This window comes from Arachis hypogaea, chromosome 13 (genome assembly GCF_003086295.3).
Source record: "Arachis hypogaea cultivar Tifrunner chromosome 13, arahy.Tifrunner.gnm2.J5K5, whole genome shotgun sequence".
Taxonomy (NCBI): Eukaryota; Viridiplantae; Streptophyta; class Magnoliopsida; order Fabales; family Fabaceae; genus Arachis; species Arachis hypogaea.
Genome location: NC_092048.1, coordinates 41,382,024 through 41,448,531, shown reverse-complemented (window position 1 = coordinate 41,448,531; position 66,508 = coordinate 41,382,024). Strand labels below are relative to the sequence as shown.

The 66,508-nt window shown below is 37.0% G+C and overlaps 1 protein-coding gene and 1 non-coding gene across 2 annotated transcripts; one reads left to right on the top strand and one right to left on the bottom strand.

Annotated features, from left to right (window-relative positions):
• Positions 1–21,749: 21,749 nt before the first annotated feature.
• Positions 21,750–21,857, top strand: LOC112739214 (small nucleolar RNA R71). Its single transcript, XR_003170152.1, has one exon. It is a non-coding gene; the product is annotated as a small nucleolar RNA R71 (small nucleolar RNA).
• Positions 21,858–32,042: 10,185 nt separating this feature from the next.
• LOC112738195 (uncharacterized) lies at positions 32,043–33,123 on the bottom strand. Its single transcript, XM_025788532.2, has 2 exons — positions 32,722–33,123; positions 32,043–32,441 (listed from the first exon to the last, which is right to left on the bottom strand). Exons 1-2 carry the CDS (start codon positions 32,906–32,908, stop codon positions 32,320–32,322), a joined length of 309 nt encoding a protein of 102 aa, XP_025644317.1. The 5' UTR covers positions 32,909–33,123; the 3' UTR covers positions 32,043–32,319.
• Positions 33,124–66,508: the final 33,385 nt, after the last annotated feature.

Below are 66,508 nucleotides of genomic sequence, written 5' to 3'. Positions count from 1 at the left end.
TATGAGGTTTATAGTTCTTATCTTGCCCATAGCTCAAGTGAGTCAAACCCAACAAAACTCGAACCTAAACACCGAAATCATACAAAATTCAACATACTTTCACATTGAATTTCGAAATTAGGGGAAGAAGAAATTGAAACTGGAAAGTGGATTTCTTACCAAATTAGTTACCGGATTTTGTAAAGCTTGACGCTGTGGTCGCGTGGCCACAAACGGTGCGATGATCGGAGCTCGGAGCGAGAAGTTACGGTGGTTTAAAGTGGAAGTTAGGGTTTGAGAAGCTTTTCTTTTCCTCCCCTTTTATGCTTCAGCGTTTCCTTGCTGAATGGGAGGAAGAAGAATACTTCTTCTTAAATTACTTGGGCTGTTGGGTTGGGCTTGGGCCCATTTTGGATCTGGTTCAACCGGTTCGGCCCGTTCGGTCCAATCTTCGGCCAAATTCTTTGAAATTAGTGTCAAAATTCTTGTTTCAATTTTTTCTACCATATTAAACTACAAAATTTTATTGTCTAATTTTCTTTATTAATAATTAATTTATTCGTTAATCTCTCGAGTTTTACACGGAGAAGTGATACCCCTCTAGCATCGTCATACAAGATTTGAGCTAATTCTCTAACTGGTTGATCAACAAAACTATATCCCAAGCTAGCCTTCAAACTCTGTTTTGACATCCCGTCAGCAGCCCTATTTCCTTCTCTATATGTGTGGGTACATGTTAACTGCCAATCTCTCCTCAATAACTCCTCAATACTTCTGATCAAAGGATTTGGATGTTCTTTCCTCCCTTCTCCTTTGTGAAGTACATCTAAAGCTTTGGGAATCCATTTCTAAAATCACTTTTCTAAACCCCAAAGCCCAGGTAGTTCGAAGTCCTTAGAGAGCTTCCCATAGTTCAACTTGAAACACTGAGCATCTTCCGATATTCATTTGAAAACCAGCTGCTCGTCGGCCCAATTTGTCTCTGCACAGCCAGCTTCTCCTTCACCTTCCATCGCTACCCCATCTGTATTGACTTTAATCCAACCAGTCAGAGGTGGGATCTAGGTGATATGTGCCTCCATTTTTTTTGTTTCGGGTAAAAGTCCTCCCTTCCCTATTTTGAAATGCTTCTTTCATCTTTTCCACATATTCTCTTATAAAACTTGCTGGGTCTAGAGGCCTTTTTTTAGGTGGGTTAAAAATTTCTTGATCTCTTTATTTTCACAGCCACCAACAGGTTGTGATGAAGATGGATTTCCAGCATTCTTGTTTTTGGACGTCGAGATTAAATGAAAGATTCCACCGCTTATCCAGAGATCGAAGGGAGCTCTGAAAAAATCTTGGAAATGTGACGGATGTACGAGCTTAACCCAAACTCTTGAAGCTACTCCAAAATAGCAAAACACATGAGCAAGAGTCTCACGTGTGCCATTACATCTATGATAATCAGGTACAGTGCCAAGAAACTTACTCCTTCTATTTGCCAAAGAAAGGTCTTGAACTTTTGAGGTCCTTGCTGTGTCCATATAATACTCCACACTTGGTCTTGGACATTGTTTTGATTAATTAGACTTTTATATACACTTTTGATTAAAAAGTTCCCATCCTGAGTTAGATTCCAAATTATTCTGTCCGTACCCAACGAAACATGAGGAGGAAGGATGACATTGATTTTTCTGAGGATTTCTTCTAGGAAGAATTGTTGTATGAGCTCTAGATTTCAATTACCATCTTGAGAAATATATTCTTTCACTTTCTGGTTTAGCTGATTCTCATCCACCTGAGTCGTGGCTTTGAAAACCAGGGACTGTTCCCTTTAACCCAAGCATATCTCCAGAAACAAATGTGCTCCCCATTGCCTATAGAGTAGCTTAGATTTTTCGTGACATCTTCTGTCAGTGTACACATATTTTTCTAGAACTATGAATCTGATGATTTGCTATCCATCTCATATAGAATACTTTGATCTCACTCGTATCTTTTATATAGGGCTTCAGCCCAAAGAGATTCAGGTTCATGATCAATCTCCAAGCGTTTTTTAATTGAAAAGCTCTATTCATCAACTCCAAAATTCTAAAACCTAGGCCCTCTTGGTCCTTAGCCTTTCATATGACCTCCCAACTCATCGCATGTATTTTCTTTTGATTATCTCTTTCCCTCCAGATGAAACATATTTGAACTTTTTCAACTTCCTTACAAATTCCTTTAGGAACCCACGAGTGCATCATGTCAAAGTTCAAGGTTGGGCTAATAACTGCTTATGCAAGTGTAACTCTTCTCGTAAAAGTCAAGTAATCTGCTTTCCACCCATTGAGTTTTCTTTTCACTTTCTCTAGAGTACCTTTGAAGTTCTCCTTTTTCTTCTTTCCATTGGTGATTAGTGCACGAAATTGTGATTCACACTTTTCACATCTCCGCACAACTAACCAACAAGTGCACTGGGTCGTCCAAGTAATAAACCTTACGTGAGTAAGGGTCGATCCCACGAAGATTGTCGTCTTGAAGCAAGCTATGGTCATCTTGTAAATCTTAGTCAGGCGGATTCAAATGGTTATGAGGTTTTGATAATTAAAATGTAAATAAAACATAAAATAAGATAAAGTTACTTATGTAATTCATTGGTGGGAATTTCAGATAAGCGTCTGGAGATGCTTTGTTGCTTCTGAACCTCTGCTTTCCTATTGCCTTCTTCCAACCATGCGTTACTTCCTTCCATGGCAAGCTGTAAGATCCTCTCAGTGAAAATGGTCCTCTACGGTTTTTGCACGGCTAATCAACTGTCGGATTTCTCGTCTCGGATGAAAAATACCAGGTACAACTACCACATGGCTAATCATCTGTCGGTTCCCGCTAGCATCGGAATAGGATCCATTGATCTTTTTGCACACTGTCACTTGCGCCCAACATTCGTAGGTTTGAAGCTTGTCACAGTCATTCCTTCCCAGATCCTACTCGAAATACCACAAACAAGGTTTAGACTTTCCGGATCCCAAGAATGCTGCCAATAATTCTAGCCTATACCACGAAGATACTAATCTCACGGACTCGGTCCGTGTATTAGATATCCAAGAGAATATACTCCAGCTGTTATCCAATGACTACGTTGAACATCATGTAGACCGCTTTGTGGTTGTCAGGCACACGGATCTTGGCTAAGCGAGTAATGAAGATTGAGTGATTGTCACGGGTCACTCCTTCATTCTGACTTAACTGAATTAAGTACGAGAGTATATCTTGGAGAAGAAGTAGGCATGAATTGAATAGAAAACAATATTAATTACATTAATTCATGAAGAACAGCAGAGCTCCACACCTTAATCTATGGGGTGTAAAAACTCCACCGTTGAAAATACATAAGTGAAAAAAGGTCTAGGCATGGCCAAATGGTCAGCCCCAAAACGTGAACAATGGTCTCAGCTCCAAAGTATGAAAATTGGATCAAAAAGTCCTCTATACAATAATAAAAAGTACTATTTATACTAAACTAGTGACTTAGGTTTACAGAAAATGAGTAACTAAGTGTAGATATTGCAGAAATCTACTTCCGGGGCCCACTTGGTGTGTGCTTGGGCTGAGCATTGAAGCTTTTTTTGTGCATACGCTATTCCTGGAGTTAAACGTCAGCTTTGGTGCCAGTTTGGGCGTTTAACTCCAATTCTGGTGCCAGTTTGGGCGTTTTACGCCAAGATGTTTTAGGCTGGATTTGGACACCAGTTTGAGCCATCAAATATCAGGCAAAGTATGGACTATTATATATGTCTAGAAAGCCCAGGATGTCTACTTTCCAACGCAATTGAGAGCGCGCCAATTTGGCCTCTATAACTCCATAAAATATACTTCGAGTGCAGCAGGGTCAAAATCCAACAGCATCTACAGTCATTTTTCAGCCTCTGAATTAGATTTTTGCTCAGGTCCCTCAATTTCAGTCAGAAAATACCTGAAATCACATAAAAACACAAAACTCATAGTAAATTCCAGAAAAATATAATAAAAAGTAACTAAAACATACTAAAAACTATGTAAAAACAGTGCCAAAAGGGTATAAATTATCCGCTCATCACAACACCAAACTTAAATTGTTGCTTGTCCCCAAGCAACTAAAAACAAAATAGGATAAAAAGAAGAGAATATACAATGAATTCCAAACTTATCAATGAAGATTAGCTTCAATTAGATTAGCGGGACTTGTAGCTTTTTTGCTTCTGAACAGTTTTGGCATCTCACTTTATCCTTTGAAGTTCAGAATGATTGGCATCTATAGGAACTCAGAATTCAGATAGTGTTATTGATTCTCCTAGTTCAGTGTGTTGATTCTTGAACACAGCTACTTTATGAGTCTTGGCCGTGACCCTAAGCATTTTGTTTTCCAGTATTACCACCGGATACATAAATGCCACAGACACATAACTGGGTGAACCTTTTCAGATTGTGACACAGCTTTGCTAGAGTCCCCAGTTAGAGGTGCCCAGAGCTCTTAAGTACACTCTTTTTGCTTTGGACCACGACTTTAACCGCTCAGTCTCAAGCTTTTCACTTGACACCTTCACGCCACAAGCACATGGTTAGGGACAGCTTGGTTTAGCTGCTTAGGCAAGGATTTTATTCCTTTGGGCCCTCCTATCCATTAATGCTCAAAGCCTTGGATCCTTTTTTTACCCTTGCCTTTTGGTTTAAAGGGTTATTGGCTTTTTCTGCTTGCTTTTTCTTTTTCTTTCTTTTTTTTTCTTTATTTTTTTGCCTCTTTTTTTTACAAGCTTTGTATTTTTCACTGCTTTTTCTTGCTTCAAGAATCAATTTTATGATTTTTCAGATTATCAATAACATTTTTCTTTTTCATTATTCTTTCAAGAGCTAACAATTTTAACATTCATAAATAACAAATTCAAAAATATGCACTATTCAAGCATTCATTCAGAAAACAAAAAGTATTGCCACCACATCAAAATAATTAAACTAATTTCAAGATAGAATTCTAAATCATGTACTTCTTGTTCTTTTGCACTTAAAAAACATTTTTCATTTAAGAAAGGTGAAGGATTCATAGGACATTCATAGCTTTAAAACATAGACACTAGACACTAATGATCATTTAATAAAGACACAAACATAGACAAAACATAAAGCATAATTTTCAAAAAATAGAAAAAACAAGAACAAGGAAATTAAAGAACAGGTCCACCTTAGTGATGGTGGCTAGTTCTTCCTCTTGAAGATCTTATGGAGTGCTTGAGCTCCTCTATGTCTCTTTCTTGCTTTTGTTGCTCCTCCCTCATGGCTCTTTGGTCCTCTCTGATTTCATTGAGGATAATGGAGTGCTCTTGGTGCTCCATCCTTAGTTGCCACATGTTGGAACTCAATTCTCCTAAGGAGGTGTTGAGTTGCTCCCAATAGTTTTGTGGAGGAAAGTGCATCCCTTGAGGCAACTCAGGGATTTCTTGATGAAGAATTTCCTCATGCTCTTGTTGAGGTCCATGAGTGGGCTCTCTTGTTTGCTCCATCCTCTTCTTAGTGATGGGCTTGTCCTCATCAATGAGGATGTCTTCCTCTATGATAATTCTAGCTGAATTGCACAGGTTACAGATGAGATGAGGGAAGGCTAACCTTGCCAAAGTAGAGGGCTTGTCCGCTGACGTGGCAGAAATTGGTGAGTTAAGAAATTATTATAAGAGATATGTTGCAAGTACAGTTCTTAACTAACCAAAAATCCACTTATCAATTTAGAAGGGTTGTCACAAAATTAGAATTAAAATACTGGGAGTATGAGTCCCAGGTCGTCTCCCAACGAGTTGCAGAAAGATGTGCTATTTTATTAATCAGATGTTTTCAAAAATGGTTTGAGTTGATAAACAGGAAATTAAATTAGGGAATTTATGTAATTTAAAATAAAAACCTTGACCGGGAGTAGATTAGTTGGAAGCCCTATTCTTGTTGGAGTACTCTCAAGATTAATTGATGATTGAAGGTTGTTCTGCTTAGTTATCCCTTACTAGGTAGAGGAAAGTCAAGCAAGTTGGAAAGCTATTTCTATTCACAAGTTCCATTCCTCTCCCTTGGAAAGGATTAGTATCAATGACTAGAGGATAATCCAACAATAAACCCAATTACAATTTTTCTCTTGAGCATTCCAACTCAAGGTCCTCCTTTCAATCAACTCCCCATCAAGTTATGGAACTACTCGCTCATTATGAATGTAAATTTCACAAAATAATAAAGAGAAATAAAGAAAGACATAATAGATAATAATAAAAAAGATCAATTAAAAATAAAAATAGTTCTTGTATTAATAAATTCTAAAAATAATCCAATAGTAATTCTGAGTAAATAAAGGACATGGAAGAGTAAGTGACAGGTAAGGAAACAAACTAGAATGACGAAGTCTTGACGGAGGTAATAACTCTTCTCAATATCCCAATCCAAAAAGCAATAAAGTCAAAATCCTAAGAACTATGAATGTGTAGAGAGAAAACCTAGAGGAGGAGTAAAATCATATCTAAAACTAAAATAATGCAGAATGAATGTTGTGTTTTCGTCTCTGCATGTTCCCTGGCTCTAATATGCTTTTCTGGGCCGAAAACTGGGTCAAAACAGGGCCCAAAATCGCCCCTAGTGAATTCTGCAGATTCTGCAGATCGCGCATGTCACGCGATCGCGTCATTCACGCGTTCGCGTCATCCAGCGTTTTGCCTTGCCACGCGTGCGCGTCGTCCACGCCTTCGCGTCACTTGTGCAGTTTCCCATCCGCGCGGTCGCGTGAGCCATGCGTCCGCGTCACTGCAATCTCCTCTATGTCGCGCGGTCGCGTGAGCCATGCGTCCGCGTCACTTCTCGCTGGTCATCTCCTCAATTTCTTGTATTCCTTCCATTTTTGCAAGCTTCCTTTCTAATCTCCAAGTCATTCATGCCCTATAAAGCCTGAAACACTTAACACACAGATCACGGCATCGAATGGAATAAAGGAGAATTAAAATACATAATTAAAAGTCTCTAGGAAGCAAGTTTTCAACCATGAAGTATTTTTGGGAAGGAATTCTAAATACATGCTAATTTAATGAATAAGTGGATAAAGATATGATAAAACCACTCAATTAAACACAATATAAACCATAAAATAATGGTTTATCAACCTCCCCATACTTAGATATTAGCATGTCCTCATGCTTAGTTGAAGGAGATAAAATAAATGAGTAGGAACATGTAAAACTCATGCAATGCAATGCAACCTATATATATGAATGCAACTATATGATTCTTGTCTACCTGGTTAAAAGTAAATAAGCTCTTCAAGACAATCACAAATCAAATTCCACTAATTCAATTCTTATATAGTAAGAACAGATAAAAATGCAAGAAGATAGCCCATGAAAGCAGGGAACATAGAATTTCAAGCATTAAACCCTCACTGATGATGTATGTACACTCTAATCTCTCTAGTGTATAGGGTAATCACTCTGTCCTTCTCTAATCATTCTTTCTAATTTTTTTGTTCTTCACCTAACCAATCAACAACATTCAATATACCAATGCAAACATCATGAGGTCTTTTCAAGGTTGTAATGGGGCCAAGGTAGGGGTAAGGGCACATATATGGCTAAGTAAGCTTATAAATTGAATCTTTAATTAACCCAAGCTTTCACCTAACACATATATATATATTCTTTATAGCTTAAATTTCACACCTAGCTACCCAAAATTTTCCTTTCACATTCCTTACTCATGCATAAACCTTATTTTGATTTTATCATATATGCATTGATCTTTGAATTCTTAACTTAACATTGGGGTAATTTTGTCCCCTTATTTAATTATTGAATATTTTTGGATTTTTTTTATAGTTTTACATGAGTAGGCACCCAAATTCCCATTATATCATCATGATACATTTCCTCATTATCTTTTGTTCCCACAATTTTCCATACTTAATTAACATACACAATTCTATCTTAAGCCAACCAAAGATCCAATTGGGATATATAATTGTTTTTCCGCTTAAGGCTAGTAATGTGGTAAAATAAAGAACAAATGGGATTTAAAGGCTCAAAATGGCTAACAAAGGTAACTTAAGGGGTAGGCTTAATTTGGATAAGTGAGCTAAACAAATAATGGCCTCAATCATATGCAAGCATATAAATATATTAAACATTGGACATATAGGATGAAACAAAATATAGATTACAATTATAGAGAAGTAAACACACAAGAACAAAATAATTATGGTTAAATAATGTAACCATGTATAAAGGCTCAAATCTCACAGGTTGTGTGTTCTTTAGCTCAAAAACCATGTTCCAAATACAACTTCAAGCAAATTTAACATAAAAGTTTTGATTAAAATTAGTGAAATTTTTGTTCTAAAAATAGGGTCCTAGAAGAAACTTATTGTCTTTTCAATCAAGTAGAACATGCATGCAACTAACCTATTACTATGTAATTTATCCTATTCTATAAAAGAAAAACTAACTAAATATCCTATTTTATTGGTGTTAGGGAAGAGAAATTACCTCCAGAAGTCAGGTACTGACCGACCTCCCCACACTTAAGGCTTTGCACCGTCCTCGGTGCCATCTGTCAGGAACAAAGGTGGGTTGGTAGCAGTATCTCCACAGTCGGGACCGTCATGGCTCCCTGTGCTGGTAAAGGAAGTGGAGTCCGGGGTGTCTGAGTCTCTGTATTTTCCCTTAAGTAGCTCCTTGAGGTATGTGAATCGGCGCTTGTTACAGCGCTCTCTTAGCTTTGCTTTGTGTTCCTGCCGATCCAACCTTTCAAGTATTTGATGGAGCAGTTGGTTTGTTGTAGGTGCTTGTGGTGTTGAAGGAGGAATCTCTTCAGCCAGTTTAGTAGGCTGGCTTGTAGTGGCTGCTGGAGGTCTGATATATTTCCCGTTAGGGACATAATGATCATCTCGTGGAAGCATGGCTTTGGTGTCCCCAGCTCTGTAGGAGACTCCAACTGCTGAGACAAGATCTGAGACCAGGGCGGGAAAAGGTAAGTTGCTCGCAATTTGTACGTGTCCCATAGCATTCCAGATGTGTCTTGGTAGGTTCAGCGTTTGATCTGTAAGGATGCACCATAGTAGAACAGCCATGCTGCAGTGAAGGAGGACTCGTGAGTGCTCGGAAAGACGTAATGGGACATAATCTGTGCCCATACGCGAGCCTCCAAGGTAAGTGCGGAAGCCAATATTCCCTTAGGACGGGAACGATGGTATCCATAAATCCATCTGCTGCCAGGTAGTGCGATAACTCTGAGAACGGCGTCCCAGTCAAATTAGTACATCTGGCGCTTGAATGCGGCTTCTTGAAATGCGTCCAGTCCTTCTGGAGTAGGGGGAAGATCTAAAGTTCATTGAATGGCCTCTTCTGTAATGGGGACTTGCTTCTGACGGACATAGACAGACTGCAGGGTTGGCAGGTAGAAATTGGAGTAGAACTCGACTACCCAAGAAAGATTAACCTGCCGTGGCTGTCTCCATAGGAAACCCCATTGTCTTCGTGCAATTTTCGGTTCAACAAATTTAGCGATATAGGTTGGGAGGATAAGAAGGTATTCGTTGTTGTAACTCCTTTCTGCCAGGATGGGGAACATCTGCTCACAGTAGCGATTGGTAAATCGCGCAGTGTCCTTTGCTGGGAAGGCTTTCTCTTTATCATCAACCTTTATAATCCTCTTAATTCTTTTTGTTGAAGGTTTAACTGCAGTTGAAGATGACTCTGCCACTAATGCTCTCTTTGTTTCTCTTCTTGCTGGTAGTTTGGAAGTAGCTTTCTCCTTGCCTTTCTTGGTGGCCATCCTAAAAAGGAAAAAAGGAAAGTAATATGAATTCAAAGGGATAGAGCAAGGAAGAGGGTGAGTAAGGTGGTAATCAATACACATTAAAGATGAATGAAGTTAACACATGGTCATGACTGCATGTGAAAAATAATCATGGGGAGTATAGTAAGTGCATATGATGACAATTAAATGCAAGGTGTTTATTGGCATGCAGGCAAAGGCATGAGTAGTATAGAACAAGCATTCAATGTCTAAGTTAGATTACCAAGTCCTTCATACTAACAATCTGTTTGTAATGACAATTATATTAAATTAATATGATATGAAAAAGGGTTTTGTGAAAAGCAAGCATTTAGAGGAGTAGAATAAAAGAAATCTAAAAATAGTGCACAATGCCATACGGGCGTTTTCACAAACACATAACATGCATGGTAAATAAGCTATTGAAAGTATTAAATTGAATATGCAAGCAACCCTTTAAAAATTAATATATAATTGCCAAACAATTCCTGAATAATTCACAAGCAAATCATAGGAAGGAATAGTGACCCAAATAAATTTCCAACACCAATTAAAAGAAAAATAAAGAAAAAGAAAACATGGATAATGCATGTAAAAAAAAAGAAAAGGAGAAGAAAACATAAAAATAAAAAGAAGAATAGAAAAGTAAGGAGGGATGAAGAAAAGAAAAACCTTGATAATGGTGGTGAGAGAGAGAAAAAGTAGAGAGTGAGAAAGAAGGAAGAAGGAAGAAGGAAGAAATAAGGAGAAAAAAGAAAAAGTAGGATTTGGGAAAGAGAAAGATAAGATATTTGGCAAATTAGGTTAAGCTGTGTGGTGCAAGCGACGCGGACGCGTGGGGTACGCGTTCACGCGGATGGCGCTTAGATGGGTCGACACAGTCGCGTCGGTCACGCGGACGCGTGACAAGAACCAGGCGAGTGGCGCGAGGGCAGCTTTGCGCCCGCACAACTCTCTGTTCGAAACTCTTTTTGCCAAAATATTGGGTGACGCGGTCGCGTGGGGGACGCGATCGCGTGGATGGCCAAGATTGGAGGGCGACGCAGACGCGTGGGGCACGCGGTCGCGTCGTAGGGCTTGTGCGTCCAGCACCATTCCAGCCCTACTCCAGCCTAACTTGCTACCAAATACCCCTTTTTACGTCGATTTTCGGGTCACGCGTCCGCGTGGGTGACGCGGACGCGTGGGAGGCCAATTTTCCACATGACGCGGATGCGTCAGCGACGCGGTCGCGTGGGTCGAATTGTGCCAAAGGCACGCCTCCAGCCACACTCTCGCGTGACTTTCTGTTCGACTTCTTATTCTTTCTAAACCTCCTGCGACGCGGACACGTCGGCGACGCTGTCGCGTCGCGTGGTCTCCCTCTCTTTTTTTTTTAAATAAAATATGCAAATGCAGATGCAAACTAAATATGCTAATAAAGAGAAGAGTTATTGAAAAAAAAGAAAAATAAGAATAAAGAAATGAACGATCATACCATGGTGGGTTGTCTCCTACCTAGCACTTTGCTTTAACGTCCGTAAGTTGGACGCTCCACTAGCTCAGTCTTCGGCTATGGGTAGATCCTCCAAGAGGAAGATCTTGAGCTCCTTGTTTTTCTTCATCTTCTCGCCATGATATAGCTTTAAACGATGTCCATTAACTTTGATGAATTCAGAGCTTGAAGGATGACTTAGGTGAAAAACTCCGTACGGCTCAGCCTTCTCTACTCTATATGGACCTTCCCATCTTGATCTCAACTTGCCTAGCATGAGCCTTAGTCTAGATTTGTAAAGGAGGACTAAGTCCCCAGGTTGAAACTCTTTCCTCTTGATGTGCTGATCATGTACAGCCTTCATCTTTTCCTTGTACAACCTTGAGTTCTCATAAGCTTCTAGGCGAAGGCTTTCTAATTCTTGCAGTTGCAACTTCCTTTCAGCTTTGGCTTTCTCAAATCCTATGTTGCACTCCTTTACTTCCCAAAAGGCTTTGTGCTCTACTTCAACTGGGAGGTGACAGGCTTTTCCATAAACTAAGCGGAAGGGACTCATCCCAATGGGTGTCTTGTATGCTGTTCTGTATCTCCAGAGTGCATCTTGTAGCCTGGTGCTCCAGTCTCTTCTATGAGGTTTGACTATCTTCTGTAATATGCGCTTTATCTCTCTGTTAGACACCTTAGCTTGTCCATTAGTCTGGGAATGGTAGGCTGTTGCTACTTTATGCATTATCCCATGCTTCTTCAGTAATCCTGTTAGTCTCCTGTTACAAAAATAGGTGCCTTGATCGCTCACGATTGCTCGTGGTGATCCAAAGCGACAAATGATATGGTTTCTAAGAAAGGAAACAACAGTGTTAGCATCATCAGTGTGGGTAGAAATTGCTTCCACCCATTTAGAAATGTAATCCACCGCTAACAATATATAAAAATAACCATTAGAATTTGGAAATGGACCCATGAAGTCAATGCCCCAAACATAAAAAATTTCACAGAAAAGCATAATTTGTTGAGGCATCTCATCCCTCTTGGATATATTACCAAATTTTTGGCATGGAAAACAAGATTTACAAAATTTAGTAGTGTCTCTAAAAAGAGTAGGCCACCAGAATCCACAGTCTAAGATTTTTTTTGCTGTTTTTTGAGGGCCAAAATATCCTCCACTCTCAGATGAGTGGCAGGCCTCTAAAATGGACTGGAATTCTGATTGAGGCATACACTGTCTAATCACCTGGTCAGCGCCACATCTCCATAAATATGGGTCATCCCATATATAATATTTAGACTCGCTTTTCAGTTTGTCTCTTTGATGCTTAGTAAAGTTAGGAGGAAAAGTGCGGCAAACTAGATAATTAGCTACAGGTGCATACCAATGGACTACCTCAGATACTGCTTGCAGGTTATCAAAAGGGAAATTATCAGCTATAGGAGTGGGGTCATCCCTGATGTGCTCAAGGTGACTCAAGTGGTCCGCCACTAAATTCTGGTTACCACTCCTATCCTTAATTTCTAAATCAAATTCTTGTAGTAGCAGTATCCAACGTATAAGCCTTGGTTTGGATTCCTTTTTAGCTAATAAATATTTTAGAGCTGCGTGGTCCGAGTACACTACTACTTTCGTACCAAGTAAATAGGCTCGAAATTTGTCCAGAGCAAAAACAATAGCAAGAAGCTCTTTCTCATTAGTAGTGTAATTAGACTGAGCGGCATCTAAAGTCTTAGACACATAAGCAATTACAAAGGGGTCCTTACCTTCACGCTGAGCCAGCGCTACTCCTATTGCATGGTTGGAAGCATCGCACATGATCTCAAATGGCTGGCTCCAGTCAGGTCCTCTCACAATTGGAGCTTGAGTCAGGGCAGTCTTCAGCTTATCAAACGCGTGTTTGCAATCCTCACTGAACTCGAACTCAATATCTTTCTGCAGTAATCTGGACAAGGGAAGTGCTACCTTACTAAAGTCCTTAATGAATCTCCGGTAAAAACTTGCATGACCAAGGAACGAACGGACTTCCCTCACAGAGGAGGGGTAAGGTAAACTAGAAATAACATCCACCTTTGCTGGATCCACAGAAATGCCAGTATTAGACACAACATGTCCTAGTACAATCCCTTGTTTTACCATAAAGTGATATTTTTCAAAATTCAATACAAGGTTTGTACTGACACATCTATCTAATACTCTAGATAAGCTATCCAAGAAAAGACTAAAGGAATCACCAAAAACGCTAAAATCATCCATAAAAACCTCCATACAGTCCTCAATAAGGTCAGAGAAAAGACTCATCATGCACCTTTAGAAAGTAGCTGGTGTATTGCACAAGCCAAAGGGCATTCTCTTATAAGCATAAGTCCCAAAAGGACATGTAAAAGTAGTCTTTTCCTGATCCTCAGGAGCTATATGAATCTGGAAATAGCCTGTGTAACCATCTAAAAAGCAATAATGTGATTTACTTGACAGGCGATCCAGCATTTGATCAATGAATGGAAGAGGATAGTGATCCTTACGAGTAGCCTGATTTAGGCGCCTGTAATCAATGCAGACCCTCTAGGCGTTCTGTACTCTGGTTGTTATGAGCTCTCCATGCTCATTCTTCACTGTAGTGACTCCAGACTTCTTGGGCACCACTTGTACTGGGCTTACCCATTTACTGTCTAAGATGGGGTAGATGATATCCGCCTCAAGTAGTCTGGTCACTTCCTTTTTGACAACCTCCAAGATAGTGGGATTCAATCTTCTCTGGGGTTGACAAACAGGCCTTGCTTCCTCTTCTAAAAATATCCTATGTTCACAAACTTGAGGGTTGATGCCTACTATGTCTGCCAAACTCCACCCAATTACCTTCTTGTGCCTCCTCAGCACACTAAGTAACTGCTCTTCTTGTTGAGAAGTGAGTTTCCTTGCAATGATAACTGAAAACTTCTGCTTGTCCTCAAGGTAAGCATATTTGAGGTGTGGAGGGAGGGGTTTTAATTCTAACTTCTGCTCATGGCTAGGCTCTGGATTGTCTGGAGCTGGTGATAATGGTAAAGTACATTCATTGTCCTCAGAAAGTGTCCCCACACTCGGACCTTGTCCTATGTACTTCTCTTCTAACTCCTCCTGGTGAACTTCAGCCACGATTTCATCTATGATGTCACACGGGAGGATAGAATGATCTTCCAGAGGGTGCTTCATAACTCCATTCAGATTGAAGCTTACTACTCGACCGTCTATTTCAAAAGAGTATTTCCTGAAAAATCATCCAATTTGAACTTCGAGGTCTTCAGGAATGGTCTTCCGAGTAGGATTGATGATGGCTTCTCTGAGTCATTTTGGGGCATCTCCAGGATATAAAAATCAATGGAAAATGTGAGCCCTTTAATGCCCATTAATACATCTTCAGCAACTCCAACCACTGTAATAATGCTTTTATCTGCTAACACAAAACGAGCTGCCGACCTTTTTAAGGGAGGGAGCCTCAAAATATCATATATGGACAAAGGCATTATACTCACACATGCTCCTAAATCACACATGCAGTCAGAAAATACCACACCACCAATAGTACAATTAACCATACATGGACCTGGATCACTACACTTTTCAGGTATACCACCCATTAAAGCAAATATAGAACTACCTAAAGGAATATTTTCTAATTTATTTATTTTGTCATTATGTATACATAAATCTTTTAGAAACTTTGCGTATTTAGGTACCTGCTGAATAACATCAAAAAGGGGAACAGTTACCTCAATCTTTTTGAATATTTCTACCATTTTGGGATCAGGTTCCAACTGCTTCCTGGGCTTCCTTGCAAGTTGTGGAAATGGAATAAGAATGGCATTTTTTGTAGTGTCTGCGCCCTTTGGTGATTCTTCCTGTGATTGAGCTTCTTCTTCTTCAGCCATGTCCTGTATATCCTCTTCCTCCTCAACATCTTTTATTTCCACTACCTCTTCAGCTGAGGCATGTTCTGGTGGGTTTGGCTCCTCCTGATTCCTCTCTTGCAAAGTGGTTCTGGACCTTAGGGTGATGGCATTAATGCCACCCTTTGGATTGGGTAATGATTGAGAGGGGATTCCACTGGAGCTCAAAGACTGGTTATTGGAGTTATTCAGTGATCCAATCTGTGAGACAAGAGCTTGCAAGGTAGAGTTCAGACCATTTAGAGTAGAAGTAAGGTTATTTTCCATGGCCTGTTGTCTCTGATCAATAGATTGTAGTAACTCATCATTAGAAGATGAAGAGGGATAAGTGATCTGAGAGGTCTACTGTTGGTTGTGCTGAGGTCCTTGGAATTGCCTCAGGTGAGGTGCTTTGTAAGGCTGGTTCTAGTTCTGCTGCCTATTGCTGTTATTATTCCACGTCTGATTTTCCTAATTGTCTCTGCCTCCTCTGTTATTGTTGTCCCTCCAACTCTGATTAGAATTATCTCTCCAACCTTGGTTGGAATTGTCCTGCCATCCATGGTTGTAGTTGCCACCTTGATTGTATCCTTGACTGGAACGGTCATAGAAGTTATTAGTGGCTGCCACAGTGTTGTCTTCTTGCTGGAGCTGCGGACATTCATCAGTATAATGGCTATAATCAGCACAGATTCTGCACAGATTCTGTGGGACTAACTATTGGCTTTGCTGTGGTGGAGAGGGATGAGCTTGCTGAGCTTGTTGTTGATTCAACTGCATCTGCTTCAGTAAGTTGGTCATTTCACAGATACTCTGAGTTAGAACAGCAGTCTCTCTGCTAGAAGATACCTCTGCAATAGCTTTTGAACGACCTTATTTCTGCCTGTGATTCCGAGTAGATTCAGCTAAGTCGCTGATCAATTGCCATGCCTCGTCAGTGGTCTTGTACTTTTTCATAGACTCATTGCTAGCACTTTCCAATGTGGTCTTATCTTGAGGCCTCATGCCCTGTGTGACGTAGCCGAGCAACACTATCTTGTCAATCATATGGTGGGGGCATACTTCCAGAAGGTTGTTGAAGCGCTCCCAGTATTCATAGAGAGTCTCGGATTCGTCCTGAATAATCATGGAAATGTCTTTCCTCAGTTTGTCAGTAACTTCAGCTGGAAAGAATTTTTCCAAAACTTCTCTTCTAAGCGTATCCCAGTCAGAAACAGTTGCTGTGGGTTGAGTGTAGTACCACTCTCTCGCCTTTCCCTCAAGAGAGAATGGGAAGGCTTTCAACAGAATAGAAGTTTTATCTGCACCATCATGCCTGACAATAGAACTGGCTGCTTGGAAATCTCTAAGGTGCTTGATAGGCTCTTGAGCAGGTAAGCCATGAAACTTAGGCATCAAGTTGAGCAGTGCAGTCTTTATTTCAAAATCTGTAGCCACTGCTGGGTAATGCGCTTGAAACGGTTGCATTGTAAAATCAGGGGCTCCAACCTCCTGGATAGTAATTCTCCTAGGTGCTGCCATGTCACCAGCATGTAAATCAACCAAATCAGCAGAAAGGGAGCTTGTTTCTTCCTCAAGTGACGTTTCAGATCCGCCCTCAGAGAGGACTAACCGACGCAGAGCTTGCCTTATACATGAAATAGTTCTTTCAATCTCAGGATCAAATACTGGTAAGCTTGAATCAGGAAGTGAACGCGTCATTTAACGAAAGAAACATGCAGCTCATAGTAGAAAAATAAAATAAAACGCAAATAAATAAATTCCAATCAATAACTTAGCACTCTATTGCAACTCCCCGGCAACGGCGCCAAAAATTGACGTGGCGAAAATTGGCGAGTTAAGAAATTATTATAAGAGATACGTTGTAAGTACAGTTCTTAACCAACCAAAAATCCACTTATCAATTTAGAAGGGTTGTCACAAAATTAGAATTAAAATACTGGGAGTATGAGTCCCAGGTCGTCTCCCAACGAGTTGTAGAAAGATGTGCTATTTTATTAATCAGATGTTTTCAAAAATGGTTTGAGTTGATAAACAGGAAATTAAATTAGAGAATTTATGTAATTTAAATAAAAACCTTGACCGGGAGTAGATTAGTTGGAAGCCCTATTCTTGTTGGAGTACTCTCAAGATTAATTGATGATTGAAGGTTGTTCTGCTTAGTTATCCCTTACTAGGTAGAGGAAAGTCAAGCAAGTTGGAAAGCTATTTCTATTCACAAGTTCCAATCCTCTCCCTTGGAAAGGATTAGTATCAGTGACTAGAGGACAATCCAACAATAAATCCAATTACAATTTTTCTCTTGAGCATTCCAACTCAAGGTCCTCCTTTCAATCAACTCCCCATCAAGTTATGGAACTACTCGCTCATTATGAATGTAAACTTCACAAAATAATAAAGAGAAATAAAGAAAGACATGATAGATAATAATCAAAAAGATCAATTAAAAATAAAAATAGTTCTTGTATTAATAAATCCTAAAAATAATCCAATAGTAATTCTGAGTAAATAAAGGACATGGAAGAGTAAGTGACAGGTAAGGAAACAAACTAGAATGACGAAGTCTTGACGGAGGTAATAACTCTTCTCAATATCCCAATCCAAAAAGCAATAAAATCAAAATCCTAAGAACTATGAATGTGTAGAAAACCTAGAGGAGGAGTAAAATCATATCTAAAACTAAAATTATGCGGAATGAATGTTGTGTTTTCGTCTCTGCATGTTCCCTGGCTCTAATCTGCTTTTCTGGGCCAAAAACTGGGTCAAAACAGGGCCCAAAATCGCCCTCAGTGAATTCTGCAGATTCTGCAGATCGCGCATGTCACGCGATCGCGTCATTTACGCGTTCGCGTCATCCAGCGTTTTGCCTTGCCAGCGTGCGCGTCGTCCACGTCTTCGCGTCACTTGTGCAGTTTCCCATCCGCGCAGTCGCGTGAGCCATGCGTCCGTGTCATTATAATCTCCTCTATGTCGCGCGGTCACGTGGGCCATGCGTCCGCGTCACTTCTCGCTGGTCATCTCCTCACTTTCTTGTGTTCCTTCCATTTTTGCAAGCTTTCTTTCTAATCTCCAAGTCATTCATGCCCTATAAAGCCTGAAACACTTAACACACAGATCACGGCATCGAATGGAATAAAGGAGAATTAAAATACATAATTAAAAGTCTCTAGGAAGCAAGTTTTCAACCATGAAGTATTTTTGGGAAGGAATTGTAAATACATGCTAATTTAATGAATAAGTGGATAAAGATATGATAAAACCACTCAATTAAACACAATATAAACCGTAAAATAATGGTTTATCATCCGCCACCTTGTAGAGTTCTAGAGGTATTATCTCATGAACTTCTACTTCCTCTCCATTCATGATGCTATGGATCATGATAGCCCGGTCTATTATAACTTCAGACCGGTTGCTAGTAGGAATGATAGAGCGTTGGATAAACTCCAACCATCCCCTAGCGACGGGCTTGAGGTCAAGCCTTCTTAGTTGAACCGGCTTGCCTCTTGAGTCTCTCCTCCATTGAGCTCCTTCTACACAAATGTCCCTAAGGACTTGGTCCAACCTTTGGTCAAAGTTGACCTTTCTAGTGAAAGGATGAGGATCTCCTCTCATCATTGGCAACTTAAATGCCAACCTCACATTTTCCGGACTGAAATCCAAGTAATTCCCCCGAACCATTGTGAGCCAATTCTTTGGGTTTGGGTTCATACTTTGGTCATGGTTCCTAGTGATCCATCCATTAGCATAGAACTCTTGAACTATTAAGATTCCTACTTGTTGGATTGGGTTGGTGAGAGCTTCCCAACCTCTTCTTCGAATCTCACGTCGGATCTCTGGATATTCACCCTTTTTGAGCTTGAAGGGGACCTCAGAGATCACCTTTTTCTTAGCCACAACTTCATAGAAGTGGTCTTGATGGATCCTTGAGATGAATCTCTCCATCTTCCATGACTCGGAGGTGGAAGAAATTGCCTTTCCTTTCCTCTTTCTAGAGGTTTCTTCGGCCTTAGGTGCCATTAATGGTTATGGAAAAATAGAAAAACAGAGCTTTTTCCACACCAAACTTAAAAGGTTTGCTCGTCCTCGAGCAAAAAGAAGAAAGAAAGGATTAGAAGAAGAAGAAATGGAGGATATAGAGGGTAGTAGTGGTTTCGGCCAAGGGGGGTAGTAGTGTGTATGATGTGTGAAATTGAAGGTAGTGAGGAGGGGTATTTATAGGGTAGGAGAGAGAGAGGGAATCCGTGTGAGAATGGGTGGTTTGGGAGGGAAATTGTTTGAATTTGAATGGTGGGGTAGGTGGGGTTTATGATGGATGGATGTGAGTGGTGAAGAGAATATGGGAAAAAGGGTAGGATTTGATAGGTGAAGGGTATTTGGGGAAGAGTTATTGATGGGATTGGTCAAGGGTATTTGGAGAAGAGTGTTATGGAAAGGTGTGAAGAGGAGAGAAGAAGAGGTGGGGTAGGTGGGGATCCTGTGGGGTCCACAGATCCTGAGGTGTTAAGGAATTCTGCTTTCTGCACTATTCTGGCATTCAAACGCCCTCTGTGTGCCAATTCTGGCGTTAAACACCAGCTCTGCTACCTTTCCTAGCGTTTAACGCCAGCCAGACACCCTTTTCTGGCGTTAAACGCCAGTCTGTCTGCCATTTCTAGCGTTTAACACCAGTCAAACGCCAGACACCCCTTTCTAGTGTTACACGCCCAGAATGCTGCCAGGCTGGGCGTTAAACGCCCATTCTGCTATCCTTACTGGTGTTTAAACGCCAGTAAGCCTGTCCTCCAGGGTGTGCTATTTTTGATACTGTTTTTGATTTTGCTTTAATTCTGCAGTTGTTTTTATGACTTCACATGATCATCAACCTAAAGAAAATATAAAATAACAATGGAAAATAAATATATAAATATAATTAAATAACATTGGGTTGCCTCCCAACAAGCGCTTATTTAATGTCAATAGCTTGATAGTGAGCTCTTAGGGAGCTTCATAGAGACTCAGAGTTTGATGGTGGCCTCCCAACACCAAACTTAGAAGTTGAGTGTGGGGGCTCTGTTTGACTCTGTACTGAGAGAAGCTTTTCATGCTTCCTCTCCATGGTTATAGAAGAAGATCCTTGAGCCTTGAACACAAGGTAGTCCTCATTCAATTGAAGGACTAACTCTCCTCTATCCACATCAATCACCACTCTTGCTGTGGCTAGGAAGGGTCTTCCAAGGATAATGGATTCATCCTCATCCTTCCCAGTGTCTAGGATTATGAAATCAGTAGGAATGTACAGGCCTTCAACCTTTACCAAGACATCATCTACAAGTCCATAAACCTGTTTTATTGATTTCTCTGTCATCTCTAGTGAAATTCTTGCAGCTTGTACCTCAAAGATCCTTAGTTTCTTCATTACAGAGAGTGGCATGAGGTTTATACTTGAACCAAGGTCACACAAAGCCTTCTTAAAGGTCATGGTGCCTATGATGCAAGGTATTAAGAACTTTCCGGGATCCGATTTCTTATGAGATAATTTCTGTTGAGCCAAAGTATTCAGTTCATTGATGAGCAATGGAGGTTCATCCTCCCAAGTCTCATTACCAAATAACTTGGCATTCAGCTTCATGATTGCTCCTAGATACTGAGAAACTTGCTCTTCAATAATATCTTCATCCTCTTCAGAGGAAGAATACTCATCAGAGCTCATGAATGGCAACAGTAAGTTCAGTGAAATCTCTATGGTCTCTGTATGAGCCTCAGATTCCTTTGGTTCCTCAATAGAGAACTCCTTAGTGGTCAGTGGACGTCCATTGAGGTCTTCCTCATTGGAAATCACTACCTTTTGACTCTCTCCAGGTTTGGCCATGTTGGACATGTTTATGGCCTTGTACTCTCTTTTTGGATTCTCTTCTGTATTGCTTGGGAGAGTACTAGGAGGGATTTCAGTAACTCTTTTACTCAGCTGACCCACTTGTGCCTCCAAATTTCTGATGGAGGACCTTGTTTCAGTCATGAAACTGAGAGTGGTCTTACTTAGATCAGAGACTATGGTTGCTAAGTCAGAGTGGCTCTGCTTAGAATTCTCTGTCTGTTGCTCAGAAGATGATGGAAAAGGCTTGCTATTGCCAAACCTATTTCTCCCACCATTATTATTAAAGCCTTGATTAGGCTTCTGTTGATCCTTCCATGAGAAATTAGGATGATTCCTCCATGAAGGATTATAGGTGTTTCCATAGGATTCTCCCATGTAATTCACCTCTTCCATTGCAGGGTTCTCAGAGTCATAAGCTTCTCCTTCAGAGGAAGCTTCTTTAGCACTGCCGGATGCAGCTTGCATTCCAGTCAGACTCTGAGAAATCATATTGACTTGCTGAGTCAATATTTTATTCTGAACCAATATGGCATTCAGAGTATCAATCTCAAGAACTCCTTTCTTCTGAGTTGTCCCATTATTCACAAGATTTCTTTCAGAAGTGTACATGAACTGGTTATTTGCAACCATTTCAATGATTTCCTGGGCTTCTGCAGGTGTCTTCTTTAGATGAAGAGATCCACCAGTAGAGTGATCCAATGACATCTTGGACAATTCAGACAGACCATCATAGAATATACATAGGATGCTCCATTCTGAAAGCATGTCAGAAGGACACCTTCTGATCAATTGCTTGTATCTTTCCCAAGCTTCATAGAGGGATTCACCTTCCTTCTGTCTGAAGGTTTGGACTTCCACTCTAAGCTTGCTCAACTTTTGAGGTGGAAAGAATTTGGCCAAGAAAGCATTGACCAACTTTTCCCAAGAGTTCAGGCTTTCTTTAGGTTGTGAGTCCAACCATGTCCTAGCTCTGTCTCTTACAGCAAAGGGGAAAAGCATAAGTCTGTAGACCTCAGGATTAACCCCATTGGTCTTAACAGTGTCACAGATTTGTAAGAATTCAGCTAAGAACTAATGAGGATATTCCAATGGAAGTCCATGAAACTTGCAATTCTGCTGCATTAGAGAAACTAATTGAGGCTTAAGCTCAAAGTTGTTTGCTCCAATTGCAGGAATTGAGATGCTTCTTTCATAGAAGTCAGAAGTGGGTGCAGTAAAGTCACCAAGCATCTTCCTTGCATCTCCACCATTGTTGTTATTTTCGGTTGCCATGTCTTCTTCTTTTTCGAAAATTTCTGTTAGGTCCTCTCCAGAGTTTTGTGCTTTAGCTTCTCTTAGTTTCCTCTTCAGAGTCCTTTCAGGTTCAGGACCAGCTTCAACAAGAATGTTCTTATCCTTTTTCTTGCTCATATGAAAAAGAAGACAACAGAAAAGAAGAGAAATCCTCTATGTCACAGTATAGAGATTCCTTTATGTGAGTAGAAGAATAAAAGAATAGAATGAAGAAGGTAGAAGAAGAATTCGAACACAGAGAGAGGGAGAGGGTTCGAATTTTAAGAAGAGAGTGTTAGTGAATAAATAAAATAAATAGAAAGAGATGAGAGAGAGAAGAGTATTCGAAAATTAATAAAATAAAAATATTTTTTTTATTTTAATTTTTAGTTAGAATTTGAAATTTAAGAAGAGAATTAAAATTTAAAACAATTAGTTAATTGAAAGGAATTTTGAAAAAGAGGTTAATGATTTTCGAAAATAAGAGAGAAAAAGGTAGTTAGATGGTTTTGAAAAAGATAAGAAATAGTAACACAAACAAAAAGTCAAGTAGTTAATTGAAAAGGATTTGAAAATAAATTTTGAAAAGATAAGAAGTTAGAAAAAGATTTGAAATTAAGTTTTGAAAAAGATATGATTGAAATTTATTTTGAAAAAGATTTGAAAAGGAAATTAAAAAGATTTGATTTTTGAAATTAAAGTTGATTACTTGACTAAAAAGAAACTAAAAGATATGATTCTAGAATTTAAAGATTGAACATTTCTTAATAGGCAAGTAACAACTTGAAATTTTTGAATCAAAATATTAAATGCTAGCTATGATTTCGAAAATTATGAAATAAAAATAAGAAAAAGATTTTAAAAATTAATTTTGGAGAATTTTCGAAAAACATGAAAGAAAAATGAAAAAGATTTGATTTTGAAAAGGATTTGAAAAGATAGAATTTTTAAATTGAAATTTTGACTTGACTAACAAGGAACAACCAAATTTTGAAAATTTTTTACCAAATCAATTCAAAATTTCGAAAATTATGAGTGAAATAAGGGAAAGATATTATTTTTTATTTTTGAAATTAATGAGGAGAGAGAAAAACAATAAAATGACACAAAACATAAAAATTAAGATCCAAACAAAAAAATGCATGCAAAAACACTTTGAATGTCAAGATGAACACCAAGAACACTTTGAAGATTATGATGAACACCAAGAACATATTTTTGAAAATTTTTAAGAAAAGAAAAATATGCAAGACACCAAACTTAAAAATTTTTAAATTTTAGACACTAATAATTCGAAAATGCATATGAAAAACAAGCAAAGACACCAAACAAGAAAATTTAAAGATCAAATAAGGAAAATCATCAAGAACAACTTGAAGATCAATGAAGAACATAATGCATATATTTTTCGAAAATTTAAGAAAAATTAAAGCATACAATTGACACTAAACTTAAAATTTGACACAAGACTCAAACAAGAAACACAAAATTTTTTGTTTTTTTATGATTTTATTAATTTTTTTTGGACTTTTCGAAAATTATTTTGGAAAAAGAAATAAAGAGATACAAAATTTTTAATAAGAATTCCAGGAATCATGCAATGTTAGTCTAAAGTTTCGGTCCAAAAGAATTAGACATGGCCAGATGGCCAGCCAAGCTTTAAGTGAAAGCTTCGGTCCAAAAGATTAGACATGGCCAAATAGCCAGTCAAGCTTTAGCATAAAACATACAAGCATGTCAATGAGAAGTGGAAGCCTCAGTCTAAAAGATTAGACATGGCTAAGCAGCCAGCTAGGCTTCAACATATCTTATGAAACTCTAGAATTCGTTCTTAAAAATTCTGAAGAACAAATATATATATATATTGAATTTTTCGAAAACATTAAATTTTTTTGTATTTTTTTTCGAAAATAAAAATAAAAAGCTTAAACATAAAATAAAATTACCTAATCTAAGCAACAAGATGAACCGTCAGTTGTCTAAACTCGAACAATCCCCGGCAACGGCGCCAAAAACTTGGTGCACGAAATTATGATTCACACTTTTCACATCTCCGCACAACTAACTAGCAAGTGCACTGGGTCGTCCAAGTAATAAACTTTACGTGAGTAAGGGTCGATCCCACGGAGATTGTCGGCTTGAAGCAAGCTATGGTCATCTTGTAAATCTCAGTCAGGCGGATTCAAATGGTTATGAGGTTTTGATAATTAAAATATAAATAAAACATAAAATAAGATAAAGTTACTTATGTAATTCATTGGTGGAAATTTCAGATAAGCGTCTGGAGATGCTTTGTTGCTTCTAAACCTCTGCTTTCCTATTGCCTTCTTCCAGCCATGCGTTACTTCCTTCCATGGCAAGCTGTAAGATCCTCTCAGTGAAAATGGTCCTCTACGGTTTCTGCACGGCTAATCAACTGTCGGATTTCTCGTCTCGGATGAAAAATACCAGGTACAGCTACCGCATGGCCAATCATCTGTCGGTTCCTGCTAGCGTCGGAATAGGATCCATTGATCCTTTTGCACACTGTCACTTGCGCCCATCATTCGCAGGTTTGAAGCTCGTCACAGTCATTCCTTCCCGGATCCTACTCGGAATACCACAGACAAGGTTTAGACTTTTCGAATTCCAGGAATGCTGCCAATAATTCTAGCCTATACCACGAAGATACTAATCTCACGGACTCGGTCCGTGTATTAGATATCCAAGAGAATATACTCCGGCTGTCGTCCAATGACTACGTTGAACATCATGTAGACCGCTTTGTGGTTGTCAGGCACGGCGATCTTGGCTAAGCGAGTAACGAAGATTGGGTGATTGTCATGGGTCACCCCTTCATTCCGATTTAACTGAATTAAGTACGAGAGTATATCTTGGAGAAGAAGTAGGCGTGAATTGAATAGAAAACAGTAGTAATTGCATTAATTCATGAAGAACAGCAGAGCTCCACACCTTAATCTATGGGGTGTAGAAACTCCACCGTTGAAAATACATAAGTGAAAAAAGGTCTAGGCATGGCCGAATGGCCAGCCCCAAAATGTGAACAATGGTCTCAGCTCCAAAGTATGAAAACTGGATCAAAAAGTCCTCTATACAATAGTAAAAAGTGCTATTTATACTAAACTAGTGACTTAGGTTTACAGAAAATGAGTAACTAAGTGCAGATAGTGCAGAAATCCACTTCCGGGGCCCACTTGGTGTGTGCTTGGGCTGAGCATTGAAGCTTTTTCATGCATACGCTGTTCCTGGAGTTAAACGCCAACTTTGGTGCCAGTTTGGGCGTTTTACGCCAAGATGTTTTAGGCTGGCTTTGGACGCCAGTTTGGGCCATAAAATCTCGGGCAAAGTATGAACTATTATATATTGCTGGAAAGCCCAAGATGTCTACTTTCCGACGCAATTGAGAGCGCGCCAATTGGGCTTCTGTAACTCTAGAAAATCTACTTCGAGTGTAGCAGGGTCAGAATCTAACAGCATCTGCAGTCCTTTTTCAGCCTCTGAATCAGATTTTTGCTCAGGTCCCTCAATTTCAGTCAGAAAATACCTGAAATCACAGAAAAATACACAAACTCATAGTAAAGTCCAGAAATATGATTTTTGAATAAAAACTAATAAAAATATAATAAAAAGTAACTAAAACATACTAAAAACTATGTAAAAATAGTGCCAAAAAAGATATAAATTATCCGCTCATCAGTGATCAAGTCCCCTAGGTATCTCCCCAAACACGCTGTTTCCATGAACCCACTGAAATGCATTATGTTTCGTTTAGTGTTCTAGTCAACATTTTTAGAAAAAGTAATAGAAGTTTTTGCTGGATTTATTTTTAGCCCCGATGCCTCGCAAAACTTGTTCAATACGCTTTGGACCATCTTCATCTGCTCAATAGAGGCTTCTACAAACAGAAGCAAGTCGTCCACGAACAGAAGATGGGCTATAGGCGCCCCCATTTCTCCCTGCTGTCATTGGTTTCTACTCTCTAACAGTCACAACATCTTCTATGATTTGAGACAACTTGTTCATAGCAATCACGAAGAGATAGGGGAAATGGGATCCCCCTGTCGTAGTCCCCTCTTAGGAACAAATTCATCTATTTTATAACCATTCCACAAAATCTGGTAGGAAATCGTAGACAATTCATGATAACATTTTGAACGTGCCCTGTAACTCCAAATTCCTCCAAGCTCTCCCTAATAAAACTCCAATCCAACCTATCATAAGCCTTTTCAAAATCTATTTTGATAGCCATATATTTCCTTTTTTCCTTTCATCTTCTTCATTTCGTGCATCATTTCTTTTGCGATTGTTATATTGTCATGTATCATCCTTCCCGGAGCGAAGCTCGATTGATATAGAGCAATTCTTTAAGCTAGAATCGGCTTCAGTTTAACAACCAACATCCTAGAAATGCATTTATAGATCACATTGCATAAAGCAATGGGTCTAAATTGCGTTATAAATTCAAGTTGATCCTTCTTGGGAATTAACACTATTAAAGTTTGGCTCATATCCTTGATTCCTTGGGGATTTCTCCAAAGGGTCTCAATATAGGAAGAAACCGAATCGCCAACTATGCTCCAATTTTATTTGAAGAAAATGGCCGGAAATCCGTCTTGCCCCGGGACCTTTGAATCACCAATGCTAAAAATCGCTCTCTTAATATCAGAGTGGTTTAGGGGCAGCTTGCAATTTCCTCTACTCTTGAAAGATGGGGGCTGGGTAAGTTATATTTGTGAGTATGAAGGGACTGGTGATCTCCTTTTCATAGAGCTCTCTGAAAAAATTAGTGACCATATTTCTGACTTCTTTCATATCTTCGCACCAAGTTCCATCTCCTCTTCGAAGTTTTAGAATTCTATTTTTCCTTCTTCTGGTTGTTGCTTTAGTATGAAAATATCTCGTGTTTCTGTCTCCTTCAACAAATCACTGCTGGAAGAATTTTTGCATCCATAAAACCTCTTCGTGATTCAGGATTTCAGTGAGCTCTACTACTAGCCACTTCTCTAATTCCTCAAGAAAAGGATTCCTTCCATAATCTGTTGCTCTTTGAATCCTTCGCAGTCTGTTCAAGATCCTTCTTTTTTTTTTTTTTGAAAGAGTTACCAAAAACATTCCTATTCCACCTTTTTAAGTTCACTGCTAACTCCTTCAAAGCTCCCGGTAGCCAACGCTCTTGGTCCCAACTTCCACTAATGAAATGAAGGAAATCAGGGTGGGTACTCCACATCGCCTTATATCGGAAAGGCTTTTCTGCAACATCAAACCATTTTGGTCTGAGGACGGCCAAGAGGGGGTCATGGTCTGAATTGACCCTCGGAAAAACCTCAATTCTTGCATCACTAAAGAGAGTCCTCCAGCTAGAAGTTGATATAGCTCTATCCAGTCTCTTGAAAACTCTATCTAACCCCACCATTTGTCCGCCTTTCCAAGTAAATCTTGTACCAACAAATCCAAGGTCCAAAAGCTTGCAGTCTTTCATCTAATCCCTAAACCTCCTACAGGCATGAATATCAACTTGTCTACCCCTTTTTTTTCTCCCACATTTTCAATTTCATTAAAATCACCTATAAGCATCCAAGGATCCTTATTTCTCCTAGAAAAGTCTTTTAAATTTTCAAAAAATACTTTTCTTAAATTCTCATGCTGACTTGCGTAAACAATCGATAAAGTCCAAACTCTCTTCCATGAATTTTTCATTCTAAGGTGAATGCGTTGATTACATTTCTCTATAACTTGCATATTCAAATTGCTATTCTTCCACAAGACCCATATGCCACCCGAGAAACCATTAGCTTCAATAAAATAAAAGTTAAAACCAAGAGTAGATATTACCTCCAAAGCTCTAGCCCCACTGCATCTAGTTTCAAAGAGAAAAGTTATGCTTGGTTTATGTTGCCTTCTAAGTTCCTTTAGAGTTCGAATAGTAGCATCATTCGCAACTCTTCTAGTGTTCCATGCCAAAATATTCATCATTAAGAGTTATCTTATGTTTGCTTCCAATTGAGTCCATCCATCAGAGTAATCACTGGGCCTAAGCCCTTCTATGAGCATTGCATTTCATCCCCTTGAAGGGGAGAGCTTTCTTCATTTCCATCATGTACCACCATAAGGGGTTGCTCATATGCTTCCACTACTCTGATTAATTCACTTGAATCCATGGGACTGAAATAAGGGGGCTCTGGCTCTGGGTTTGGGGGTTCTTCCACTCCTTCCATATCCTGAAAGGTGTTAAGAACTTCTAAGGAGAGGGTTAGACTTATGGGGTTAGACTCCTTCGAATTTTCTGGGTTGGGCCTTGGGTTTTCTATATCCATAATGTGGGTTTGCTGGTTTTGGTCTATTGGGGCTTTGAGATTATTATTTTGTGTGGCCATGTGATTTTGGTCTATGTTCATTTGCTGTTTTGGGCTAGGGTTGGTTCCTTTTTTAGTTGTTGTAGGTTATTGGCAGTTTTGAGTAGGTGGGGTTTGTGGGTTTGGGCCAGAGTTATGGCTTTTTTAGGTTGTGTGTATAGCTGAAGGTGTGTTTTTGGCATTAGCATTAGCTTTGTGTGTCCTTTTGCCTCCCTGAAAGCTTTCAGTTGTTTTGTCTTTATTAGCGTCATTACCTGACTGCTCATGATTGGTAGGATCATGGCTTTCCTCATTATTTTCTTGTAGAATTGTGAAACGGGATAATTGTATTGTACTGTCCTCTTTCTCTTTTTCTTTTCTTCCCTTGCCATTTTGTATTCCTTCCCCTATTTTCACACTCCTCCTGTCACGTACGCTTTTCTGAACTAGCATCCAAGGCACATAAGTCTCTTGTGTCTGATCAATGACATTTTTACCCTTTCCATTGTCTTTGCTGACCATTATGCCCTCACCCTCTACCTTCAGCGCTGAATTCTGATTTGGATTCTGATTCGCTTCTGAGCTCTGCTGGTTCTGTGCCGCTCCATTCCCACTTTGAGCTTCTAGACATTAGTTCTTTTCATGCCCTATACGTCCACACCCAAAGCAGACATGGTGCAACCCTTCATACTCTATCTTATGGGGTTTTCCATTGATTAGATATTGAGAAACCAAGGGCTTATCCAGCTCAACCTCTACACAAAGACGCACAAACTTCCCTCAGCTTATCTGAGCAGTATTAGAGTCCACTTTAATTATGCGACCCACAATGCCTCCTATCTTCTCGAGGATTGCCCTGTGGTAATATTCTATAGCATGATCAGGAAGCCGGATTCAATAGTCGAATGGTGAGGTAGTAATCCGAAATCTTCCATGGTCCCTCCATTATCGCAAAGTCAAGATCTTCCGAGTTAAAGAATTTAACAAGGAAAAACTCATTTCCTATGTCAATCACTTCTATGAACCCCATTCTTCCCCATATCGCTTGCAGCCTTCTCTGTATGGTAGATAGAAAGATCTTCCTTTCAAAGAGTTTAACAATGAGGTTTTCCCACCAATCCTTCCTGAGTTCGCTCTTCACTCATTCAGGGATCACTACATTATAGAGGCTGTTCGACAGTTTCTGAATAGAGATATTTTCTTCTTCCTCCTTCTCCTCAGGGGTAGCATTTTTATCCTCGCTATTAGCTTCATTTCCATCCTCATCTGGCCTCCCTTTTCCTCCACTTCTGACCACACTGGCAAACGAAACTTTCTTAGTATTTTCATGTGCATTTTGATCTGCACTAGCATCCTCCTAAATAATTGGTTCCCCTCCTCTGCTACCATCCTCCTCTTCCATCCATTCTTCCACTCTAGGAACTATAGCTATACTTCTAGAGAACTCCACACCTTCTAATCTCTTACTCTTCTTTGTGTTCCTAGCAGATGACTCCCCATTACCTCCGAACATTTCCCTCCATGAGTGTGGATGAGATGCTCCTCCCCTCACAAAGCCACCCCTCATGTTGGTGGTGGCCAAGCAGATGTTGCAAGAAAACTCACCTTTGTCTTTCGAGAGTTGAACTTTTTTTTTTACCACTTTTCTCTTATTTTTTATTTAATAATTTAACCGAGTGTCTTTTTTCTGTCATGGCCAGAAAGGCCTAGGCAAAGCTGCCATAACTCCCAAACCCCACAAACCCGCCCCGATAACTAGATGAAGTCTCCTTTGTCGTCTTTAGTCTGAATGAATCTTAAGGAATTGGTATATATCACCACCCACTTCTGCGACGGCTACGCCCTTGAAGATCCTTTTTCTTCATCATTCACGATGATTGTGCAGTTATGCTCGGTGGTTCTGTCTTCCTTGGGTCCATATCTCCACCTTGGATGACATTGTTATCACTAAAAATACCTTGGTTCGATGGAGTTCTCTTAGCCGACCGCCGTGTAAAGTGAGAGACAATCTTACGCTGCGTATTAGGCGATGGAGATTTTGGTATATTGGATGATGAATGTCTAATGCTTATTTTGAGTGTTGAGTTTTGGACTTATTTTAAAAATTTAAAAGATTTTGCTGAAAATGAATAAAGTGAATTGGGGTGAACATATAAATATTTTTCCCTAGTTTGTAATAATCGGGATTTCAAATTATGGATTTTAGTTATTTACTTATCATGTATCATGTCTACCTTGAATTCAATAAACAAACTTGACAATATGCCTAATGCTTGATCTAGATTCTAGACTTCAATAAAGTATATTCTTTTCCAAAGGGCATAACAAGCTTTACGATATCAGTTTCGAAGTTTTCTTTCAAAATCAATCTTCCCTATGCATGATTGGTTTCATACATGATATTCAAAACCATAGTCCAATCATAAGACAAAGGAATATTAACCCCCATAAGGAGGAAATTGAGCAGAGAAAGGTATAAAAAGATCCATATCTCAGCATTTGAATTAAAAAAATGTTTGTTGTACTTATTTTACATAGAACATTTTGCCGACTCATCAATCTCAATCATTGAATGGAAATGTAGACTTCATCAAAATTCTCTAACAATGGATGATGGATTTGATACGCAAATCCACCTTTTCATCCCCTTATTGTCCACAACACAAATAGGCCAAACCAACCAAAATAAATGCTATAAAATGAAAGGGAAAACTGTGTCAATTAGTGCAGCTGCTAAAGATCTTGTTCATCAATCTTCAGAAAGGGAAACATGGAGAAAACACTGCGTGGTTCAAGTGGCATCTTGAACTCCATGTAAGCACCTAAAATTGATTATTGCAACTTGCAAGTCACACACAAATTAAATCACATCCTTCCTAAGTTCCAAATTAGTTGCTAGTCACATATAGATGATGTATGAATCACATACTCTCTTAAATGACAAGGGTATATGCTTTACATATGACACACATAGGACCCATTGTTTAGCTCAAAGGGTTCAGAGGACCCAATCCCGAACTTCTCTAATACCCCTACAAGTTAGAAGCAAATCGAAATATATTTAAGGTTTTTCTAACGACTGTTCTAAGAACACTTGTTAAGAAAGTTTTTCTTGTCACAACTAAGATAGTATTCTGTTAGAAAAATGTAGTGAGTATAATTTGGGTTTACTCGAAAGATAGTATTAAGTTAATGAGGCAGGATTAGTTATTACTCGAAAATAAAATAGTATAAATACTAGTATGTCGAATGAAATGAAAGTCTAGTTTCCCCCTTTTAATTCTTCTCTCAATTTTGACACTAACAATTCTAATTCTTCTTCCTCAGTCACATTCACCAATCACCTATCCACATCCACAGCACCTAATATCTTCCAATCAAATCAATAACTCAGAATTCATACATACATAAACCTCCTCATAATGTAAAGAACCAAAAGACAGAAAAATAAAAGAAAAGAGGAGACTTCAATATCATTTAATCCACGCTTACACATGACACACAAAACTTAAACTATCACCATTCATCCATGTCCTAGTTAACGATTTCAGAGCAGAATGATTCACTTGATAGAACAAAACCCTAACAGTAGTAGCAAGTAGCAGTATATATGGTTTAGTTTAGACACAAAAGAAAGTAGAGTACAAAGTTCAACAAAAGAAAAGATCTGTACAAGAGAAGGGTATATGATCATCTTAACAATATGACATACATATATAAGTAAACTAAACTGGAGGTATGTTAGAGAAAGAGAATCCCTTGTAACCCTTGTAAGCATAATATGCAATCCTTGTGTAGTAGAACCCTGGTATGAACAACAGCGTTCCCAAGATCGCAAAGAACAACCCTATATCAATCATTCACACAAAAATACCACAAATTAAATATTAAAAAAATTCATAAAGTTTTCAACTTTCTCAATTGAGTAATTAATTAGCACAATTCCCTAATTTTCCAGCTGCCCAAGAAGTAAAAAACTCTAAGATCTTTTTATTCCAAGTAAAAAGTTTTCACCTTTCAGAATTTTAAGTCGAATTCGAGCAGAATAACAAAAACCTCAAAACCCCAAATGCAAGATATTTTCATTTTTTCAAAGAAAAAAGAGAGAATAGAGTGATGGTTGTCACCGTGAGCAGTGTCACCGCCGACATGGTTATAAGCCATGAGAGAACCGATGATGATTCCAAGGGTTCCAAAAACAAGAAGAGCGACAGCGAGTGAGATCTCCTTGATTGGGGGCTTGTTATTCACAGTGTACGAGGTACCCATCATCATGTCCTCGTCCGAGATCGAAAACGCGTGATCCACATACATTTTCTGTTTTTGCCCTTTGTTTTGCAAGAAGATTTCTAAGTATATAATTGTTCGGTGTTCTTGGTCAGTCAGATCGCTGTCTTCGTTGGCGTTTTGTGACTTTGAACGAAGAAGAAGAAGAAGAAGAAGCGGTGGGTTGAAATTCAGCTTTCGCTTGGTGTTCAAGAATGGGTGTGAGTGTGCGAATCGAGACTTGTGTGGCAATGTTGTTAATTAACTCCGTTGAGTTATTCTAGATTTCTAGCTATCCCAGCTGATCTAAACAAGCCAGCAAAGGAGGATGTTATGGTATACTTGATTAATTGTGGTGCATCATACACTTTATTAAACTAATTATATATAACCAATTTCAAATCCAAATTAATCCAAAGAAAAATAGGATTTTTTTAATAAATAAATTAAATATTTTATTTACTTAAATACATAATTTGAAAGGTATTTACCAATTTATATTGTATTATTTATTTCATACACTTAAACAAAATACATCACTCTTTTTAAGTCATATATCATTTTCTTAAAGTCATATTATGGATGCAAACTAAAGATATATAAAAATTTTAATTGATTATATCTCATTTACAGTATCAAAATATATATATACTACATTATAAATGAAATATAAGTATTTGTATATATAAAAAATTTAATCCCTCAAAATTAAAAAAATATTTATGGTATGATTCAAATTAATTTTAAAAATAAGTCGATATAATTTATTATTTAAATAGAATTAGATCGATTCATCAGTAAAATTTAGATGTAATATAATTTAAATTAAAAAATAATTTAAAATTTAATAGAAACGTCCATGGAGAGATTTTCACCACTTCTCCTTTTATTTGTTATGCATTGTTTTTACAGTCTTGCTACACATCCAAATCTTTTTGAGAATCAAAGTTAGTCAAGTTAATCTAAATCCAACAAAAATCAGTTTCTTTAGTGAGAGCATGAATACATACTCTAACTCTTCAGCCACTAACGTAAACGTGAACGTTCATATCCTTCTTCTTCGTTTTCTTATTCTTCTTCGCGTGTTTTCTCTCTATCGTCGTTCTTTTATTGCTGCTATTGTTGTTGTGTTTTCTTTTTCTTTTTCTCCTTTTCTTCCTAGTAATTTTATAGCATTGATTTTTTATTTATTTTATCCTTTTAAGAGAGTGAAGCAATAAGAATTATGAGAAAATGAAATAAGAAAAAGAAGATAAAAAAGAAAAAGATGAAAAAGAAGAAAACGCAGAAGATGAAGGAGAGAAAGAGAAAATGTTTTGAATTTTGCAAAATTTATCAAAACAAATAACATCGAAATTTTTTAACAATAACACAATTTTTCTAATTTTTACATTGAGATTTTGCTACAAAAGTACAAAAATATCTTATTTAATCATGTATTTTTTCTTCTTTTTATTCTCTTTCTTTCTTTCTTTTTTATGTTATTTTTATTTCTTTCTTTAGAAGCATTGTTTCTCATATTAGACTTAAATGAATATGTTTGTAATGCATTATATTCTTATTTAGTTGAATGAATGTAGATTCATCCTCTTCCTAGTAATTTTGCAGCATTATGTGTTTTTTCTTTTTTTTGTTTAATTTTTTTTTAATTTTATTTTTGTTAAGAAAGTAAAACAAGAAGAATCATGAGAAAGTAAAATAAGAAGAAAAAGAAGAATAAAAAAAGAAGAATGAGGAGGAGGAGTTTTGAGTTATATTTAAGTAATTTTTGTGTATTTTGAATTTAAATAAAGTGCACTTCGTTTGTGCTGTTTTGAATTGAGTTTGTTTGTGTATTTCATCGTTAAGTAATTTTGGTGCATTATGAATTTTATTTCGGTGCATTCTAAATTTAAATAAGGTGCACTTTTGGTTTAAACTTATTTTGAACTGAGTTTGTTTGTGTGTCGCCATCGTTAAGAAAATTTCGGCGCATTTCGGATTTGAACTGTTATGCATATAAGAAGAAAACGACGATGATGATAATAATGATGATGGAGAAGGAGGAGGAAGAGGAGGAAAAGAAGGAGGAGTTCGAAAAAATTCAAATGAGAAAAGAAAGAGGAGGATGAGGAGGAGATGGAGGTGGTGGCATGGTGGTGATAACGACGATAATGAAAGAGAAAGATGAGGAAGAATGATGAGAAGAAGAAGACGACGTTAATAAAAATAACGATAACGATAACAACGATGATAATGACACTGATAATGAAGATTGATAAGAAGGAGGAGAAAAAAGAAGGAGAATTAGAAATTTAAACAAAAAAGAAGGAAGAGGAGATAGTGGTGGTAGTGAGAGCAATGATGATAACAAAAAAAAAGATGAAAAAAAAAAAAGAGCAAAGGAAAAAAAAGCGCAGCAACATGGGAGGAAAAGGAGAAAGAGAAAAAAAATGTAAATTTAAAATTCTTAATAACAATTTAGTTAAACTTAATTAGATATTTTATTTAGTTATAAATTTTTTTTTTATTTTTAATTTCTCACTCACATTATGCCACGTTAAAATTGTCCATTAATTTCATAAATTTAAAATTTAAAATTTAAAACCTCCAATTAAATTGTCCACTTATTTGAAACTGCTCTACTAAATTTTAGCATCTATACGTTTCTTTTTTTTTTTTTTTTATCATTTTACGTTAAGTTTCAAATTTTAAACAATTTATAATTAACATATATCATAAGAACATGATAAACTTTTTTATCTAATAAATATAAAATAAATACATTAAAAATTTAAATTTTTTATATTTTCAATAAAAACTTAATTTTTAACGTAAACCCTTAAAACATAAAATAGATAAATCTATAATTATATATAGATAAATTTTATAGTTTATTTTAAAAAAAATAAATATATCTATTTATCTAACAATAATTTGAATTGAATTAAATTAAAAAAAATATTCAAATCAATATATAACAATCGTTTAACATAAATTGGACACATATTTCATTTACAAATAGATATACACATATTTCGTTTACACTGTAAATAATATATAATTCTTTTTTTTTAAATTTTCATATCTCGTCGAAATTAATTAGAATCTTACTTATCTTATTTATAGTATAAACAAAAGTGTACACAAAATACGTTCATGTTTATCTTATTTATATTGTAAAAGAAATATGTAATATGGTTTAAAAACGTAAATACTCCTCAAATTATATATATCGATAAATATAATATTTAATTTATTCATTTATTTATAAAAAATTCAAGAAAAATATCCATTCATTTCAAGATTTTTTATTTAAATAAAATATTTTATATACTATTTTAAATTAAAATAAAAATTTTAATAAATTTGAGCATTAAGTTACATTTTGCATCCGTTGAGTGCGAGAAAAGATTTTAAAGAGTTTACATAAGTTATGCCAACAAAAACAAAACAAATTTAGTTTTCATTTTCGCACTAAATGGCTCCAAAATGGATCAAATGACTATTCCAATTAGACATGCAAGAGATTTGCCATATTACGAAACACTTCTCAACATTGAATTTTGATTCCATGAATTATCAGGAGTTTTGGATATATGTTATGGGTTTGGATATGGTGATTCAACTAAGATTCTTGCACTAAATGATGTCCAAATTGGGTAGCATTTTCAAAACAAGAAGTTCCTTAGTTCAATTTGGATTGGTTTTTGAAAAAGGTATTTATTTTTTTATTTTTAATTGTTTTTAATAGACAAAAGCTATTTTATATTTAGATAGACTTTTAAGTATTAAAATTTCTTTTACTTTCATTTTTTATAAAAGTAAGATCATATATTATTAGCTTTTAGAAAAAATAAATAAATTTTTTTCTAATAAAAGTATTTTTTTAAAGACACACCTAAATAGGTTTAAAATTGGATAAAAATAATTTATTTTTGAAAAAAAGTACTTTTTGACTCAAAAAAGTCAATACAAACTAACACTTATTCAGTACGTAAAATTATAAGAGTAAACATCCTCTTCGGGTCTTATCCATTTGTAATTTTGACAATCCGTACTCTAACAATCGACAAATAACAAATCGACCCCTAAACTTCCTTTTCGTTAGCCAAATAAATCTTTTTTCAGTTCTCTTCGTGAATAGTTAGCAGAAGTTGCTGACATGTAACGTTAAGCTTTTAAGTTGGTTTGTACAAATGTGATGTGGATCATAACAATTTTTTGGGACTGTTAAGCCCCTTCATACTTATCAAAATGACAACGCATTGGAGGGATATGAAACGTGAATTTCAAATGTGTGTTGCAAATTGGTTGAGGCTGGGTGAGAGTAGAATGGAGGAGATGATGTTGTCAGGGCTGTTCGACGAGAAAGCTCATAAGATCCATGCTACTGTGACGGAGTCTAGAGGTGCCGACAACAAGACGCTGTGGAAGGGTTATGAGGCACTCAAGAAGTGCTAGGAGGTGATTAACAAGCCCATATTTTAATCTCGATCTCAAATAGGAGTACGAGATCAAAGACGACATCTCCACAAACAATCTTAAGTATCTTTTTGTAAATTCTAACTCTCAATTTTTTCTCTTAATCTTAATTAATTAATCAATTAGTTAATTGTTCCTATTTTCATTAATTTGGTTATGAAATTGGGTTTTAGTTTCTTGAGCAATATGGGAATATAAGCATGTTGGATTTAAAAGTTGCAGAGGCATGCTAACATTGTTCTTATGATTGGATTAATAATCCCACTTGAACAGAAGACGAGGAGGAGAAGTGGTCTGCTTGGTAGGAGGAGGATGCGTCGATTATTTCGAAATGTAAAGGGTTGGCGGGTGCGCTGTAGAAGAAGCTTAAGACTGGCGGTCCTCGGCCCGGACTTAGGGGTGCACTGACATATGGGGTTGATCAGTTGTTCTCGTCATCAAAGACGGATCGAAAGGTATGCTAATCTCTTTTGAATTCTTTTATTTTAATTGAAAAATTTGATATTTGAATTAAAGCTTAAAAACTCTTTCATGTGACTCTTTGAATTCGGCTAGGAATAGTGGTTCAATTAGTATGTGTCACATGCATGATTTTCAGTCACTCTAATTTTAAATTAGTGACATATAATTCAGATTAGAACAACTTTTGAAAATTGTGTTTTTCTTCTAAAGATTTAATCGTACAGGATTAGCTTGAATATATGACAAGTAATTCGACCTAAGGACTACTTTTAAATCTTATTAGAAAACTAAATTAATTTTTGTACTTAATCTCTTGATTAATTAATTGACGATTAATTAATGCTTGAGAAACTGAGGAGCCAAGAAATTGAAAAACAATTACTAAATATTTGTCGTGAAAGATCTGTGCAAACTTCAAGATAAGTAAACAAGGTTTGATTTCTCTAAAAGCATAAACATCTCTAAAGCCCTTGACTGTCATCATCACTGTCTTCTCTCAAATCAACATTCAAGCTCACTGTTCATAAGCATTCAAGCACTCAAGGTTCCAAAGCTCTCAGCAAGACACAATGTTTCCCCCTTTAAATATGGTTCTTTTGATCTAATTAGGTATTTAATCTGTCCTTTGATTGCTCAATCCTTTAATCCTCGTGAAAATGATATCTACTCACCGTGGTATTGCGTAAATGATCCGGTGCACTTGCCAGTATCCGTGAGCTTTAATTTTTGCTCATTAGTATTGTATGTGGACGGAACACAGAAAAGTGGATGAGCAGGGAATTAACTGATATTGGATGTCGGCGTGAAGTTTCAATGTTTGGTGCCACAATTACTGTCGAAAAAATTTCGACGATAAATGGCATTAGATTGCCGTAACTTAAACATCATATTTCGCCGCTAATTTTGCCGCAAGTTACCGTTGGAAAAATCTCCACCGATAATCAGTTACTGGCAAGGTTTATACCGTCAGATACAATCCGATGCAAAATTCGACTGTAATCAATTTACCGGCAGATTATTTTTATTATTTTACCGATAAATCTGACGGAACTCAATATTTTTCTTGTAGTGGTAGCTTCTTGTTTTGTTGTTTCAGAGTGAGATGTATCTGAAAGTAATTTAGTCGTCCAACTTAATAGTTTGATTTAAAAGTTTTTTGTTTCTTTAATTGATAGTTGAATTTAATTAAGTACTATTGTTTTATTTTTGTTCTCTCATTGATATATTAATTTTAATCTCTCTTGACAAGTTGCAAACATGTCTAAAAGGAAAATGATTTCTTCAAATGAAAATACAACTACTCTGAGTCACCACTTATTCATCAAAATGAAGCCTCTCAATCTGTAGAGCTTGAAACCACTTTATCTATTGATATAGAAGTTCCACATGTTCAAATAGATGTATAAGGAAGAAAATATAATAAGTATTGGACACTACAATAAAACAATATTTTTGCGACGATTTTTTTAATGGTTGGTGTCAGTTTTAATCGTCACTAAATATTTTCGTGACAGTTAAAAAAAGCGTCATGAATTTGAGCGTTGCCAACTGATATAGTGACGGTTTTGAACCACCGTTGATAAGGAGTGTCGCTAAATTTTTTGTGATGGTTTCAAACTATAAACCATAACTAAATTACTAAATTCTATGACAGTTTTTCTATATTTGTGACTTTTTTTAAGCTATCACAATATACTTATCGACGGTTTAAAACTGTCACTAATTTACTAATTCTTGTGATCGTTTTTTCTATATCTAATGACTTTAATCTGTCACAATATATTTAACGACGCTTTGAGCATATACTCTAATGTACTAAAAAAAAATAAAAAACTCATAATAAGTGCATCAAAAACATGAATAGCCTTTTATTTCTTTCTTTTTAATAGTTTATATCAAAACTTGTAGAACAACAAGCTAAACTAGCATATGACAAGAAAAAATTGAACAAAACATATCTATAATTAATACATAAAGAACTTATTACAATTGTTATTATAATACATGAGCCCAAAAAATTTGATGATAATAGTGATAGATCATAAACTTCCATTTAACCAAATTCATTCACTACAAGAAATTATCATAATAGCGATCGATTTTAGCGACTGAAAAAATTGGTTGCTAACAACGACTGATTTAGCAACCAGTATAGAATAACTAGGACTAGAAAAAAGTTTGTTGATAAATCGGTCGCTAAATTACATTCAGCGACCGATTTTAGCGACCAATAAAATTGATCACTAATAACAACCAAATTAGCGACTGATAAATTTTTTTTACAGCCAAAATAAAGTTGGTCGCTAAAAGTGGTTGCTATTTTTTAATTTAGCGACTAAATTAGCAACCAAAACTAAGAAGTAATGTCTTTGGAACTCTTGGTCACAAAATCGGTCGCTATTTTTAACTTAGCGACCAATTTTGCAACCGATAGAAAAATAGGGTGAAAATTTGTTTGGTCGCTAAGGCAATGGTCGCTAAATCGATCGCTAACTATTAAGATAGCGACCGATTTTAACAACCAACTAAATCGGTCATTAATAGCAACCGAATTAATGACCAATTAGTTTTTTTATAAAACCAGAATAAAGTTGCTCGCTAAAATCAATTTCTATTTTTTAACTTAGCGACCGAATTAGCAACCAAAACAAAGAAGTAATGTCTTTCGGTCTCTTGGTCACAAAATCGGTCGCTATTTTTTAATTTAGCGACCGATTTTGCTACCGATAAAGAAATTCGGTGGAAAATTATTTGGTTGCTAATTCAAACAAAATACTATCATAAACTAATCGGTTGCTAATTTAAATAAAATAAAATAGTTCCTGAGTTACCATCACTAACCCTAACTCACCCACACCATTCTTATCTTCTCCAAACAGTTACTGAGTTACCCACCCAAAGTACGTCTTCAGAGTTACCCACACTATTGTCGTCTTCTTTATCGTGGCACCATCATCGTTGTTTTCTGATTGCAGCGCCATCTCCTAAGTTACCCACACTATTGTCCCCAGCAACGGCGCCATTTTGATGAAGATAATTTTGTATGGTTTAGAATTTCACAATTGAAATCTCGTTGCAAGTATAGTTTCTAAACCAACAAACAATCCTCACATAAAAAATTTGTTTGTCACAAGTACAAACCCCAATAAAAATAACCGAGAGTATTAATCCCGGGTCGTTCTCCCTAGGAATTACAATGAAGTGCTTTATTATTGGCTATGAAGGAATGTTTTGGGGTTTTTGTAGTAAGAGACAAGAAATATAAATAACAAGATAAATAAGCTAATAACTAAGAAAGTTTTTGGTAAGGAATGAGAATTAGAAGTCCTATCCTCATTATCATCATCAATTGTGACAAGAATTGTCCATTGATCCCACTTAGTTAACCCTAACTATGAAGGAAAGTCAAGTGGATATAATCAACTTGAGTCCACAAGTCCTAGTCAAATCATAGTGAAAGACTAGCGTTAGTGAAATTCAAGTCAACTAGCAACTTCTAATTATCAATCAACAAAAGAGTTTGATAACTCAAGAGTCTCCAATTACGCAACCCAAGCCAAGAGGAGAAAAATCTAACTCATAACTAAAAGAGACATTTCATCAAACACATAGAGGGAAATAAAAGTAAACATCATAAATTGCAAGAATTAAAGGAAGCTATAACTACAAAGGCAAGAGATCAACAATAGGAAACTATAGCAATTATAAAAAGGTATGGAAATCATAAATTACATTAAAAGGAAATGGAAATCAACAAAAGAGTTCATAAACTAAAATTGACAAAATAAAGAAAATTAACAAGAGAAGTAGAATGAACTAAAATACTAGAATGTGACCCACGCGTACGCGTCGATGCTCGCACATGACCTCATTAAGTGAAAATGCTGGGGGCAATTTCTGGGCTTCCCAGGCCCAAATCCAACTCATTTCTGAGCCTATTACATGCAGAAATCAAGAGGAGTCAGGGGGGACACATAGTTTAGTTTTGAGGATGCTTTAGTTAGTTTCTAGAGAGAGAAGCTCTCTCTTCTCTCTAGAATTAGGTTAGATGTAGATTAGGATTTCTTAGATCTAGGTTTAATTCTTGCTTTGATTTACTTTTATTTTTCAATTTCTTGTTCCTCTTCCTTTGCTTCTCTAGTTTAGTATTTCATTCCTTGTATTTTTTTACTTTGTTGTTGATGCACTCTTGTTTCTTCTACTTCTCTTTAATGCAATTTATGTTTGATTTCTTTTATTGTTGATTTGCTTTATTGTTATTAATTTCCTTGCAATTGGTAGTGTAGATCTATATTTCTTGCAATTTTATCTTGCTTTCCTTTTGTGCCTTCCAAGTGTTTGATTAAATGCTTGGAAGGATGTTAGTGTAGATTTTTGTGTTCTTGACTTGGGATGGTAACTTAGGTGAAATTGAGTTGCTAATGTCCAAGTCTTGATAATTGGTGTCCATTAACTCTAGCTCTCACTAAGTTAATTAGTGATGTGGCTAGGACTTATGGATTAGGATTGGTGTAGCTCATTTGACTTTCCTTCACTTGTTAGAGGATGACTTAATGAGATTGATCCTTACAATTATCATGTTGTGGTTAGTAACAAGGATATAGATCCTTAACCATCAACCCTTGCCAAGACCGTTTTATTATTTGAGTTTCCATTTACTTTCTTGCAATTTATCTTTCATGTTTCCTATCCAAAACCCCAAAGATATATAATCCATAACCAATAGCAAGAACACTTCCCTGCAATTTCTTTGAGAGATGACCCGAGGTTTGAATACTTCGGTTATTTTTATTGGGGTTTGTACTTGTGACAAACAATTTTTTGCATGAGAGGATTATTCGTTGGTTTAGAAACTATACTTGCAACGAGATTTCATTTGTAAAATTCTAAACCATACAAAATTCCACTCATCAGTCTCATCGCCGTCATCTTCTGAGGTCTTGGCGCTATCGCCTTTGTCTTTGAGATCTCGGTTCTTAGCGACGTCGGCGTTGTCTGAGTTCGCAGATCGTCTCATCACCGTCCAAATCTGACTTTCTTGTTGTCATGCCATTCTTTTCTCATCGTTGCCTTCTTTGGTCGCGTCGCCTCACTCCTTTGTTGCAAATCATTTCCTTGCTATCCAGATCTGCCATTGCTGCTTGTCGCGTAGTTCATTTCTCACCGCCTCCTCCTCCTCTAATAACTTCTTCTCCAGCAACAACAACAACAACACTCTCTCCAGTAACTTATTCTCAATCTAATTTATTTGATATTTTGAAGCCTCAAATAACTTCTTCTCCTCTGGTATTACATCATGGTTTCACTAATTGAGATCTGTTGTATTTTCTTCGTCGTTGGTGTTGTTGATTTAGAAGGTTAAAAATGCTTTAAAGCATGACCAGGAGTTGCTTCAGTGCCGGAATCCACTCATGGATCCCATTGAGATGCCCCTCCTCCACTGCTCGTCGTACGAATGATGATTTGGCCTGATGGTTTGACAACGTTACTAAGCTTAGGGATGTTCAAAATCGATCCAAACCGAACAAAACCGACTGATCGAACTGAAAAAATTGAAAACTGAATAAATCGAAAACCAAAAAAACTAAAAACTGACATTTTGTAGTTTTTTTCAGTTTGGTTCAGTTTTTATTTCTAATAGCGAAAATCCTAATCGAACCGAACCGGTTTACTTAAAAACCCTAACAAACCAAGCCCCCCAAGCACATAACCTAGCCGCCATTTTTACTCCAGTCAGAAAGCAAACCCTAATGCCCTAACTCTTTCCACTCAAGCTCGAACAATCTACACTACAGTGCCGAAAACTCCTCCTCCTACCCTCCACAGTGCCGTCTCAGCGCCTGACATGACTGGAGCACCCTTGCAGCGGCCCTTCCTCGTCATGCTTCCCTCTTCTCCATGGCGGTCTTTTCTATCCCTCCCTACCTCGTTCGCGCTTCCTTCTCCTTGGCATGGCCTTTTCTCTCCCTCCCATCCCCGTCGTCCTCCATGCACAGCAACTGCCATCTCCTCCATGCATCAGTAGGCATCGTCGTCTTCTGCGCCATCGTCCTCAAAAATGGAGCCTCCGAGTCAGGTATTCAATTTCTGTTCAACCTTGTTGATTTTTTGGTATTGAGTATTATTCAATATATTTGTTTCTAATTTTCAAATGTTAGTAATTTTATTTTGTTGGCTTCTGCTTCTATTTTTCTATGATTCTGGGTGTACAATTTTTTTTAATTCTATTTTTATGATTCTAGAAGTTGTGTAATTATGCATTGTATAATTTTGATTTTTAATTCTATTTTTATGATTCTGAAAAGTGAAAATGGTGTAATTATGCAGTGTAATTTATGTGTTGACTATTGAAATTTTAATGACTTTAATTGTCGTATTATAATTTCTTTTGTCATTGAATTTCATTGTGTTAAAACTTTTGTTAGTTATTGACTTATTATTTTGCATGATTTCAATGTTATGACTTTATAAAATAGTATGATTGGTTTTTGTGTGAATTAATGGAAAAAACCAAACAAATTGAACCAAATCATGCCGATTTTAATTGGTTTGGTTTGGTCCAGGTGGTCTCGGCAAAAACCGAACCAAACCGAACCGCAATTTCAATTAACGATTAGATCGGATGACTTTTCCTAAATAACTGAAGCAAAATACACTGCAAACACCGTTGGCTGGGCTACAAGAAGATCCCTGCTAAGACCAAAGAGCGATGGTTTCAGACGTGGGTGGTAAAAACTCAACATATTCAAACTTTAGCTAGTTTATATCTTCTATTTTGTTTAATTATGTATTTAATTTTGATTAACTAATGCTAAATATTTCTTTGTGTAGGAGAAATTAATAGGGAGAAGACTCACGATGCCATGATCAGAAAGATCCTCGACTATCAGATGGCTAGGTGGCTTCAGCAGATGCTTCAGGACGTACATAAGAGGCGCGACCACCTCACTAAGTGTTTCCAATCCGCCCAGACATTAAGAAGGCACTCTACCTCTATGGAAGATTGATGAGGGGTTCAGGCATCGCCGAGCCATAAACAGAGCTAAAAGGACATTGGCTAGGTCGTCGAAGTATACTGGCAGGTCAACGACTTTTATGAAGACAAAGACCATGCTGAACTTATTTTATTTTGTTATTAAGTTCGTTTTGTCTTTGACATATAATGTCATTATTACTCGTGGTTCTAAAAATCAGATCGAACCGGACCGGCCGGTCGAACCAGGAACCGACAATGAAAATGATCCGGTCCGCTGCTAATAACCGCCCATTCACGAATCCTTCAAAAATTGCTGAACCGGCCAGTTGGACCGGATCGGTAACCGCTCAGTTGGACTGGACCGATAACTGGCCGGTTCTTGATAAACGGTGCTGTTTTGATTTTTTTTAAAAAAACAACGTTCAGCGTCACTCACTCACCCCTTCCCCCAACACACCCCTTATTCGTGAATCACTATCCCTCTGAACTCTGAAGCAAAGTTCAAAATCACCAAACCAAAACCCTAGGTTCTCCCTAAAACAATTTTGCGGCAGTGCCCCCGCCGTTCCTGTTGTCGGCGCCTCCGCGGCTTCCTCTTTCCCGAGCCCAGACCCTCTCTTGTAGCTCGGCATCCTCCTTCCCCCTGTCCTTGTCCTCCATGGCTTCTCTGTTCGAGGCTTGGAGTACCTCGCTGCTATGTCGCCGGTCGCCTTCGTCTTGCCGGTCGCCGTCCGTGTCTCTGTTGAAGGTTAGTGGCACTGCTTTCACTTCTTTGATTCTTCTCTTCCTTTTAAAGTCAACTAGAAAAAGATAAAGTCAACTAGAAACTTCTGCACTAGAAGAGAAGACTTTTATTTATAGGTGGAAGAGAAATTCTTATTAAAGCAGTGGCTACAATGGTTCTCATTTACACATTGAGTTACTTTAAACTCCTGAAAATTCTTTTGGATGATCTTCAAAGATCCATGTTGTAGTTTTGGTAGGAACAAAAGATAACTAAGAGAAGAATGCAATGGGTTGGTTGGTAGATTTCATGTAGACCAAAGAATCAAAGAGGTATTAACTTTAAGGATCTCAAGGTTTTTAACTTTGCAATATTGGCTAAGCAAGGTTGGGGTCTATTAACACGTCGTAGTTCTCTTAGCTTGCGTTTGAGACATGGACACAAATACATAAACATTGAAGACATAAACATAGTGATATACATATTATTTCAATTTGTTTGATAAGTAAGCACAAGACACAACAATAAATTAAGTCTTCATAAGATATCAACATTGCCTTTACCATAAAATACCACCACCATCACCACTTTTTCTCTTCCACTGTCTAAACAACCACCTCCACTTTTCTACCACCATTAACAACTCTCGAACTAATAAAAGAAATTAATCAAATAAAATAAACCAATATATTAAACAAACAGTCCTAGCCATTTGCCTCCAACAACACCAAAATTTTCCTTCCATCTTCAGTTCAAAGATCCACCAGCAAAGCCAATACCATTTTTGTAACCTCGATTTTTGAAGATGATGAAAATGATGAAGGTCTTGAACAAGAGAGGCAGAGGTAGAAGCAAATCGAGAAAAGGAAAAGAAGAATAATGGAAGATCTGGAAGCTAACAACATTAGAGACGATGATAGATGCAACAAAGAGTTACAACAATAGCGGATTTGGACATAAACAAAGGTGTAGATGCAACAAGAAGTAGCAGAGGCAGAGAAATGGTTGGGGATTAGAGGAGTAGATGAAGATGAAGAGGAAAAAAAGATGTAGCTATCCTAAAAGAGGAATAGACCGAGATGAAGAAGAAGAGAAAGATGGCAGTGAGGAGATGGAAGAGTTGAGACCCACTGAGAAAGATGAAGTGGGAGGAGATAAAGTAGGAAGGAAGGTAGTGTTAGGAATTTTATAAAATTAGTAAAGGTGAAATTGTCCAAAAAAATGGTATAATCTATGTCCACCTTTAAAAATCGTGTCTCACTATTTGGGAAAGACACAAAATATACGTATTCTATGTACTTTTGTGTGTAACCATGTCTCTCTCTTTTTTTGTGCCTCATAAAACAAACACTGGATGTGTGTCACCGTGTCTATGTCTTTGATAGACATGGACAATAACCAAACAAGCCGTTTGGGAGAGACACAAAATACACGTATTCGATGTACTTTTGTATGTAATCGTATCTCTCTCTTTTTTATGTCTAATAAAACAAACACTGGACCTGTGTCACCGTGTCTATCTCTTTGATAGACATGGGCAATAACCAAATGGACCGTTAGGCACTGTATGGTTGATGTGCGTGTATGCTAATGACAGAGACACGGTACGACATGTTCTTTTGTTGGTATGTGAGACACATAAACAAGAGAGATACGGGTACACAGAGATACCCACAAAAAATATGTATTTCGTGTCTCTCCAATTAGTTAAGACACTAATTTTTAGTTTAAGACACTGAAATTTTTTACAATTTTATCCCTTCAATATTTTTGTAATTGCATTCATACCCTTAGCATTTTCAACCTAATTTCTTTTTCTTCATGTTCCTTCATTTCCTCTCTCTGTAACCTTCATACTCTACCACTGTTGTTGCCTGACTTTGGGCTTTGACGGTGTCGCCCTTCATCCTCTCTCTAGTGGCACTGTTCGTCTTCTCCTTGGTAGCGTCACAGCAAAGAAGATGGTCCCTCTTGATGTGTGAGCATCTTATACCCTTTTTTCTAGCTGTTTTTATACTGTTTTTAGTTAGATTTTATTAAGTTTTAGTATGTTTTAGTGCAAAATTCACCTTTGGATGCTACTTTAAGTTTTTGTGACATTTTTATGATTTTAGGTGAATTTGGCAGAGTCTTGTGCAAAGACAAAGAAAGGATAGCAGATGTTGTCAACCCTGACCTCCTTGCATTCCAATGAGCATAACTTGAGCTACAAAGGTCCAATTGATGCGGTCTCAATGGAGTTAGAAAGCTAACTTCTAGATATTTCCAAATATATATATATGATAGTTTATACTTTTCTTCTGGAATCACTACCAAATTAGGTGCTAAACGCCTTTAGGCGCCCAAGAAGGAGCAACTCTCAGCGCTGAACGCCCAAAACTGGCGTTCAACGCCAGCCAGGGAGTAAGGGACAGAATGCACTCCCCCTATAGGCGTTCAATGCCCAGATTGGTGCTGAACACTAGGAAGAACTGAAGCAATCACCAAAGTAGGCCCCAAAGTGGATTTTAGCACTCCTTAGCTTATCTTATCTTACCCTTGTAACTTTTAAATTTAAATCAACATCTTTTAAGTCTAGTATTTACTATTTAAAGAGGAGATCACTTAGGTTTACAAACATTCACATTCACATTCACATACAGATTCAGATTGAGATATAGATCTTCTTTTAGAACTCTGTTTTCTTCGTAAAGTTATGAGCAACCAAACCTCCTGGTTAAGGTTAGGAGCTCTGTTTATTTCTATAGATTAAGGTAATTATTCTTCTATTTTAATTAATGTCTGATTCAATTCTAAGGTGTTATTTTTGTTCTTAATCCTATGAATCTGGGGTGGAACGAGAGTATAACCCCTTATTCTACATGAGTTCTTGTGATTCTCGAGAGAGCTATCTCGCTTGAGCTACAGCTTGAAAACACTCCTCCTAAACTGCAATCTACCTAAGCTAATTAGATATATGTGACATAAAATCCAGTTAGCTGTGGGTAATTGAGGTTTTTGTGATGCCAAACTGGTTTTCTGAACTTCACCCTCTGATTTGAAACAATTGACCTTGTCTGTGGCATTTTAGTAAGATTAGAGGAGATTAAATCGCTAAGAGATTAGGTTTTAATCACTTATGATTTGCCATAGAACGAATCACTCATTGTTGAAATAGTTGGTAAGACGTCTTAATCTGGAAAGAGAAACATCTCCGAGACCTTAACTATTTCTCATCATTGTTTTATTCTAGATTTGTTTATTTGCTTTCTTTACTTGCTATTTCACTGTTTATGCGTTAATAACAACAATAACTATCTTTTACTGTTTGCCTAACTAAGTACAACAGGATAACTATTGCTTGCTCAATCTAACAATCCTCGTGGGATCGATCCTCACTCACCTGAGGTATTACTTGGACGACCCGGTGCACTTGTCGATAACGTTGTGCGAGTTCTAATTTTACGCACCAAATTTTTGGCGCCGTTGCCGGGGATTTTTCAAGATTGACAACTACCGGTTGTCTTGTTACTTAGATCAGGTACTTTTATTAGTTTTTGACCATTTATTTTCTTTTGAGTTTCTAATTTGAGTTTTACTTATTTCTCTAATTTTTTGAAAATTCTCATTATTAATTTTTCTTTATTTTCAAATTCTAAGTTTGGTATCTTTTTAGTGTTTTTCTTTCCCTTTTAAATTTCGAAAACTTTTAAAGATTTTTTCTTTTTAATTCTTGAAAATTTTGGATAATTCTTGTATCCTAGCTTATTATTTTTATTTAATTTCAAATTTTAAGTTTGGTGTTTCTTTTGTCTTTATTTTCCCTTTAATTCGAAAAAAAAACCTTTTCTTTTGAATTTTCAAAAATTCTTGCATCCTTCTCTTATCTTGATTTAAAATTTTAAAGTTTGGTGTCCCATTCGTGATCTTTTTTTAATTTTCTTGTTAACTCTCTTTAATCATATCTTGTCTATCTTTCTTGATATTTGATCTTTATCTTATCTTTTTTCTTGATTTTCAAATTTTGTTATCTTATCTTTATTTTAAATTCAAATTTTAAAGTTTGGTATTTTCTTTAGTTTTTCTTTCTTTCAAATTTGAATTTCAAAATCTTTATGACTTTTTCTTTCTAATTTTTGAAAATTTTCAAAATAAGCCTTCCATCTTTAATTTCAAATCTTGTTAGTTAATTGTTTGCCTTATCTTATTTTAATTTTAAGTTTGGTGTCTCTTTAACTCTTCTTTCTCTTTCTTTTTTTTCGAAAATTCTTTAAATTAAATCCCCCATCTTTATTTTCGATTCCTTTTATTTATTACTTTATTCCATTTGATATCTTTATTAGAGTTTCTCACAGGGAGCCCTCTATACTCTGACATAGAGACCCCTACCTTTCCTTTTCTTGCTTTGCTTCTTGATTATTTATGAGCAAGAATAGGGATAAGAAAACCTTTCTTGATCCTGATCCTGAACCTGAGAGGACCTTGAGGCGGTGATTGCAACAAGCTCAAGCTTGCTGAGCCGGAGGGAATCTCATGGAATCTTTTGAGAAGGAAGCTGAAGAGACAACTATGGCAGCCAATCCAAACGCTGGAGGAGATACAAGGAAGGTGCTTGGCTCTTACACTGCACCCACATCTGACTTCTATGGGCGCAGTATATTCATACCTGCCATTGGTGCTAACAATTTCGACCTCAAGCCTCAACTGGTCACTCTGGTGCAACAGAATTGTTTGTTTCATGGACTCCCGCAAGAGGACCCCAACAGGTTCATATCTGATTTCCTGCAAATCTGTGATACGGTCAAAACCAATGGAGTGAACCCGGAGGTTTACAAACTCATGCTCTTTCCTTTTGTTGTAAAGGACAAAGCAAAGCTATGGCTGGATTCTCAGCCTAAGGAGAGCCTGGACACATGGGAGAAAGTAGTCACTGGATTTCTGACCAAGTTCTTTCCACCCCAAAAGTTGAGTAAGCTCAGGGTGGAAGTCCAGACCTTCAGACAAGAAGAGGGAGAGTCCTTCTATGAAGCTTAGGAGAGGTACAAATAGCTGATCAGGAGATTCCCTCCAAACATGATGTCAGAGTGGACCATGTTGGAGATCTTTTATGACGGCCTCTCTAAGATGTCCAAGATGTCACTGGACCACTCCCCTTTCTTAAGGCTCACATGTAATTCAAGTAGATCTAATCCCCCTTTCGGTAGTAATTGGATTTATGAAGCACAAAGACTCTCTCTAAAGCAACAATAAAAGAAGAATTGAGGATGGAGAATGAAATTAAATCAATCCATTGAATTGCAATAGAGCTCTCTTTCCCAATGGAAAGAGTTAGTAATTCATAACTAAAATATTTACAAAGTGAGAAAGAAAATGTAAGAGAAGAGAAGTGTGGAGAGAGGGTCCGAAGACCCCTCCAAAATGTGTTTCCAGCCAAGAGTCCTCTCTTTCCTATGATGAACTAAAGCCTATTTATCAGCTAGTCTAAATTACAAATTAAAATAAAATTAAAAATAAATTCCAATCAAATGAAAATTAACTATTCTAGATGTTTCTTGTGGCCTTGATTGGTTAACAATTATGGGCTTTGCTTGCTTGAAATTTGAAGTGGACTTGGGTGAGATAAGTGAATCAAATAGAGCTCCAAGTGTGAAACTAGCGTTGTTGGTAGTAACGCCTTCAGTTTGCCAAAAAGTGTGCGTACGCACACCTGAAAAAATGACCATCGTGCATATGCACGGCTGCAAAATTTTCCAAGCTACTCATCGGGCACGTTATCAACAAACAGGCTTTCACCAACCCAAGTCAGCAACGTCTTCATATTCTGAAGCTCCAAATGAAGCCAGCTTCTGAAGCTTCAAACGAATGTCATCCCCATACTATTATATATTGTTGAAAATCTTTGGATGTTTACTTTCCAATGTCATTAAAAGCGCATTATTTGAGGCTCTACAGCTCAAGATATCTTCCAGGGAAGGTGAAGAGGTCAGCTGGCCTTACTATGTTCATCTTTGCACTTTTGGGGTAAGTTTTCACCCTCAAATTTAGTGTCCACCATGTAGTGCCATATATGCTTGGAAAGCTCTTGATTCCTACTTTCCAATGCCACTAAAATCACTTCATTTGGAACTTTGTAGCTCAAGTTATTCTTATTTGAAGAAGACAAGGTTAGGTTGCCAATAAGCCAAAAAGTGGCGTTGCCAACTTGAATCCCACGTTGGCAACTCCTTTGATGCTGAGATAGTGAAGGCGTTGTTAACACCCAGGGTTGAGTTACCAACGCCTTCATGAGCCTTGATATTCCATCCTTCATTTTGAAATAAGGAAGGCGTTGCCAACTTGAAAACTAAGTTGCCAATGCCTTCAATGTTGAAATAAGGAAGGAGTTGCCAACTTCAATTTCCAAGTTAGCAACTCCTTTGCATTTTTCAAAGAAGGATTTGCCAACTTCAATTTCCAAGTTAGCAACTCCTTTGTATTTTTCAAAGAAGGAATTGCCAACTTCAACAACTTCAAAGCTCTGCTCCCTTTTTGCTTTTGAGCTTATTTTGTGCTTTTTGCTTCTTTCTCTACCATTTTCTACAAAATAAATCAATTCAAAGAGATCAAAGTAATATATGACTTAAGCACAATAATACTCAATAATTAAGCACTAAACATTAATTTCTTGCATGAAAAAGCATAGAAAAATACAACATGATGCACATGCGTCACAACAGCAAACTTAAACTTTGCTTGTCCTCAAGAAAATAAAGAATCATGCAATAAGTTTTGACAAACCAAGGTGACAAGAATAGCAAACTATTGTTCATGGTTGGCTAGTTTACTATGCATGCAACAATCACACAAGAAATTTAACTGATTGATGTTTCTATCTAGCTCATTTTATGAAATCTTCTCTTTGTATTCCTTCCTTGAAATAAGCTTTTTATTTTCTTCTTAGCTTAGCTTCTTGGGTGCTTTGCACCATTAATTAAAAGCTTCGACTCTAAATGCTTTGTTTTCAAGTATTACCACTTGATACATAAGCACCAGAAGCATGTAACTAGAGAACTCTTTATGGTCATTTGTTTCTTTTCTTTACTCTCTAATCATTGATGCTCAGAGCCTTGAGCTTTGAGGGAGTGCTTTGCACTTGAGCCTAGCCTTGACTCTAAGTGTTTTGTTTTCAAGCTTTTTGCTTGACACATAAACACCACAAGTACTTGACAATTGAATTGCCATTGTTACTCAGAGTCTTCAGCTTTCTCATTCTTTCCCTTTTTCTTTTCTTGCCTTAATTATATTTTCTTCTTCAAGGTTTTGATGATTTCAAAAATTTCATAAAATGTCTTAGATGAAAAATTCAATTAAACAAATTCAAATGCAATTGAGCAACAATAGTCATGCTAGTCTTCCAATACTTATATGCTCATGCTAGGTTCTTCTTTAATTACCTTGTTTGTTTATGATCATGATACTTAATTACTTTGACTCACAAAATTCAAGATGGTAGTTATAATGTCACAACAACATGTTCCAATTCAAGAATCAAACTATGCTTATTCACAAGGAGCAATCACACATGCATAGGAAGAAATAGAAGACAATCATGCAATTTAAAGTACTGAAAATAAATAAGAGGAAAAGGAATTTTACCACCTTGTAGTTCATCTTCATTGTTGTTGTCACTTTCTTCTTATTCTTTCCCTTCCCATACCAAACTTAGAATGATTGCTTGTCCTCAAGCAACAAATAAAATAGTGGTAATGGAGTTTATGATGGGTCATAAGTGTCTTTAACAATGAAATGTGAGTAATGCATGTGTTCAAGCCAGCAAAGTTAAGGATACAATAAGGGCACAAGAAGTAAAAACAGAGATAATGTGATTGCATTAATAAGTGGTGTGCATGGTACATAGCATGAAAAATAAGTGGCAACACCAAACTTAATGTGACACTTTCATTTTAGAATGATGCAAGTACCCAGTGAAGATTGAAAATCAATTTGTTGCAAGGCAACACCAAACTTAGAATGCAATCATATGCCAAATTATTGAAAGTAAACTAAGAAAAGCAAGAAAATGTTACCTACTCGGTTGGGTTGCCTCCCAACAAGCACTCTTTTAATGTCATTTACTTGACATGTTGTGCATGACTTTCTTCCTTTTCTTCTGGTTTGTTAAGAGGAATGACCTCAAGGGGAGAGAAGAGCAAGTTAATGTCCCTTGTTTTGGCCTCTTCCCGACAAGCTTTCTTTTGTTATTTGCTTGATTTGCTTTGCTTGTTGGGGTAGGAGTTGGATTGTTTGTAGTTGACCTTTTTTTCTTCATGGATATTATCCTCCGTTCCTTGGTCACAATCCTCTTTTTAGTGCTTTTGTTAATTGCCTTCACTTCTTTGTTTTCAAAACTTGGGTGTTGTGTGATGGTTGGAGTGTTTCCTTTGTCAAGAACTTCTTGGGGGTAATGCTTTAATGAAGTCATCCATCATGCAACTCTCTGATTCATTCTCCTGACTGATTTCCTCCTTACACCACCTCCTTCTTCATACTTGGTACAGAGGCCTCTTTTTCTTGTTCTTCCACTTCCTCACCCACAAGTTGGTCTTCATCCTCCTTGCTTAGTACACTTAAGTGTTTCGCCGCTTGATCTAAATACTCGTCCGTCTTCTTGCTGAGGATTTCTCGTTCTTCCCAAGATTGTTCTTGCCTTTTCAAGAATTCTCTGTGCCTTTGAAGGCATTGTTCCACTTCTAGCAAGAGAGAAGAAAGTTGGGGAGGATTTTCTGAACTTCGGGGTGTTGTGACGAAGTTGTTTTAAGGTAAAAAATCATGAGGTGAGGTTGGGCAATCTTGCATGAATGTATATGAGGGACAATCAAGTGATGATGGCTCTTGATGACTAGAATATGGAGCATCAAAATCTTCTCCCCAGCCACAATTTGTGTAAGTGTCATAACAATATGAGTTATTTTGTGGCTCTGGAAGGTATTCCATTTCACTTGATTGTTCACACTCCATCATTCCTTGTTGATATTCCCATCCACCATTAGCATAATGGCATGAATCATTTTGTGGTGGTGGACAATATCCCATGAAATTGTCTTGATCATTTTGTGGCCCTAGAGCATATCCCAATTGGGTTGATTGCTCATAATATATCATTCCTTTGTGATATTCTCAGCCACCATTAAGATAATGACTTGAATCATTTTGTGGTGATGGGCAATATCCCATATGATATGATTGATCAAAATGTGAAGTAAACTCCATTTAAATTTTGTAAAACACAATCACCAAGAAAAATTGAAATTCCTTATGTCAGAGATAAGGAGTTCTTAGTGAGGCAATAACACAAACACCTTAGTATCAAGAGAAAATCGAAAATTTTAAAAGAATTAAATGACTTAAACAAAAAGAAAAAAATGTCTAATCTAGGTAATCAACCACTGGTAGTTTGTTAATCACAATTAATCCCTGGCAACGGTGCCAAAAACTTGATACAAAAAAATTAATTTTATGTATTAATTATCGGCAAGTATACCGGGTCGCATCAAGTAATAAAACTCACAAGAGTGAGGTCGATCCCACGAGGATTAAAGGATTAAGCAATCAATAGTTAGTTGATTATTCTAGTTAGACGGTTCAATTTAGAGTGATGAGCAACAAGAAATGGAAATGGCAAGAAATTAAAAGAAAGCAATAAAGAGCAAGAAAGTAAAGAACATAAAAATAAAGTGCAGGAAAATAAAGTGCTGGAAAGTGATAATGAGATTTTGTTCGATGGTCTAGAATTTCTCTTATAGGAATAAGAACTTCATTGTAAGCATAGCTCCAAACCAACAAACAATTCTCACATAAAAAATTTGAGTTGTCACAAATAACAAACCCCAAATAAGAATTAACCGAAGTATTTAGACTCCGGGTCGTCTCACAAGGAATTGCAATGAAGTGGTCAATTATTGGCTATGAAGGAACAAAGGGGGGTTTGGTTGATAAAAAGGGCAATAAAATAAATGACAAGAAAAGTAAAGAGAGTAATTAAAGAAAGCAAATAAAGAGAGACATTCATGGCAAGGTTTGAGATCATAGGCTTTCTATCCTAGTCATTAATCATAACAATACTTAACAAGAATTTATCTTATTTCATCATCCCCAATGTTGGAAGAAGGTATAAGTTATCTTCCATTATAGAAAGTCAAACAAGACTAGTTAATCTCAATCCAAAGGTCCTAATCAACTCACTAATTGAATTAGCAAGAAATTAGAGTCATTGAAAATGATATTAACTAACAACTCTAGATCACCAATCTAAATTGGATATTAATGACTCAAGATTGCCCAATTACTCTTTCCAAGCCAATAATGCTCAAAATCTACTCTAAAGCCCAACCAAACATTTTATCAAACACTTGGGAGGTATAAAAAGAAAGCATAGTAAAAGTACAAGAATTATAAATCTACCAACTACCAATGGCAAGAAAAGTAAATCAACAACTCAAATCATCAATAAAGAGAACATCAAACATTAAATTTCATTCAATGTAAACAAAATCCAACATGAGCATTCATAAACATAAAAGCGACATAAAATAAAATTGACAAGAGAACTAAGAAGAATAGAGTAGTAGAAACAAGAAATTATGAAGGAAACAAGATGAAATCAAGAATTGAACATGGATCTATGATGCAAATACCCTAGGAACCCTAATTCTAGAGAGAAGATGGAGCTTCTCTCTCTAGAAACTAACCTACATGATGCCAAAACTACAAACAATTGCTCCTCCCTTGCCCAAGCTTGAATTCTGCATGAAATAACATTAGAAATGAGTTGGATTGGGCCCAAAACACTCTACAAATCGCTGGCCACGATTTCACTTTAGTGAATCACGTGCTCCATCGGTACGCACGAGTACAGTGCGCGTGCGCGCCCTCTAACACGAAGCAACTATAAAAAATTTTATATCATTTCGAAGCCCCAGATGTTAGCTTTCCAACGCAACTAGAACCGCCTCATTTGGACCTCTGTAGCTCAAGTTATGGTCAATTGAGTGCAAAGAGGTCAAGCTTGACAGCTTTGCGGTTCCTTCATTTCTTCATGAGTTCTCCCATTTTGCATGCTTTTCTCCTCACTTCTTCCATCCAATACTTGCCTTATGAATCTAAAATTACTTAACAAACATATCAAGGCATCGAATGGAATTTAAGTGAATTAAAATTGGCTATTTTAAGGCCTAAAAAGCATGTTTTCACACTTAAGCATAAATTTAGGGAGAATTACAAAATCATGCTATTTCATTGAATAAATGTGAGAAAAGGTGATAAAATCCCCCAAATTAAGCACAAGATAAACCACAAAATTGGGGTTTATCAAATCTCCCCACACTTAAACCAAGCATGTCCTCATGCTAAGAATAAAGAAGGACAAGAAAAGGCCAAAAGGGTATGAACATTTATTCAATGCAAATAAACTATATGCACCTCTCTACATGAATGCAACTAAATGTAAAATGATTCTACCTACTTGGTCAAAAGCAAATCAATCTCCAAGAACACATGAGCACATGTAGGGCTAAGTTGTATGATGATTCATGAATCCTACCAATTTGAATATCAAAATAAAGTATAAATAGACTTGCAAGAAGAACAGCTCATGAAAGCCGGAAACAAGGAATTGAGCATCGAACCCTCACCGGAAGTGTATCCGCTCTAGTCGCTCTAGTGTATAGGGTCGATCACTCAATTCTCTTCTAATCACATTTTCTATGATTTTTTTTCATCTAACAATCAACAATTATTCAATGCATGCATACATTCATCATGAGGACTTGTTCATAGGTTGTAATGGGGCTAGGATGTGAAGGTAGGGATGCATATGGTCAAGTGAGCTTAAAATTTGAATCTTTGATTAACCTAAGCTCTCACTAAACACATATAACAACCTATACAATTCTAATACACAACCTAGCTACCCATGATTCCCACTTTTTCACATACTCATGCATTCTTTTTAATTCACATTCCATATGCATTGATTTTTATTGAACTTTACTTTGGGGCATTTTTGTCCCCTTTTTATTTCTTTTTCTCTTTTTTTTTTCTATTTTTGTTTCTTTTATTTTTTTCTATATTTTTTTTCTACACACATTTTTTTTCAAAAGTATATACAAACGTATCAATGCATATGGTTTTACATATTTAATGCATAAGCATGTACCCAATCCCAAAAATCTTTAACAAAAATATAAAAACACACTTTCCTCTCAACTAATGTCCCAAGTTTCCCATACCCAAATGATACACACCCTCACTAGCCTAAGATAATCAAAGATCCAAATTAAGGACATCTATTATTTTTCACTTAGGGGTAGTGATGTGCTAACATTAAGAACAAAAGGGATTAAATAGGCTCAAAATTGGCTAACAATGGTTGATGAAAGGTGGGCTATTTGGGTAAGTGAGCTAAATGAAATGATGGCCTCAATCATATAAATGCATGTATACATAGAATAATGGACATAAAGAATCAAACAAATCAAAGATTACAATCATAGAGAGAGAATAATGCACACAAGAATGAAAATAAGTGGTTATATGATGTAACCACGTAATTGGACTCAAAACTCACATGCTTGTGTTCTTAGCTCAAAATCCATGTTCCAAAATACATTCTTCAAGCAAGTTTGTCACAAATTTTTTTTTTCAAATTGGTAGGGTATCCTAAAAACAATTTTTCTTGGAAAAGAAATCATCACCCTAACCAAGTAGTCCTAAAATTAAAAGAAGTAGTAAAAATATGTACAAATTCTAACTAACATGAAATCTATCATGCAATGCAACAACTAATCTAACAAAGACAAAAATTAAAATTTGGTGTTGAAAAAGGTTGTTACCCACGGAGGTCGGTCGGACGACCTCCCCACACTTAGAAATTTGCACCGTTCTTGGTGCATGCAAAGAAGAGCAAGGTGGACGGGTAGTTACAATTGATGAGTTTCTTTAAAGGGTTGTGCGGGTGAACTTGTTTGTTGCCCCATTTGAAGCTTTTCCATTCCTTTCCTTATTGGTGGCCAACCTCGAAGGAGAGAAAAAGAAAGAAAATTAAGCCTACAATAAAGATATCAAAGCAAATAGAACATAGGCGAGGGCTAATACCAAATAAGAGTAAGGTTCTCACTACATGGTAGCTACAACATGTGAGTGAGAAAATAATATAAGCTAAGGCATATTAACTAACACTTGATGCATGAGTAAAGTCAAAGCATGAAGAGCACTCAAAAACATCAAGTTCAATTAGAAAGAGTGGGTCATGAAAGACATGTAAGTTCATATCAATGCACAAAGAGTATAAGAGTCATACAAGATTAAGCATTGATTTAAAAGTTTCATCACCTAACAATACCAAACAAGTTAAGAAGCACCAAGATTAACCAAGAAATTCTCAACAATTGAGTTAGAAAATGCAACACCATTATTCAAATAAGAAGGTCAAAAAAAAAAAAGAAGGTAAAAACAAGCTATAAAAACAAAATGAAAATGCAAAGAATAAAAGTATGTGAATGCAATGGAAAAAGAAAATGGAACATGAGAAAAAACACTTTTTTTAATACCGACGCGGACGCGTCATGCACGCGTGCGCGTGGGTGGGTAGGCGGGATAAGCGACGCGTACGCGCATAGCACGCATACGCGTGGATGTGTAGATCGCGACCGACGCGTACGCGTCATGCACGCTTGCGCGTGGGTCGCAGGCACAAAATAGGTAGAAACTGGGCATAACTCTCTGGTTTTAGTACCAGGAGTTGTGAAACCATGCCGGCGCGCGGATGCTCTTTTTTTTTTTTTTCAAAAACAGGGCACTCTCTTAATCTACAAGCATTCTAAAACAATCAAAAATCAAATTTAAGAAAAAATCTTTTTGATTTTTGAAAAATTTTTAAAAACAAACAAAACTTATATTACAAGCAAAATACAATTCAAAAACAACTATTCTAAACAAAACATAAATCCAACAAGAAACCTAGCAATTAAAGCAAGACATGCAAAAGTATGAAAAGAAGAAAACTACCTAACAATGGTAACTCAATGCATTCATTAATTATATATACAAGAGAATGGAAAGAGTTTACCATAGTGGGGTGTCTCCCACCTAGCACTTTTATTTTAAGTCCTTAAGTTGGACATTTGGTGGGGGTCCTTGCTAGGGTGGTTTATGCTTGAATTCATCCTTGAATCCCCACCATTGTTTGCATCTCCAATGTCCACCGGGATCCCAAATTAGGCACACAAAGCCTTCAAGTAAGCTTAGGTAGATGGCAAGGCCCCAAGAGTTCTGATTGTTGAAATGAATACCGGGCTCCCAAACCTTGTTCTTGCACCCATCTTCCCGTTGACTACCATAGTTAAATTTGGGTGATAAGGCTTGTGAATTCTCAATTAAGCATCCAAACATTCTCCTAGACCCATGCAATTTGGTTCTACACCAACCATTGCTATTCAACTTCGAGCACGCAACCATCATGAACTTAGAATGATGTTTTCAACCACTACACAACTCTCTCTTACTTTTAACTCCACAAAGAGCTCTAAGTTGACCATCATTTTCAATCAAACCATATTCAAGTGAGAAAGCAAAGCTTAAGGATAGGAATTTTACCCACTTGAATGTTATGTTGGGTGATGGTGACTTAAGAAGGGGAACCTCCCCACACTTAGACAATGCGAGGTCTACTCCCTTGTGCTCTTTCTTGACTACCTCCACCTCTTGGCAAGCTTCTTCAACTTCAACCTCTTCCTCTTGACAGAGTTCTTCACATTCAACCACCTCTTCACCAACTTCTTCTAGCTCTTCCCCACTCTTCATGTCACAACATGGAGGTAATGTGGAACTCATCTCAACATTTACCTCAATATCAATAGGGGAAGATTCCTCAAATACCAAAGGATCATGTGTTGGTGTGAGCTCATCTCCATGAGGAAGATTTGTTATTTGCTCACCTTCTTCCAATTCTTCATCATTCATTATATGCTTAGGAGGTTGCGCATCCTCCTTAACATCGCCTTCAAGCTCAATGGAAGAAGGTTCAACAACTTCCACAAAATCATCAACAATGTCACTTGGTATGGAAGTGTTCTCAAACTTGGAATTCACCTCTTGTTCAACTTTGCCTAGCTCTTCAACCACTTCTTCTTCACCTTGAAGTTCTAAACTCACTCCCTCACTATGCTCCTTGATTGTTTCTCCACATTCAACAATGGGAGTTCTTTGATCACATAGGCTTAGGCGGGAGGAGACCATATTGCGAACGACTTCCGCTAGGATAGCCATCTTGGTTTCTAGCTCCTTAAACTCCTTTTGGTCCTCTTCTTGCCTTCGAATGTAAGAACTAACACATTCTTGGAGAGGATCATCCATTGGGGGTGGTGTGGAAAAAGAAGGTTCATTGTTTGGGAAAGAAGGTTCATAATTGGAAGTTGGTTCATCTTGGTAAGGGTATGGAGATGGTGTATTTTTGAGGTGGTTCTTGAGAGTAATTATGTTGGAATGGTGGTGGTTCCACGTATGGTTCATATGGTTCATAAGGTGGTTGGTATGGTGGATAAGGATTAGGGTCATAATGAGGTGTTTGGTGGTAGGGGGCTTGCGAGTAAGGTGGTTCAAAGTCATGTTGAGGGGGTGGTTCATAGGCATGTGGTGGTGGTTGTTGACAATCACAATAAGGGTCACCACATCCATTAGATTGATATGCATTAGGATTAGAATTATACCCATAAGAATCCAGAGAGTAGTTACGTTGGGGTGACGCTTGGACGGCTCGGGTGGCATAGAATGCCCTTTGGTCCTTGTGTATCTCTGTGAGGATAGTAGTCATGTCCCCAAGCACTCTTGTCAAGCTTGGTTCGGAAGGAGGTTGTTGCCAAGAAGGTTGTTCATAAGCTTGGGGCTCCTCCCACCTTCGATTTCCAAATCCTTGATGCACATCCTTATTGAAGCTTCCATTTCCTACAACATAGTTTGAACCAAACTCATAGCCAAAGTGATGAGAATTCATAGTGAAAGAGAAAATAAAAACAAAGGGCTAACAAGAAATAAAGAAAACTAAGTCCTACAACTAGCAAAAACTAACAAACAAACCAAAAATCAAGCTATTCACAATATATACAATAGCCAATAACATAGCACCATTGCAACTCCCCGGCAATAGCGGCATTTTGATAATGAGATTTTGTGCGATGGTCTAGAATTTCTCTTATAGGAATAAGAACTTCGTTGTAAGCATAGCTTCAAACCAACAAACAATTCTCACATAAAAAATTTGAGTTGTCACAAATAACAAACCCCAAATAAGAATTAACCGAAGTATTTAGACTCCGGGCCGTATCACAAGGAATTGCAATGATGTGGTCAATTATTGGCTATGAAGGAACAAAGGGGGGGGGGTTTGGTTGATAAAAGGGGCAATAAAATAAATGACAAAAAAGTAAAGAGAGCAATTAAAGAAAGCAATTAATAAAGAGAGACATCCATGGCAAGGTTTGAGATCATAGGCTTTCTATCCTAGTCATTAATCATAACAATACTTAATAAGAATTTATCTTATTTCGTCATCCCCAATGTTGGAAGAAGGTATAAGTTATCTTCCATTAGAGAAAGTCAAACAAGACTAGTTAATCTCAATCCAAAGGTTCTAATCAGCTCACTAATTGAATTAGCAAGAGATTAGAGTCATTGAAAATGATATTAACTAACAAATCTAGATCACCAATCTAAATTGGATATTAATGACTCAAGATTGCCAAATTACTCTTCCCAAGCCAAGAATGCTCAAAATCTACTCTAAAGCCCAACCAAGCATTTTATCAAACACTTGGGAGGCATACAAGAAAATCATAGTAAAAGTGCAAGAATTATAAATCTACCAACTACCAATGGCAAGAAAAGTAAATCAACAACTCAAATCATCAATAAAGAGAACATCAAACATTAAATTTCATTCAATGTAAACAAAATCCACCATGAGCATTCATAAACATAAAAGAGACATAAAAGTAAAATTGACAAGAGAACTAAGAAGAATAGAGTAGTAGAAACAAGAAATTATGAAGGAAATAAGATGAAATCAAGAATTGAACATGGATCTATGATGCAAATACCCTAGGAACCCTAATTCTAGAGAGAAGAGGGAGCTTCTCTCTCTAGAAACTAACCTACATGATGCCAAAACTACAAAAAATTGCTCCCCCTTGTCCAAGCTTTAATTCTGCATGAAATAGCATTAGAAATGAGTTAGATTGGGCCCAAAATGCTCTACAAATCGCTGGCCACGATTTCACTTTAGTGAATCACGTGCTCCATTGGTGCGCATGCGTACAGTGCACGTGCGCGCCTCCTAACACGAAGCAACTATGGAAAATTTTATATCATTTCGAAGCCCCGGATGTTAGCTTTCCAACGCAACTGGAACCGCCTCATTTGGACCTATGTAGCTCAAGTTATAGTCGATTGAGTGCGAAGAGGTCAGGCTTGACAGCTTTGCGGTTCCTTCATTTCTTCATGAGTTCTCCCATTTTGTATGCTTTTCTCCTCACTTCTTCCATCCAATACTTGCCTTATGAACCTGAAATCACTTAACAAACATATCAAGGTATCGAATGGAATTAAAGTGAATTAAAATTGGCTATTTTAAGGCCTAAAAAGCATGTTTTCATATTTAAGCATAAATTTAGGGAGAATTACAAAATCATGCTATTTCATTGAATAAATGTGAGAAAAGGTAATAAAATCCCCCAAATTAAGCACAAGATAAACCACAAAAATGGGGTTTATCATAAAGTAAAACGCAAGGAACAGAAAGTACAAGAAAGTAAATGACGGAAAGGTAAATAACTAGAAGTAAAAATAAAAGAAAAGCATTGGGATCAAGAGATATTACACTCTCAGGATCAACAATTCTCATCTCCTCTTCAATCATGCAATCATTGATCTCTTGGCAAATCATAAGTAACCAAACCCCAATCTCTTTGTGATTTGATTTCTCTTAACTTGATCAATTGCCAATCTCTTGATCTAATTGGTCATGAGAAGAGATGAAGTTCAATTTCTAATTCAAAGGCCACATAACCCTCAAGACCACAATTCAAAGTGGTTACATCTCACCTACCAACTAAGAATGTATTGATCAATAGGATTATGAGAGAAGAGCCTCAAACTGAATTCCATGATCCATTTCTCAAGGCTCACATGTAATTCAAGTAGATCTAATCCTCCTCTCGGTAGTAATTAGATTTATGAAGCACAAAGACTCTCTCTAAAGCAACAATAAAAGAAGAATTGAAGATGGAGAATGAAATTAAATCAATCCATTAAATTGCAATAGAGCTATCTTTCCCAATGGAAAGAGTTAGTAATTCATAACTAAAATATTTATAAAGTGAGAAAGAAATTAAGAGAAGAGAAGTGTGGAGAGAGGGTCCGAAGACCCCTCCAAAATGTGTTTCCAACCAAGAGTCCTTTCTTTCCTATGATGAACTAAAGCCTATTTATAAGCTAGCCTAAATTACAAATTGAAATGAAATTAAAAATAAATTACAATCAAATGAAAGTTAACTATTCTAGATGTTTCTTATGACCTTGATTGGTTAACAATTGTGGGCTTTGCTTGCTTGAAATTTGAAGTGGACTTGGGTGAGATAAGTGAATCAAATTGAGCTCCAGGGGTGAAACTAGCGTTGTTAGCAGTAACGCCTTCAGTTTGCCAAAAAGTGTGCATACGCACACCTGAAAAAATGACCATTGTGCGAATGCAAACTAGGTCGTGCGTATGCACGGCTGCAAAATTTTCCAAGCTACTCATTGGGCACGTTATCAACAAACACGCTTTCACCAACCCAAGTCAGCAACGTCTTCATATTCTGAAGCTCCAAATGAAGCCAGCTTCTGAAGCTTCAAACGAATGTCAACCCCATACTATTATATATCGTTGAAAAACTTTGGATGTTTACTTTCCAATGTCATTGAAAGCACATCATTTGAGGCTCTACAGCTCAAGATATCTTCCAGGGAAGGTGAAGAGGTCAGCTGGCTTTACTATGTTCATCTTTGCACTTTTGGGGTAAGTTTTCTCCCTCAAATTTAGTGTCCACCATGTAGTGCCATATATTCTTGGAAAGCTCTTGATTCCTACTTTCCAATGCCACTAGAATCACTTCATTTGGAGCTTTGTAGCTCAAGTTATTCTTGTTTGAAGAAGACAAGGTTAGGCTACCAATAAGCCAAAAAGTGGCCTTGCCAACTTGAATCCCACGTTGGCAACTCCTTTGATGCTGAGATAGTGAAGGCGTTGTTAACGCCCAGGGTTGAGTTGCCAATGCCTTCATGAGCCTTGATCTTCCATCCTTCATTTTGAAATAAGGAAGGCGTTGCCAACGCCTTCAATGTTGAAATAAGGAAGGAGTTGCCAACTTCAATTTCCAAATTAGCAACTCCTTTGCATTTTTCAAAGAAGGAGTTTTTCCAAGTTAGCAACTCATTTGTATTTTTCAAAGAAGGAGTTGCCAACTTCAACAACTTCAAAGCTCTGCTCCCTTTTTGCTTTTGAGCTTATTTTGTGTTTTTTGCTTGTTTCTCTACTATTTTCTACAAAATAAATCAATTTAAAGAGATCAAAGTAATATATGACTTAAGCTCAATAATACTCAATAATTAAGCACTAAACATTAATTTCTTGCATGAAAAAGCATAGAAAAATACAACATGATGCGCATGCATCACTCGGCAAGCTTGTAAACTTCCTCAACGCTTATCTAGGGTGCCTTACTTGTTTTTAAGCTTGAAAGATAGAGACTACCATAAGTGAGTTTATTTAGATATTTTCTGGTAAAAAGTTTAGAAAATTGAACCTTAGGTTTCTAGAGTACTGAGGATGGAATAGTCGTGTGGGTTGGAAGAGTACTTATGTTGATGATGGGCAGGATGAGATGTGATGAGAAGTGATAATGTTTGTAACGAGTCTGGGACTCGAGGATAAATAATAAAAGAGGTAATACCCAATTTTATCCCTGAAATTCCCAACTCGCTTCAGATTAGTCCTCCACTTTTTAAAATGACCAAATAAATCTCTCACTTTCAGAATCATGAATCTCCGTTAGTCCAAAAGTTACTAGGCGTTTTAACGATGCTGATGTGTACAATTAAGTGCCAAATTGGCACTTAACTAAACAACGTCGTTTAGGGGTGAACCTCCAATTACAGCAAAACGACCCCGTTTTCACCCTATAATCTATCTTCCCTAAATAAAAGACTCCCAAATGGTCCCCCCCATTAACACTAAGACATTCTTGTTGCCATCATCGCCTCTTTTTCTTCCTCAAATCAGCGTCGCTCGTGGGGCTCGTCCACTGTCCCCGCATTCGACTAGTGAAGCTCTTTGTCTCTGTCAACATCATCAGACTCAAACATTGGCCATGGTAAATGGTAAGGGTTTAAGTTTATTATTTTTTTTATTTTTTTTACTGTTGATGAGCGGATAATTTATACGCTTTTTGGCATTATTTTTAGGTAGTTTTCAGTATGTTTTAGTTAATTTTTACTATGTTTTTATTAGTTTTTATGCAAAAATCACATTTCTGGAATTTACTATGAGTTTGTGTGTTTTTCTGTGATTTCAGGTATTTTCTGGCTGAAATTGAGGGACCTGAACAAAAATCTGATTCAGAGGCTGAAAAAGGACTGCAGATGCTGTTGGATTCTAACCTCCCTGTACTCGAAATGGATTTTCTGGAGCTATAGAAACCCAATTAGCGCACTCTTAATTGCGTTGGAAAGTAGACATCCAGGGATTTCCAGCAATATATAATAGTCCATACTTTTCTCGAGTTTTGACGACGCAAACTAGCGTTCAAACGCCAACTTCCTGCCCTATTCTGAAGTTAAACGCCAGAAACAGGTTACAAACCAGAGTTAAACATTAGAAACAGGTTACAACCTGGTGTTTAACTCCAAGAGAAGCCTTTACACGTGTAAAGCTCAATGCTCAGCCCAAGCACACACCAAGTGGGCCCCGGAAGTG

Excerpts from the sequence above, each read along its gene's own strand:
- LOC112738195 (XM_025788532.2), bottom strand. The coding sequence starts at position 32,908 with ATGTATGTGGATCACGCGTTTTCGATCTCGGACGAGGACATGATGATG. Across the intron at positions 32,442-32,721 it reads CGGCGGTGACACTGCTCACG|GGTTGTTCTTTGCGATCTTG; the intron begins GTGACAACCATC and ends TGATTGATATAG.